Source organism: Lissotriton helveticus, chromosome 12, assembly GCF_964261635.1.
Source record: "Lissotriton helveticus chromosome 12, aLisHel1.1, whole genome shotgun sequence".
Taxonomy (NCBI): Eukaryota; Metazoa; Chordata; class Amphibia; order Caudata; family Salamandridae; genus Lissotriton; species Lissotriton helveticus.
Genome location: NC_136073.1, coordinates 814,754,848 through 814,826,936, shown reverse-complemented (window position 1 = coordinate 814,826,936; position 72,089 = coordinate 814,754,848).

Sequence of the window (72,089 nt, the reverse complement as noted above, 5' to 3'; positions counted from 1 at the left end):
TACCAGTTTAAAGCTGTATTTGGGTTGGCACTGGGAAAACTGGGGTTAGGAGCAGCAGGGTACTCCTCTCATTCCTTTAGAATTGGCGCAGCCACTCTGGCCGCAAGGGCGGGCCTTAACCCCAGCGCCGTAAAGGACGTAGGGCGCTGGACGTCGGAGTGCTACAAGAGATATGTGAGCCCAGAATTGTTATGAAAACTGTGGTGGACTCATGTTGGATGGTGGCTAACTGTTACATTTCTCTCCTTCTGATTAGTATGCCCGCAATGGTGGTTTGGGTACTCGGGCACTCGTTTGTGCGTCGCGCGACGGTGCGCTTGCAGCAACGGCAGGTGGTGAAACCGGCAGGCTTGAGCGAGACCGAATTCCTGTGGCGTGGCGTCGGTGGGATGCGAATCCGGCACTTGAGGCGGCTCGTGGAGGAACTCAGGGCGCAGGAATGGCACAAGTCTCCTGATTGGATTATCCTGCACTTGGGAGGCAACGACATGGTTGACCGAGGACGCCTGGCGGTCAAGGAGGCCTTACTTGCAGAATTTGCCTGGTTGGGGCATATTTTCCCATCAGCTAGGATTGTTTGGTCAGGCATGTTGTCACGCAGGACATGGGGCCCGGGAGTGCGTGCGAGATCTTTGAACGTTTCAGTAAGGCGACTAAATGGAGAACTGGCAAGGTTGTGCTCAGTGAAGGGCCGCTTGCGCTACATACAGCACCGGATGATTTCTGGAGAAGCGATGTACCATCAAGATGGGGTGCATTTGTCGGACTTAGGCACAGATACTTTTATTAAAGAACTTTGGTCGTTTATTCTGAACGCAGGTGGGGAGGGTGTCAGACCTGAGGGCCTTGGCCACCCTTGTGGCGGAAAAGAGACCTGCGATCAGTAAACAGTGACTAACACAATGGACGGGAGGCCGCGTTGCGGACTCCATAGGCCAGCACTGAGGGGGGATATGGTAAGCTCTCCGCTGGGAGGAAGTGACCACCGGCTGGGGAGGCTAGGGCGACAGATTTCGAGCCTCCTGCGTCCCTGGGCAGCCTGGTGGTTGAGGGGTGGGCCCTGGTAATGGCGGACAAGGACCAGAGGTGGGGGCCCACCACTCTAAGGGGCAGGTGCGCGGCACCTGGCGTAGGATACTCAGTTGCGAGATGCGAGCCAGATGGGGCTCCTCCCTTAGTGCTGGGAGCATGAGAAGAGAAATCATGAAAGCCGTTTGGAAAGTATGATTTTAAAGTGTGATTGTAAATATCAGATATGCATGTTATTTGCTTGTCATGTTTATACATTGTTGTGATTAAACATGGACGTTTTTACCCACTCAAATCTCTTGGTGATTTCGATGTGGGGATCTTGCATGTCTATGTCAGAAATGGGGGAGGCGGGGGCATAGCTGGGGGGTCCGGGTCCTATGCCAAGCGCGGAGAATCGGGACGCGTGCACTTAGGATCCGCCCCCCCCCCCCGGACCCCGCCTCTGGTCTCAGGTGGTTGGGCGGCCGGATGGCCCAACCGGCAGCCGGCCGCCTCCACTTCCGGCGTATCCGGAGTGGTGGGGGGCGGAGACCTTTGGCCTATTTAGGGTCAACTCCCTGTGACCTGGGTCTCTGTTCCCGCTACCACTCCAGGATACCTGACCTTACACGCCGGCACCGAATCCCTCCCCGTGATCCAGGCCGGCCTTCCGGAACTCCCACCCACCTGTCCCCTAGTTAAGATGGTTTTGAGGGGCGTATTGCGGAAAAGGGACCTGCGATCAATCAATCAATCATACAATTTGTATAGCGCGCTACTCACCCGGAAGGGTCTCAAGGCGCTTGGGGAGGGGTTCGCTACTGCTCGAACAACCAGGTCTTGAGTTGTTTCCTGAAGGCGAGATGGTCCTGTGTCAGTCGGAGGTGGATGGGGAGGGAGTTCAATGTCTTGGCTGTCAGGTGGGAGAAGGATCTTCCTCCGGCGGTGGCTCTTCGGATGCGTGGTATGGCGGAGAGGGCGAGGCTTCTAGAACGTAGCTGGCGGGTGGGCGTGTAGAAGGTCAGGCGGTCGTTGAGGTACTTGGGGCCCAGGTCATGGAGAGACTTGTGTGCGTGGGTCAGGAGCCTGAACGTGATCCTTTTGCTGACGGGGAGCCAGTGCAGGTCCCTCAGGTGGCCGGAGATGTGGCTGCGTCGGGGGATGTCCAGGATGAGTCGGGCGGAGGCGTTCTGTATGCGCTGGAGTCTTTTCTGTAGTTTGGCTGTGGTTCCCACGTAGAGGGTGTTCCCGTAGTCCAGTCGGCTTATGACGAGTGCCTGGGTGACCGTCTTCCTGGTTTCGGTCGGGATCCACCGGAAGATCTTACGGAGCATACGCAGGGTGTTGAAGCACGATGAGGAGACGGCGTTGACTTGTCTGGTCATCGAGAGGGAAGAGTCCAGGATGAAGCCCAGGTTGCGTGCGTGGTCGGTTGGCTTGGGTGCGGTGCCCAGGGCAGGGGGCCACCAGGAGTCGTCCCAGGCGGAGGGTGACGGTCCCAGGATGAGGACTTCCGTCTTGTCTGAGTTCAGTTTCAGGCGGCTGTTCTTCATCCACTCGGCGACGTCTTTCATCCCTTCGTGCAGGCTCGTTCTGGCGGTGGCGGGGTCTCTGGTGAGGGAGAGGATCAGCTGGGTGTCGTCAGCGTATGAGATGATGTTGAGGTTGTGCTGGCGTGCGATGGTTGCAAGAGGTCTCATGTAGACGTTGAAGAGGGTGGGGCTGAGTGATGATCCTTGCGGTACGCCGCAGATGACTTCGGTGGCCTCGGATCGGAACGGTGGGAGGCGGACTCTCTGTGTTCTTCCGTCGAGGAACGAGATGATCCACTCCAGTGCCTTCTCTTGGATCCCGATATTGTTGAGGCGTTGGACTAGAGTGCGGTGGCAGATGGTGTCGAACGCTGCAGAGAGGTCCAGGAGGATGAGGGCCGTTGTTTCCCCGTTGTCGAGCAGGGTTCTGATGTCGTCGGTGGCTGCGATGAGGGCGGTCTCGGTGCTGTGGTTGGCTCGGAAACCGGACTGCGAGGGGTCGAGGGATCCGTTCGTCTCGAGGAAGGCTGCAAGCTGTCTGTTGACGGTCTTCTCGATGACTTTGGCAGGAAAAGGGAGGAGTGAGATGGGGCGAAAGTTCTTGAGGTCGGTGGGGTCTGCTGTTGGTTTCTTCAGTAGCGCGTTAAGATCGGCATGCTTCCAGCTCTCCGGGAAGGTGGCGGTGTTGAAGGAGGTGTTGATGACGTCTCGGAGTTGGGGTGCGATGATGGAGTCGGCCTTGTTGAAGATGGGGTGGGGGCAGGGGTCGGTTGGAGAGCCGGAGTGGATGGTGTTCATCGTGCGGGCTGTGTCTTAGGTGGTCACCGTGGTCCAGGTGCGGAGGGTGGCGGTGGGGGGCGTTGGTTCGACGGTGGGGTGCGTGGATGGTGCGCCGAAGCTGTTGTGGATGTCAGCGATCTTGCGGTGGAAGAAAGAGGCGAGAGAGTTGCAGAGGTCTTGAGAAGGAGTGATGTCGTTGTTGCCCGTGCTGGGGTTGGAGAACTCCTTGACGATGCTGAAGAGTTCCTTGCTGTCGTGGGCGTTGTTGTCCAGTCGTTCCTTCAGTGATTTCTTCTTGGTGGTGCGGATAAGCTGGTGGTGCTTGCGGGTGGCTTGTTTGAGGGCGGTCATGTTGTCTGCGGTCTGGTCGAGGAGCCAGGCTTTCTCGAGGGTGCGGCAGTTCTTCTTGGAGTCCTTGAGTTCGTCGGTGAACCAGGAGGCTTTCTTGCTTCTTGGTCTGCTGGGAGGGTTCTTGAGTGGAGCGAGGTCGTCGGCGCAGGCGGTTAGCCACTGTGTGAGGTTGCGGGCTGCTTCGTTGGGGTCCGTTGTGCTGGCGGGCGGGTTCTGGCTGAGGGAGGTGGTGAGCTGCTCGGCGGTGATCTTGCTCCAGCTCCTGTGAGGAACCTGATGTGGGTGGCAGTGGGTCGTGGTTTTTCTGAAGCTGAAGTGGACGCAGCTGTGGTCGGTCCAGTGAAGTCCGGTGGAGTGGCTGAAGGTGACGTGCTTGCTGGATGAGAAGACGGGGTCAAGCGTGTGGCCGGCGTAGTTGGTGGGGGTGTTGACCAGTTGCTTGAGTCCGAGGTTGGCGAGGTTGTCCAGCAGGGCGGCGGAGTTGTGGTCCTTGTTGTTCTCTAGGTGGAAGTTGAGGTCCCCTAGGAGGATGTAGTCAGTGGAGCGGAGGGCGTGCGGGCTGATGAAGTCCGTAATGTCTTCGCTGAATTGTGTGCGTGGTCCAGGGGGTCTGTAGACGAGGGTGCCTCTGAGGGTCGTCTTAGGGTCGGTGTGTATCTGGAAGTGGAGATGCTCGGCGGTGGCGAGGGTGTCGTTGAAGTTGGTTGTGATGCGGATGGTGTTCTTGTGTACGATAGCGATGCCTCCCCCAGTCTGGTTGATGCGGTCTCTCCGGATGATCTTGTATCCGTCTGGGATGGCGATGGCGATGTCGGGCGCTGAGAAGGCGTTCATCCAGGTTTCTGTGAGGAAGGCGACGTCTGGTGCTGTTGTGTCGAGCAGGTTCCAAAGTTCGATGGCGTGTCTGTGGATGGAGCGGGTGTTGAGTAGGATGCACTTGAGGTGGTTGTAGCTGGTGCTAGGCTTGGTAGTTGTGGTGCAGGTCCGGAGGCAGGTGAACTTGCAGGCTTGGCAGGTGAAGGGTCCGTGGGTGCGTCTCGGGGTGGCTCGGTGGCAGGCTCTTGTTCGGTCGGGTTTGAGTGCGATGAGGGTGGCGGCGTCGTAGGTCCATCGGGGTCCTGGCACTGGGCGCGGTCCAGGCGCAGACGGGCTTGCCTTTGGCGCGCCTTTGGCGCACAATCGGCGCGCCCGCTGCGCGTGCGTGGAGGCGTCATAAGAAGGGAGCCGGTAGGGAGGGTCCGCTGGGTGGCGGGAGCGGGGGGGCCAATCGGCTGGTGGGGGGGCGGGGCCGCACGGAGGCAGCGGCGGGAAGACGAGTGCGGGCGGCTCAGCGGCGACTGGGTCGCCTGCAGCGGTGAAAGGAATCCAGCGGGAAGTGGCGGCAGAATCAGGCAGCAAGCGGAAGGAGCGTGGGGGCGACCCTGCCTAGGTAAGGCACAGTGGTCGCTCCCGAGTGTGGAGAGAAGTCCCCTTAAGAAGGGAGCCGGTAGGGAGGGTCCGCTGGGTGGCGGGAGCGGGGGGGCCAATCGGCTGGCGGGGGGGCGGGGCCGCAGGGAGGCAGCGGCGGGAAGACGAGTGTGGGCGGCTCAGCGGCGGCTGGGTCGCCTGCAGCGGTGAAAGGAATCCAGCAGGAAGTGGCGGCAGAATCAGGCAGCAAGCGGAAGGAGCGTGGGGGCGACCCTGCCTAGGTAAGGCACAGTGGTCGCTCCCGAGTGTGGAGAGAAGTCCCCTTAAGAAGGGAGCCGGTAGGGAGGGTCCGCTGGGTGGCGGGAGCGGGGGGGGCCAATCGGCTGGCGGGGGGCGGGGCCGCAGGGAGGCAGCGGCGGGAAGACGAGTGCGGGCGGCACAGCGGCGGCTGGGTCGCCTGCAGCGGTGAAAGGAATCCAGCAGGAAGTGGCGGCAGAATCAGGCAGCAAGCGGAAGGAGCGTGGGGGCGACCCTGCCTAGGTAAGGCACAGTGGTCGCTCAGTAAACAGTGACTAACACAATGGACGGGAGGCCGCCTTGCAGACTCCATAGGCCAGCACTGAGGGGGGATATGGTAAGCTCTCCGCTGGGAGGAAGTGGCCACCGGCTGGGGAGGCTAGGGCGACAGATTTCGAGCCTTCTGGGTCCCTGGGCAGCCTGGTGGTCGAGGGGTGCGCCCTGGTAATGGCGGACAAGGACCAGAGGTGGGGGCCCACCACTCTAAGGGGCAGGTGTGCGGCACCTGGCGTAGGATACTCAGCTGCGAGATGCGAGCCAGATGGGGCTCCTCCCTTAGTGCTGGGAGCATGAGAAGAGCAATCATGAAAGCTGTTTGGAAAGTATGATTTTAAAGTGTGATTGTAAATATCAGATATGCATGTTATGTGCGCTTGTCATGTTTATACATTGTTGTGATTAAACATGGCCGTTTTTACCCACTCAAATCTCTTGGTGATTTCGATGTGGGGATCTTGCATGTCTATGTCAGATTAGGGGAGGCGGGGGGCATAGCTGGGGGGTCCGGGTCCTATTGGGAACTGCAGTGATCAGATGCGGTTTCCTCACTTGGGCAGGGGAGCGTTGTCCCCTGCCCGCTGTGAGCCTCGCAGGACAAATAAAATGGCAAAATAGTTCATTGTCATTTAATTTTTCTGACGTGCGCACTCACCGCACTGCAGCAGCCCGAGCCTAGAGACATGGGGGCGTGTCCTCTGCTGCCAAGAGTGGCTGAGTGGATGCTCTAAAGTGCTCATGAACTTTGGCTGGCTATATTGCGCTGGTCAAAGTGACATGCGCACTTTGAAGCTCTCCACCTAGTTGCCGCAGACAGCTGGGTGGAGACCAAGCACAGGCCTACAGGGTCTGAAGGAGCGCCCAGCCAGCTTGCTCCATCAAATCCTAGCGCTGCTCATACAGCATGGGAGCAGCGTAAGGATTGGCCGCAGGGGAGTCTGGGAGTTTGTGCCTGCAGTGGACTGGAGAAGAAAAGCGTGATGCAGCTGGCTGCAGGCAAGTAATTTTAAAATTTGTATTTGTTGTCCGTCGTCCCCCCGTCCCCCGACCCCTTACCCCCAGAGCCCATCAGTCTTCAAATGACACCAGCCGCTACTGTAATCAGTACCTCACGGATACACCAACTATTATTTGTTTTCCTGATAATCATCACTTCCAAGTAGTCAAGATTTCGTCAACTGCATGAAGATGAACTAAGAATATCTGCTGTCTTAGTCTAACCACACACACTATGTGATTGTTCATGTATCCATAAAGGCAGCCTGCATTCCTCTGCCTTTCATGGGCAACAGCAACACGCGAAACTGTGTTTTTGATGACATTGAAAGTATAACCTAGAAAATGTTTGCATCTGTCAGGTTTATTAATGCCTCCCGTGTGCTGCAGCCTCCAATGGCTAATTATGCAAAACAGTGAGCACTGCTGAACCCTGGGAGTTTTTAACTAGATATTCCATCTGAGCCGGGGGCGTGACGTCAGAATGGGACAGGGTGTAGTCCAGCTCTCTCCCTCCTGCCCCACAGATCCTTGTCATCAGATGGAGCAGATAATGGACAGGTCTTTCAAAGTCTTTGGGGTTACTGTTGTAGATAGGAGCACCCCAAAATAAACACAAGACCACCCGGATAGAATTGTGCCATTACCTCTCTATCTCTCCAAGATTACACTGGAATGATATGACGTTCACCCCAAGATGACCCTGCCATATATTTATGATCGCCTTGCCTTTAGATCAAGATTTCTGGGAAGGAGAGGGATTTCCTAACAATAAAATAGAGAACACCAATGCAACTTCAGTATGAGCTCAGGGTTACTGTGGTAGGGATTCTGCTCCAGGTTGTATCTACTCAGAATTAGCCTTCTATGAGATTAGGAGTAGCCCAACATTTCAGAATCACTCCGGAAAACCATTATGGTTACCCGTTATAACATCAAAATTACCCAGGGGCGGAGGGCGTGGCTTAGCGGGCGAGGATGGCGGTCGCAGCTTTGTAGAGCTCCCGCCGGCCCGGACATAACTTGCTCATTTATCCTGGCCCCCGAGCCCGCAGTTTATACCACGGGAGTGGCATCGGTTCCGGGGGGCGCTCTGACCCCTCCGGTGCGCTGATCCTGCGGCTCCGTCTATCCCGGGGTCTGGCGGCGTCGGCGGCGGAGTGCGGCCTGGTCACTGGCAGTGGATCCGGGACCTGGATTTTCGAGACGCCGAGCGGCGGTCGGTGACAGGCCGCCGGAGATCGCTTCAACTGGGCGGGTCCCGACCCGACTTTGCAGCTCCAGTGGCCTACGAGGTGTGGGGGCGCCCTGTATACGAGTGCTGTGCCTGGGAGCCCCTTTCACGGACAATACGGCGTTGTGGAGGCCTACGCCGCCTTTGTGAGACCGGGGCCTCAAGTTTCGCGCCCTTGGGACTGGCCTGGCCTGGAAGCCGTAATTCTCACTCTGCACCCCCGGGACGCCTGTGGTGGCGCTCGGCCGGGACCCGGGGCTCCCTGTGCCCACGTCAGCGGGTCTGCTCCTGGAGACTGGCTGTTGGTTGATACGGGAGGTGTCCGCCCTGATCTTGAGTGGACGGTCCGGCTGGGCGGAGGTCTCCGGCGCCGAGGCCGCAGACGGCAGCCTGGTGCGAGACAACGTTGGGATTACAGGTAACAATGACCAGGGGCGGTGGAGGAGGCCCGCCTAAACAAGGCCCAATCGACAAATTCACGGGGCCCAGTGGGGGATCAGGGGCGTCCAGCAGTGGCAGCGGGACGGGGCCGGACAATGCGGCGATCTTGGCGGCCATCACCCAGTCCCGGGACATGCTTGATGCCAAGATCGGGGCCGTGGGTGCTGACGTTACGCTGCTGCGCCAGGATCTCCGCAATGCTGTGGAGCGGATTACTGAGACCGAATCTCGCATCACGGTGACGGAGACGGACATTGGCGCGCTGAAGCAGAGACTGGCAGAGGTGAAGCGCAACCAGAAGACACTCGCTACCCGGGTGGAGGATGCCGAAGGACGCGCAAGGAGAAACAACCTACGATTTATAGGTTTTCCGGAGAGGTGTGAGAAAGACGACATGGTACAGTTTTTGACTCAATGGCTGGGGGACTGGCTACCGGAGGGGGCACTGTCCAATTGTTTCGTGATTGAAAGGGCACACAGGGCCCTGACACAACGGCCGCCGGAAGGTGAGCGCCCCCGGCCTGTAATTGCAAGACTTTTGAACTACTATGACCGAGATGTCATTTTACGAGAGGCAAGGAAAAAGGGTTCGCTCTCCTATGAAAATCACACTATTATGATCTTTCCGGATTATACGAAGCTGGTGCAGCAGCAGAGACAGTCATTTGTGGCCGCTAAAGCTAAATTGCGGGGTCTGAAACTCCAATATTCTCTCCTCTACCCGGCCCGCCTGCGGGTGGTGCACCAGTCCCGGACACATTTTTTCGATTCACCCGAGGAGGTCTTTCGGTGGACGGACGAGGCGGTAAGAGTCAGGCCGCATCCCCAGCCGGGGCTGAACCCGGGCGGATCGAGGGGATCATCGCAGGAGCGGACGAACCACCCGAACCGGAAGGGGCGACATCGGAGGTCCAGGTCACGTAAACGGTCGGCCTCAGTCAGTGCGACACAGACCAGTGGCACTATGGACTCTGAACACTCGGATGCTGGCAGCTGAACTCTGGGGGGGCCTGGACCTTGATCCTGTCTGGTAATGTGTTGCCCTACTCTGTACTTGATCAGCTACTGGGGACCCGATGGTGCCAGACTTTCTACGCATGTCACGATATGGGGCTCTCTGTGGGAATGCTGTGGGGCTCGGGAGGCGACTTCTAAGGGCCTTAGACCCTCACGAGCTGTGGGTGTGGGAGGGGGGTGAGTGAGTGGTGACTGGGGTGTTGGGATCCATTGGTATGGTGGGCCCTTGGTCCTCGGTTCTGGACCCGGGTCTCTCCATGCCGCGACAGATACTTCAGTGTTCTATGAGGTATTGGGGTGGGGGGTGCGGGGAGGGGGGAAGGGTTGGTTTGTTGCTGTTTGGGGCTGGGGGGGTGGGACTGCACGTGTATATTGATGGTGGATCTTACGAATGGTGGGGTGTGTTGGGGTGGCGCGGAGGGCCTACCGGGGGTGACTGTCTTGATGATGGCTGATCCAACTGCTGTGCTTCCTAATAAGGTCATCCGAGTTGTAACATGGAACGTGCGAGGGATGCTCGATAAAATCAAACGTGGAGCAGTGTTGCGCTGGGGGAAGAGGGAAGCGATGGATGTGCTGCTGCTCCAAGAAACTCATCTGCTAGGCTCTAAGGTCCTGAGCCTCCAGAGATTTGGTTTTCAGCAGGTTTATCATGCCGGCTTTGCGAGGGGATCGAGGGGGGTGGCTATCTTAGTTCATCGCAGGGTGGCATACGTTCATGAGAGGCAGTGGGTAGACCCCCAGGGCCGCTTTGTTTTCATCAAGGGACGGATGGGTGCCGAACCAGTGATTTTTGGCAGTGTCTATGCCCCTCCTCCGATGCAGTGGGCCTTGTCGGAGAGACTCTTTGCTGTGTGGGATGACATGCCGGAGGTGTTGACGGTGGTTGGGGGCGATTGGAATGATGTTATGGATGTGAGCTTGGACCGTAGGCGATGTGCGCCTGTGGCAATGGATTCCTCCTCCTCTCCCCCGCATACTAAACTGCGCGCAACGGCGGACAGCCTGGACTGGGTTGATGTGTGGCGCCATTTTCACCCTGCTGCGAGTGAGTTCACGTATGTATCGGCAGTGCATGGTTCCTTCTCGAGACTGGACTACATCTTTATGCCTGGTGCCTGTTTGAGTCGTGTGAGAGACGCTGCTATCCTGCCCAGGGGTCTGTCAGATCACTCCCCAGTAGTGGTCACCATAGACCTTCTCACGCACCGACAACCGTTTCGTTGGCGGATGTCTTCGTGGCATCTACAACACCCGGAATACGTACATCACTTGCGCGAAGCAATCGATAATTATTGGCGCGAAAATCCGGAGGGGTTTGTTGGCGCAGTAACGGTGTGGGAGGCATTGAAGCCCACTATACGGGGTGTTGATATCGCCTGGTGTGCAGCCGCCGGACGAAAGCGCCGGGAGGCCATTGCGGCAGCTGCGGCCCGAGTAGAGATCTTGGAGCGGCGTGGCCGGGAGGGTGGGGATGAGACTGCGGTACGGCAGCTCTTGCAGGCGCAGCAGTCCTAAGCCTCGGTCTTGCGTGGTGAGGCCAGACAGGCGTGGCTCGCCACGCGTAGCAGGGTTTATCAATGGGGGGACAAGTCCTGCACAATGCTCCACCGGCTGTGTCAGGCTACCTTCCAGCCTCTCACGCTGCCTGGCCTCACGGCGGAAGATGGCTCGGTGGTGACGGATCCGGCTTGTCTCGCAGCTAGCTTCGCCCATTACTTCGAGACACAATACGCCCCCCAGGACTCCCTGGCATTGGAGGAGCTTTCTGCGTATCTTGATGACCTGCTGCCACAGGCCGTCTCCGACGACACTAGAACTGCGCTTGAGGTCCCGCTTACGGCCGAGGAACTCTGGGACGCGCTGGGACAACTCAATACGGGGAAGGCGCCGGGCCCGAGTGGTTACCCATGCGAATTCTACAAAAAGTTCCACCTTCAACTGGGGCCCCAATACAGACGCGCGCTTGAGGCAGCACGGGCGGTGGGGGAGCTGCCGCCGGATTGGCGCCATGCCGAGATCGTGGTATTTCTGAAACCTGGCAGGGCCCCAGACAGGCACGACTCATATCGTCCTATTTCGCTGCTGAATGTAGAGGTCAAGGTCTTGGCTAAGGCCTTGGCAAACCGCCTGCTGCCTCATATTACCGCCTTGGTCCACCCTGATCAGGCCGGGTTCATGCCTCACAGGGCAACCCGCCACAATATCCGGCGGGCGCAGGCGGCGATAGATGCCATGGGGGCTCGGGGTGAGCGGGCAGCGCTTCTACTAGCGGATGTGGACAGGGCCTTTGACTCAGTGAGTTGGGCCTACCTGTTTACGCTCTTGCCCCGCCTAAACCTCGGTCCGGTGTTCCTATCGTATTTGAAACTACTGTACACCAACGTCACGGCCTCAGTCCGGGTGGCCGGAGCCACGTCCGGGCGCTTTCAAATTGGACGCGGTACCCGACAGGGTTGCCCGCTGTCCCCGTACCTGTTTGCCCTGGCAATGGAGCCCCTAGCATCCCGGGTGCGCGCGGATGCCCAGATACGCGGGTTTGAGTGGGGTGGAGACCTGGTGGATAGAATCGCATTATATGCAGATGATATTCTCCTTTTCATTACCGACCTGCAGCGTTCGGGTCCCCGGGTACTGGAGGTCATGCGCATCTTTGGTGAGGTCTCCGGCCTTCGGCTCAACCTTCGCAAGTCCACTCTATGGGTGCTGGGTGGCGGAGTCGTGGTGGACCCCTGGGCTGCAGGACTGCGAGTTGCGACGGACGGGCTGAAATACCTTGGCGTCTATCTCTCGGAATCACGCGCCGTGGCGTGGAATCGTGGCGTCCTACCGGTTTGGGAACGGGTCCAAGCCGATGTCAAGACTTGGTCCAGAATGCCCCTCAATATCTTTGGGAGGTCGGCCATCTTCAAAATGGTGGCGCTTCCTCGACTGCTATACCAGCTACAAAACTTCCCCTACCCTATCGGTCTGCAATGGGTTCGCCAAGTCAACTCGACGCTGGGTCGTTTTCTGTGGGCCGGTGGAGCGGCCAGGGTGGCATTGAAAACGTGCTTCCTGTCCACCTATTGCGGGGGCCTGGCCGCCTCTGATCTCCTCTCGTACTACCAGGCCTCCCAACTGCTAGTTCTTAATGAGTGGTGGTACAGTGACAGGGGGGACCCGGCGTATGCATTGGAGCGGGCGCTCATGGGCGATCACACGCTGCACACCATTTTATACTCAGTTTGTCTGCGTCGTGCATTGCCGTCGGTTACCAGAGTGGTCTTTGCGGTGTGGAGACAGACCCTCCGCCGCATGGGCTGTGGGGGCAAGCTGACGGCCGAGACGCCGCTCTGGCATAATGGCCTACTCCCGGAGCTCGCGGCCCTGACAGGCTTTGAGGGTTGGGAGGCGATGGGTATCTCGCTGCTGGGCCAAGTCATGTCCGGTACTACCCTCAAATCGTTCGAGGAACTACGTACGGAGTTCCAAATGCCTCAGTCCCAGTTTTTCCGATATTTGCAACTACGTCATGCCCTCACCCCGAGCATCGCTAACCTGGACTCCTTGCCTGAATTCAGTCCTGTCGAGGCGAAGGTCTTTATGGGAGACCTGGGAGATAGGAAGGTATCCCGGATATACCAGACACTAGTTATCCATTGCTCCTCTACCCTACACTCTCTTCGGGCTGCTTGGGAGGTGGACGTGGGGCCCCTAGATGACGACGATTGGAGAGAAGCACTTGAATCCCCACGTGGGGGCGCCATTGCTGTACGGCTCCGGCTCATCCAATTTAAATACTTGCACCGGGCCTACTACACCCGCGAACGACTGTGGAGAGCTGGGCTGATTGCGTCCCCAGAATGTCTGCGCTGCGGAATGGTGCCTGGATCCCTGTTGCATACTGTGTGGTCGTGTGGCAGGCTGTCTGGCTTTTGGAGAGGCGTGTGGGGCTGTCTATCTGAAGTCCTGGGCTGGGACCTTCCCCGCACCCACCGGTTGGGGTTGCTGCATATTATGGAGGGTATTGGTGGGAACGTCTATAAGCGTCATTTGTTGCTTCTGGGGCTGGTTGCAGCCAAGCGAGACCTAGCACAGGCGTGGAAGAGTGTGAGGGCCCCTCCCCTGTCAGCGTGGAAGGCAGGCCTGGACTATTTCATGGGCCTTGAGAGGCCGATCTTTGAGGCGAGGGGCTGCCCTCGCAAACACTACAAAATTTGGAAGCGGTGGGCCGAGTACCGGGGTCTGTCCCTGGATCCCCCCGTGGAGCGAGAAGAGGACACCTGATTGAATGGACGTTATAGGCCAGACTCTGTGACACTCCTGTAACACTACGCCTATACCCTTAATCCGCTGCTGTATGTACACGTGCATGGGGGGTGGGGTGGGGGGGAGTTGCTGGGAGTTAGGGGGGGACAGGGGTCGTGGGGCCGGGTGGGTTCGGGGTTTGTTAATATAGAGCTTATTTTCACTGCATATTTGAATAATTGCGGATTATCTGATATACTGTGCCTGTAATGTTGGTGGTGATCTCCGATTGGTGGGATGCCACTCTCTTATTGCCTAATTGCTCAATAAAATTGGTTTTGAAAAAAAAAAATTACCCAGGGGCAGATGCTCTGTTAAGGCAGAGGAGCGTCACCCTACTAACTAAATGCCCCCAGAGATGGAAAAATAAAACGGCAATACATTTCATCAATTACTATTTTATTTTTCAAAACCCTGTCCCAAGTCGAGTGTCAGGACTGGGGACTGGGCTTTCTGATTTCTGCTCCTGCCAGTCAGGCAGCAGCAGAAAGCACTGATGGGCGGGGCACTTTAAGTTTAAAGTGTGCATGTCTCTTTGGCCGCCCGTTTTGCAACAGCCAGCCAAACATGCACATTTTAAACCTCTCTAACCCAGCTGTCTAAGACAGCATAGGGCTCCAGTGCCCTCGGGAGCGCCGAAGGAGGTCGCTCCCTCCAATCCTGGTGCATGTTTCGTGCTGCATGAGAGCAGCGCCAGAATTGGTTACAGCAGTTTCCTGGGTCCCGCATTGGAGCCTGTCTACCTGGACAAGACCTGAGCGAGGACGACACTTCACAGTATTTGTGAAGTTTACTCCAGTATCAGTTCAAGAGGACCCCAGTATCCGCTACAGAGTACTTCAATATTTGTTGAGATTACTTAAGTATTTGCTCAAGTTTGCCCAGGAGTCAGTTCACAATTATCGCAGTACCAACCAAGATGATTCTAGTGTCAGTTTAAGATGACCTGAGCTAGATACTACCTCAGTATCAGTTGAAGATTGCCCAAGTATATGTTTACCATTGACTTAGTATAAGCTCAAGGTTTCCACAGTACCATGTGATGATTACCCCGGCATCTGTTCAAGATTACCTAGGGCGACCAGATGACCCGGTTTTCCATGGGCAATCCCAGTTTTCAGTGATAGTCCCGGCGTCCCAACGCTGTTCTTAATTTTAAATACATGTCCCTTATTTTTGGGCAAAGATCAACTCATTCTGCAAAGCTGAATTAAAACGTATGCTTTCATTTCCATAGGTGCCTCTAAACTCTGAAATATCTCACAAAATGTATCTTTTTTTTCCGTACATGCTAGCCGCCACTGAACTACCACACTATTCTTTCAAAGCTTCCCAAGTATGAATTCAAGATTACCCAGTATCCATGCAAGAGTACCTCAGAATCCACACAGGAATAGTACATCATCAGGCCACGACAACCTGAGTATCAGTTCAAGAGGAGCACAGAATCCACTCAGGAGTACCCCAGTGTCAGCACATGATTATCCCAGTAACCGCACAAGAGCTCTCTGATTGATATCTGTTAAAGATTATTTCAGTATCACTTGAGAATTATACCAGTTACTCCATTATCAGGTCATTTTAGCCATTAAGTACCTGTTTTCTGCCATTGGGGCCCGTTGGCCCAGGAACCACAAGTTTTAAAGACCTCAGCACAGATAATGGTACCATCCAGTCAAAGGTGCGCACAATCATTACAGGCCTAGAACTTTGTGGGAGACGCAGTCCTTACATTTTTTCTGTTTTCATTCTTAAATTTAGCAGTAAATTCTGATCAATTTTCAATGAGTTCTCTCCTTTCGTTAAAAGAGCATAGATCCATTTTCACTGAGGCGGGCTACTGACGTTTCAACGTTCTGCTTCCATTAAAGATCTTCTCAGTGTCTTTTAAATGTTGGCTAAACTGGGTCTCTAACCTTAGGGGGGCTGATAACATTGCTCCACAAAATTCACCATGCAACCCCCCTCCTCAGACATATATGGGACAGCCTGGACCTATTTTTCAAATCACATAAGCCATCATAAATCTTAGAGGGGGAGGTAGGTCCTCAGGGATTGTATACAACATAGAACACAGGTTAGCAAATTTTTCTCCGATAGGGTTGTACCTTGTCAATGCTGTTGTGTAGTGTTAATAGATGCATACCATTATTGTATTATGGTATAATATGTATTATTGTTTATTAAGTTCATTATAATGTGTCTAACTTTAAGGTGGTCATATAGCCTTTTCAGTATCCTATCAAGGGAATATTACAGATCTAGGAACACACTGTATAGAACGGCATGATGCCACCTTATAGGTAACTATCAGTGTATTCTTTTTGTTTATTATTTAATGTTTTGTATGTATTTAATTTGGGTATATATAATATTGTTTATGGAAACAGCCAATAAAACGTATTTGAAAACCAAAGATCTTCTGAGAATCTTAACCTTCTTTGTATTGTCTTTAACTACAGGAGAACATTTCAGATTGTGAAATAACTCCAAATAAGAAAGCAACTCTATGGTGTATACAGGTGGCCCAGAAAACCTCAAATTTCAAAGCCGTCATCTCAAAATTGTGGTAGCCACGGATAAACAAACACAGGACTTACCAACGACCTAGTACCCCAATAAAACGGAAGGTTTGCGTCAGTGGTATAACGATCAGGGTTGAGGTAGTTAAGGTTGTACAAGTAATAGTTCTAGATGATCCACACAACCTGTTAAGTTGGACCAACTATCCATTCAAGAATAACCAAAAATCAGTTCACAATTTTCACAGTATTTTTGAAGTTTACTCCAGTATCAGTTCAAGAGGACCCCAGTATCCGCTACAGAGTACTTCAATATTTGTTGAGATTACTTAAGTATTTGCTCAAGTTTGCCCAGGAGTCAGTTCACAATTATCGCAGTACCAACCAAGATGATTCTAGTGTCAGTTTAAGATGACCTCAGCTAGATACTACCTCAGTATCAGTTGAAGATTGCCCAAGTATATGTTTACCATTGACTTAGTATAAGTTCAAGGTTTCCACAGGACCATATGACGATTACCCCGGCATCAGTTCAAGATTACCCAGGGTGACCAGATGACCCGGTTTTCCATGGGCAATCAAAGTTTTCAGTGATAGTCCCGGCGTCCCAACGCTGTTCTTAATTTTAAATACATGTCCCTGATTTTTGGGGAGATGTCAACTCATCCTGCAAAGCTGAATTAAAACGTATGCTTTCATTTCCATAGGCGCATCTAAACTCTGAAATATGTCACAAAATGTATCTTTTTTTTTCAGTCAACACAGGAGGAGGTCAGCTGTGTGCTCCCAGCAGAGGGGAGACAGAGTGTGGAGGAGGGAAAGGGCAGCAGTGGCCCGTGCAGGTAAGAGCGGTGGGCCGGGTGGGGGGGATTTCGACAGTCGAGGGGAAATTATGTATTTATTTAATTTTTCCTTGTGGTCATCTGTCAAATCCCCCCCAAACCCCGCCCCATTACCCCCACTGCTCTTACCTGCACAGGTATTCGGTTTGGCAGGGCTGCTCAGGGTTGAAGTTCTGCCATAGCTAATGTTATGTAAACGTTTACAAGGCTACACAAAAACCAGGACAGTCCAGATATATACCTTGATCATTGTCAGCCTTTAGTCCTACTATTATGTCTGGCCAGCCACGGTTTTTGCTTCTCAAAATCTGGTCACCCTAAAATGACCTTAGAGTAAAAGCAGTGCATTTCCCCTTGGGAACCGCTAGGATTCGTGGCTCTACGCCTGAAGAAAACTACTTTCTATTTGAAAAACAAACAGCGCGCCAATGTTCCCGTTCACTCGCACCATCAGCGGGGCTTCTGAAAAATAACTGTTGGTTGCACGGCTGCTTCAAACAATCCTGCCAAGAAACAAAGAACAAAAGCTCAAGAAAAACAACAAAGGAAGCAAGAAAAAAATGCAGAAGATGACATGCCAAGGAAAATACACACAATGTTTTTTCTATAACCAATTCTTATTTATTTTTAAATGATGAGTATACAAACATTCATATATATCCCTCCCTGATTCTCTTAAAAGCTACCCAATTTGGATGAACAAGTACAAGGAATATACAACTTTTAAAGCCGCCTTGCATCTTACTGTTATTTTTCAAAAGGTCTGCTGATGGGCCAACACTACCGAAACATTGGCACAAAATGTGTTTTTTAGAAATTTTGTGACACATCTAATGAGAAGCTGGCATGTGGTTGTTTCCTTCTGCGCTTGATGTTTCAGACACCGAGGCTAGGTGGTTTCTCTCTGTACTTCCCCTGATATGAAACCTAGAGATGAAATTTGTTTACATAGATTTGTAGGTAAATATCGATGGCGCAGACCTTTGAGTTGCCACAAAAAGTGGACTGTAATAAACATTTTTTTCTGTGATATAATTGGGAGATGTGTCCTAACGGCCAGAGCTGCCTACTTTTGAACTGGGGAATCAGGCTCGACTCCCAGTGTCGGCTCAACATCCTGTGATTTTGGGCAAATCCCTTAATATTTGTGTGCGTAAAAAAAAGTCTGGCCATGTGTAATGTAACCTGGTACTCACGTAAAGCACGCTCACGCCTTTGGGCCAAGGCCACACGAAATAAAACTGCAAAACAAAAAGTGGACAGACGATCTTGAAACGCACTCTTTATTTTATTTATTTATTTATTTATTGAGCTTGTAGAGCGCGACAGTTACCCAAAAGGGTTTCCCGGCGCTAATTGGCTTGCGGGGGTTTTAGCGCAATTCATACTCATGTGAACCAGGTTCACATTATCGTTGGGGTCCGGATGAGATGTTCCAATTTATAACATGAATGTGAAAGGATAGCTGGTGGGATGCAGTGAGGTGAGAATATTTACTTGTGAAATGTATCAACTTCGGTCCATTTCCAGACAGACTAATTTGCTTACACCTTGCCACATCTGTGTCCTGTACCTTCTCCTCACACATTGCCTCCTCTGCTCATACACTGCTCAATAAGCTCCCTAACCCTTTCGCTAACGCACTAACACTTATGTCACACCTTGTCCATTAGACTTGAAATAAATATGAAATACCAGCATTTGTAAAGCGCACAGCTACCTTCGGAGAGGTGTCCCAGCGCTGGGGGCCATCTTGGAGATTAAGCGAGTTATTGCCCAGAGTTACATGGTGCTGGGCTAACCTGCCGCCAGCGATCGAACCGTGATCCTCCTGGTCCGGAGTGAGGCACCCTGACCGCTGCGCCACACCTCTTCCTGATCCTTGTGCTCCCACACTTCCCCCTTGTAATGCTCAGACATAGCCCTCTTTGCTAATCCACTGCTCTTCTGCTCCCCAATTACATCACTCCTCTGCTACCTGCCCCAACTCACACACTCTGCATTCAGACCAGCAACCAAAAACAACAAGCATTGGAAATGCAATAGGTCTCGCACCATTAGAGTTAGTGCTTTTAGAATTGTTTATGGGTTTTTTTTGTAAATGTTTAGCATTTTTGTTTCCTGTAGCCAATGCTAAAGAATTACAAATAAAAAAAGCCATAAACATTTCTTAAAGCTCTAACTGAAATGGTCTGAGACCTATTGCACTGTGTGAGGGTGAGGGGTTGAGGATGAGTGAGGGTGAGGGTGAGAGTGGGTGAGGGTGAGTGAGGGTGAGGGGTTGAGGGTGAGTGAGGGTGAGGGGTTGAGGGTGAGTGAGAGTGAGGGTGAGTGAGGGTGAGTGAGGGTGAGTGAGGGTGAGGGGTTGAGGGTGAGTGAGAGTGAGGGTGAGTGAGGGTGAGGGGTTGAGGTTGAGGTGTTGAGGGTGAGTGAGGGTGAGGGTGAGTGAGGGTGAGGGTGAGTGAGGTGTTGAGGGTGAGTGAGGGTGAGGGTGAGTTAGGGTGAGGGGTTGAGGGTGAGTGAGAGTAGTTGAGGCTGAGTGAGGGTGAGTGAGAGTGAGGGTGAGTGAGGGGTTGAGGGTGAAGGTTTGAGGGTGAGGGTGAGCACACAAGCTTAGGAGTATGTCTTAGCACAACTTGCCCTCACCAATCACCTTTCACTTCTCAGGGCCTATGGACTTTCAAGGCTACAGATAGCATCTGCCATGTGCCTTAGAGGAACATTTATGTTTTAAAAATGTATTTGACAAATAATTATCTATCCATAGTTCAGCGCCGGCGAGATTATGCATTTTTGATATTTTTTGTTGCTGCACAGGCACTCGTGAGCATCATCTTTACCAGACTATACTATGGGTGGGCCGAGAGTTAGGCAGTCCAGGATCTGGGTGTTGCCATTTTAGAATGGCCCCTTACTTGCCAACTGATGGAGAATTGTTGGGTGGTCTCACTACTACTCGCTGATCTTGTAATTCATGCTCTAATACAAATGAACACTAAATAGCTTTTTATTCACCATCTCAGCAAGAGGCCAACAATTGAATAAGCAGAGTGTGAACCCTTCAGTGAACAGCACCAGTGTAAGTTGTGGATGACTTGAGGATTGTCGCTCATATTTTAACAGATTCGTAACTATTTCACATACATCTTTTTAGTACGAAAGATTCGCTGTTTTTTATTTTCTCATCTCTGATGCATTTTACTTGTTTCTTTTCATTCCTGCATAAACCATAGAGCCAACTCGGCACAAACGTGTTATAATGTGGTCAGAGGGAGGGGCACTAGATGACGAGATGTGGACTACCGCCACATTATGCAAGCTTGCCAGAGCCTCTGTGCCTTGTGGTAAACTACAGCTGTTCTTGAAGTGCTCAGAGCTGCTTCTTCATTCAACGTAAGCCATCGCTTCACTCCAATGAGAGCATCTGAGCATCCTGAAATTGACGTCCTTTGCATAATAAAAGTGTTTACATACCTCAAGCTTCTTTCTCTAGGATTCTTTCTGTAGGATTTCCTTCTGTTTCCTGCTCAATGGTTTCTTCAATGAAATGTTCTTAATTGCTTGTTTCTTTGCTGATTTTTTGGAGAGCAGAACTAGAGCACAGCTTGTAGCTACTCCTTTCAGTCTTTCGTCATATTTCAGTTACTGGTGCGTGTACTGCATCATTGAGGCACACGGCCCTGGTGCTGGGTGTGCAGGGTCGATTTTTACATTGACACAAACATGGGAAATAAGTGGTGCAAATTGAAATTATACTGTTTTCGTGCATGCTATTTAAAAAACAAAAATACGCTATTCCCTCAAAGTTATTACCAGCAAAATAACGAGAGTGTAGTTTGCACAAAGCTCTAAAATAGCACTGGAAACAAAGACAACAAGTGAAAGCAAGTTGCGGTAAAGCGGGTTTGGGCTTTCATTTAATGTTATTCCCGAAATGTGCTCCAGGCAACACGTTAATCTCTTTGTACGTCGTGTTTGTGCTGCATATTTGGAGGCTTGACAATAACATGCTAGTTGGGGCTGAGCAACACCAAAATGGTTAAAGGGACTGTAAGAAGGGACGGTGCAAGGAAAACAAACTGCGAGGGGCGGAAAGAAGGAGACAATGTAAAAAAAATTCAAATGAAAAGAAGCGAGACGGGTCAATTACATGTTCCCTCCAAGCGCAATGCCGCTGCCAGCAGCGGCAGAGCAAGAAAGTCAGCACAAACAAACTGTGCGAAGAGGTGGCTCAACATATAACGATGCCGACTTTGGAGAAGGAGAACAGGGTTCGAGCCTCAGCGTGGGCGGCATCATTAATTATAAATTAAATAAACTGAGATCTCCTGCATATTAAATATAAATAAATAAACAGCGTGCGTGGGGTGAGGGCAGGAAGCTGCCAGCTATTTAAAAAACAAAAATACGCTATTCCCTCAAAGTTATTACCAGCAAAATAACGAGAGTGTAGTTTGCACAAAGCTCTAAAATAGCACTGGAAACAAAGACAACAAGTGAAAGCAAGTTGCGGTAAAGCGGGTTTGGGCTTTCATTTAATGTTATTCCCGAAATGTGCTCCAGGCAACACGTTAATCTCTTTGTACGTCGTGTTTGTGCTGCATATTTGGAGGCTTGACAATAACATGCTAGTTGGGGCTGAGCAACACCAAAATGGTTAAAGGGACTGTAAGAAGGGACGGTGCAAGGAAAACAAACTGCGAGGGGCGGAAGGAAGGAGACAATGTAAAAAAAATTCAAATGAAAAGAAGCGAGACGGGTCAATTACATGTTCCCTCCAAGCGCAATGCCGCTGCCAGCAGCGGCAGAGCAAGAAAGTCAGCACAAACAAACGGTGCGAAGAGGTGGCTCAACATATAACGATGCCGACTTTGGAGAAGGAGAACAGGGTTCGAGCCTCAGCGTGGGCGGCATCATTAATTATAAATTAAATAAACTGAGATCTCCTGCATATTAAATATAAATAAATAAACAGCGTGCGTGGGGTGAGGGCAGGAAGCTGCCAGATATGGAAATACCAGCATCAAAGAAAACAAGACGGAGGGAAGAGAGGGGAGAGGGGAGGGGGGAGGAGAAATGCGACACGGCGGGAAGGGGCAGGCAGGATAACTCAGGGGAGGGGGCGGAGCGGGGCAGAGCGGCATGTGGGTGTGAAGAAGCCGGGCCTTTGAAGTGAAGCTAAGCTTCACTTCAAAGGTGTCGGAGGAATGCGGGTGGCTGTGCACGCGCTTTTAAGCTCAATGCACATGCGCATTGAGCTTAAAAGTCACGGGCACTGCAAGGAATCGCCACGATTCCTTGCAAGTTAGATAAAGAGTAGATGAGCCCCTATAGTCTCGCTTGCTCGATGCGCATGCGCATCGACAGGCGAGACCTAAAAATGTCACTGCGGAAGAAGGGGGAGGGGTCTTGTCCCGAGGAATACTTGAGAGGACCTTTTGGCCGCAATCCACCCCAATCCTCTTTCTCCTCCTAAAAAAAAAAAAAAAAGCTAGCTGAGGCTAGTGCCGATGTCCTGACATGTTTTCACACCCATTAATGGATGGAGGGAAGAGGTGTGGTGCACCTGCCGGGGTGCCTGACTCCGGACCACGGGGGTTCACGGTTCAATCCCCGGCACTGGCGGCAGGTTAGCCCAGCACCTTGTTACTCTGGGCAATAGCTCGCTTAATCTTCCCGACAGCCCCCAGCGCCTGGACACCACTCCGGAGGTAGCTGTGCGCTTTACAAATGCTGGTATATATATGACAAATATGTTGGCAGGTCAAAGCATCTGTAAACAAGCTGGAAATCCACTGCTTATTGTGGTTTGCAGATAGTTTCTTCTGCCATCGTGTGATATCAGCTCCTCACCTGGTGACCGTGTGATGGAAGCCACTACTGTGTATCAAACGGAGGGACCGTGTGAGTTGGCAGGTCTGTCCATCTGCTCCCCGTCCCTTCTGCTCACATACTGCTACGTTTGCTCACACACTGCATCCGTCTGCCCCTTCCACTCAAACTGCCCTTTTGCTCAAACCTTTCTCTTTTTCCCCACTCTTCCCACTCCGCTCGCTGCCCTTTCTGCTCACACATTCCCCCATGCCACTTCTCTTCTCTTTCTGCACCCATACACTGCTCCATCAATCTCTGCATTAACAATTCCACCTACACCAGGACCACCCATTCCCTGTTGTCGGACACCTTGATCACATCTCTGCGGTCCTCAGTAATGAAGGTGCTGAGATTGCTGGGCTCTCTTCGAAGCAGAGTTTACAGCAACTGACTCACCCACACCTTTTCCCATGATATGTGAAGCCTCCAGCCTGAAAATATTGCTTGAGCCTGAGCTCCTTATGCGTTCTTGCTTTTTTGGGGGGGGTTTATATAGCGCACACTTTACCTCAAAGTATAAGAGGGCTTTATATGAGCACCAGTTGGGTTACAGGCGGACACATTTACTTTTGTCAAGAATGGGGAGATTAAGTGATTTGCCCAGAATCACAGGTTGTTGAGCGTCCCTGCCGAGACTCGTACCCAGTTCCCCAGCTTCGCGGTCAACCGCTCTAGCCCCTAGGCCACATTTTCTTCATGCTAAATGAATATGAATAGTGCAGAATATAGAATTTTAGGCTTTGCGACTGGTGCTTGGTGAACTATGCACTATTTGCATATAAAATTTCCTCATGCCATTATGACATGATCTTAAAAAAAGCCCCTATCTATTCAGCAGCCATATTATGGTCAGGCACTGTTGCATTTACTAAACACACCAGGCCTGGACTTAGGGAGTACCATAGCATGTTCTTTTATTTGCCATAGCAAAAAGGTATGTTCTGCATTGTTTCTCTGTCTTTAACTAACACTGCTCTTATAAATTCAGACAACATGTACACCTCTGCCCACCCACTCTAATCCAGAAAATGCAGCCACTAGTGGTGTGAACCCCTTTCAAAGGGAAAATTCAATTTTCCCAATGGCGGGTCTTACAGGCTGCATAACTATCATTCTTTGCCATTGTGCTTTTGGAACGGAATTAGACACACACTGCTGCACAATGTAGAATTGCTTTCTTTTGGGCAATGGCAGGAATTAATAATGTGTGCCTGTCTTTGTGCTACATATATTGTGGCCTCATGTTCCAGGCAGTGTACAAAAGGCACATCTACTGTTTCTGCTGATTATTATCCCCTCTGCTCTCCTTCTCCAGTCACTGTGTATTCCTAAAGGCTCTCTACTCTTTATTTTCTGTCCTGGCCGGCCTACTTTTCCCAGTTTCTGTACTATAATAAGGTTCACTGAATTATGAGGCGGGATTCACTAAATTATGCGACAAGAAAATGTAGATTATGCAGAATAATGCTGCACATTTTGTGATAGTATAAGTTCATTATTTTAACATTTTTACATGTTCACACTGTCTGGACAAAGGTTTCACTTTATTAATACTAGTTTAATACCCAAATACAGCAATCTGCAACTGAAAAGTGAACAGTCACCCTTTGTGAAGTGCCTTCCACTGTACAGCAACAAGTGTTGCCACATTTTTATTAACTTTTGATCCGTTTGAGCAACAAACAACATTTTTGGCCTTAAAATCTCCAAATTATGAAGCAGATTATGGATTATGTGTAGGCCTGGGTGGTGAACTCTGCTCCGTTCGCAGAGTTTGCAGAGATTTTTGCACTCCGCGCAGCTCACGGAGTGCAGAAAACTCTGCTTTGCGTAGTGCAGCAGAGTTTTTTCCCGCATCGCGAATGGTAAGTTGGCGAGCGTGAGCTGCTGCTCGAGTAGAATTTCTACCTGAGCGGCAGGAAAATCAGCGCCAACAGCAGTTCGCACTGCACTCCGCCACTTGCGGAACTCCGCAGAGATTATTTGTCACTTCGCTGAGTTCCGCGTTACGAAACTCTGCGAAATACACCCACGCCTGGATATGCAGCAAATCCAAAATTATGCAAAATACAACACAGAGTTGTATAATTCCAGTGGCACTGGCTATAAGGCACCATCCTTTCATTAATTAAACTACAAGCCAGTGAAGCCTGACAGTAACAATGATCAGGGACGCTGATTCGTGAAAGTGCCAGGCATCGCAGAAGTAATATCAAGCAGACGTTGACCCTGATGACATTACTATTTTGCCCCTTTGTTCCACCCTTAACCTGTCCAGCTGATGGGGTAGAGAAAATATATCAAAATGGAAATACACTAATTAAACATGGCTGCCAAAGCTGTTTGTTTTTCTGTTCTCGGGCTCTATTTTTGACCAATGGAGCCAGGGGCAGTGCCTGGGATTGGAAAAAGCTGATATTCAGTGGCAGCTGGCATGTAAGGAGGGTTGAGAGGTGGGGGTGTCAAAAATTAAAAAAATATGGAAATAAAAAAGAATCCCACTTACCCACGCTGGTCTCCAGGCAGACTGCAGGAAACTGCAGTAACCAACCCTGGTGCTTCTCTCATGCTGTATGAGAGCAGCACCAGGATAGGAGAGAACGGTCTCTATCAGCGTTCAAAAGAGCCCTGGAGGCTTTTTCTTTCTCTAACCCAGCTGGGTTAGAGAAGTTTACAACGCGCACGCCTGGCTGGCCGTCGCAAGACGTCCGGCCAAAAAGACATGCGCACTTTATACTTAAATTGCCCTGCCCATCACTGCTTTCTGCAAATCAGAAAGCCCCGCCCGTCCTGATGCTCGGCACAGAACAGGCTAGAGAGGTTTACAATGCTCACGCCAGGCTGGCCGTCACAAGGCGTCCAGCCAAAATGACACGCACACTTTAAACTTAAATTGCCCTGCCCATCACTTTTTTCTGCAAATCAGAAAGCCCTGCCCGTCCTGATGCTCAGCTTGGAACAGGGTTTTGAAAAATAAAATGGTAATAAATGAAATTCATTACCATTTTATCTTTCTATCTCTGAGGCAGTGCTTGCAGTGGAAAAATAGAAGTGCAGGTACTCTGTAACAGACTACCTACTTGTTCCTGAGAAGTGCAGGTACTCTCCAATTAAAAGTATTACGTTTCTCTTGAGAAGTGCAGGTACCCTCCTCAAAATTAAAATAAAAAGTCCTGGTACTCAGTACCGGCCCAGTTAAAGCACCGCTCACTATATGTGGCAAACTTCTCTGCCATAAGTCTGTTATTTCGACTTTCGCATCACCTTTTGCTCGGCATTGCTTCTGCCCTATAATTGCCTTTGCTTTCTACCCACCTCGGTACCTTTCCTCGCATCTCTCCGCCCCCTTCACATGCTCTCTCGCGGCGCTATACAGAAATAAAGCGGCTAAATAAACAACTGCGCCGGGTTGTATCGATTCCTGCGGCGCTTCCGAGTTTGCGTCTGATGTCGCGGCCTCGCGCGCTCTCCCCGCGGACCGGCGCGTGCAGGCGCGTGACCCACTTCTCGCGAGGCCCCCCTCGGCCCAGCCACGCGCTGACGGCGCGAGCATCGCTCACGTGAAGCAGCAGCTCGCTTGACCTACATAGCTGTCGGCGTGCACCGCTATTAAGCAGTGCTTTGCGCCCTTCGGAAGAAAAAAAAAACACACACAACTTCACAGAAGAGAAAAAAAATATATCACCTGCAGCGGAGCAGGTCAGGCCAGAAAAATGTTTGTCGACAGCAGCGTGCAAGCAAGCGCTTCAAGCACACACAGGCAGCAGGAGGAAGGGCGCGCCTTCTAGCGCCTAGAAACCAAGCAACACACTTCTCGCGGGGTGGCAGACACCGGCAGGGCCCCCTCCGCACGAGCGGGGTCGACGGTGCACGTGTCTATGATGTGGGAGTCTGGAAAGGGAAGCCAGTGAAATCTCTGCTCCTGGGATGCGTTCTCTCGGGTGGCCAGGGGGTGGCGCTGTGCATTAGTGGAAGTGAGTGACGGTCCAGAACATAATGATAGCAAAAGCACTCTGCTTTGTTTTTCGTGTTCGACACTTGCTCATGCATCGAACCGGGGCACTTGCTGTCACAGTGAGTAGCCGGGCTTCGAGTGTTCCTTCAACTCATAGCCCAGCTGTGCAAATGGAAGTATTACTGTTCAGTGCCCAAGCTGAAGTAATGTTACACTACATTTATTATGTTACACCAGAGCACAAGTCCTAACAAGCATTTACAATGCAACGGTTTCGCCTTTGCAAAAGTTAGAGCTATTGGCATTGTAAATGACAACATTTTTATTTTTGTGTTGGTTTTGAAAACAGATAAATAAATGGCATTGTCATTTACAATGCCAATAGCTTAATCTCTCGCAAATGCCACACACACACACCGAGAGCCCCCCACACAAAGTAAAGTAAAGTCCACATTTGTGCACAATCACCCGTAAGGGTCTCTAGCCGCTGGGGGCCGTCGGGAAGATTAAGCGAGCTATTGCCCAGAGTCACATGGTGCTGGGCTAATCTGCCGCCGGAGCCGGGGATCGAACCGTGGTCCTCAGATTCCAGCGTCAGTCGCCCTGGCCGCGGCGCCACACCTCTCCACACAGAGCCCCCCACACACACACACACCCACACAGAGCCCCCCCACACACACCCACACAGAGCCCCCCCACAGAGCCCCCTCCACACACCGACACAGAACCCCCCCACACACTGCGTGCAGGCATTCCAGTCTTCACAAGCAAATCTCCAATTCTATACAAGACCGGGGCCGTAAATCATACCAAAATTAGGGGGCGGGGACAGTTTGGTAATGGCAACCTATCCTGCTCTGAAAGCAACCCCTAGCCTGCAGCCCATCATGAAAATGTCAGAGTGGCAAAGTGGCCAGTCCATCCCCGACCTTAGGCTCTTATACCGTTCATCTAGGCTCTCATGTTATCAGGGTCTATCTTGCGAGTGAATGCGCTAGCAAGACATTGTTGTATTCAGTAAAGGACTTGGACCCTGCCCATGCTTACCTTTTGTCTGCTTCTGCATCACTCTTCTCTGCCGCCGTTGTCAGTGCAGCAGAAATGTCACTTCCGGGGGGGCGTGGCCTGGCAGCCAGGTTGGTAGACGTGTGCTAGACAAGGTCCGTCCAGCCTAAGGCATTTATCCTTTCAATATCCTGTCGTCCGATCCGTAATATGTTTAGATTGTGTCCATGGAGGGGCGCGACAGGGGTTGCGTTCTGAGCCCGTTTTGACCCCGCATCTCGGTGAGATGAGCCGTGGTGGAGGCGGCCTGGGAGTGGCGAAGATGCGTCTGAGCCTGGGACACGGCAGCCAGCATTAGAGTAACGACGCGGCTGGGGCTCCCGGAGGCCGCGGTGCTGGACGCTGTGAGCGCACAGAGGCGACGAAGAGGTAGGGGTGTCAGCGGCTGTGGGTATTCAGCCGCGGGAGCCTCAGACGAGGCCACCCCCCCTTCCCCTACTCTTCTGCCGGAGTTGCTGCAGCGCGGTCGGCGGCTAGATCGGGCCAAGGGGTGAAATCAGTCCATGACGTCGGCGGCCATATCAGACCGCAGTGGAGCGCTGCTAAGAGGGGGCGCCGTAGACAAAGCCTGGGACCATCTGTACTGCCTTGGGGTCGAGGTGGATCCTTGCCCCAAGTGTCAGGGGAGGTTGTGGGTGCCGCTGGTAGCCTCACCCAGTGTTGGGGCCACTTTGCACTTGCACCAGCGGCAATTGCGGGTCGCGCAAGTGGGCGAGGAAGGCCCAGAGAACCGCAGGAGTTCTTGGCGGTCTAGAGTTACGGCTGAGCTCCCCAGAAGCAAGTAGAAGCACCAAAGGAGGCCCTAGGGTGGGAGCTAGGGACCCCATGATACCCAAACTTTGTGCCTCGCTTGAAGCGGTCATATCTCCTGTCGGGTCAGCAGGGGGGCCAGGACGAGGTGGGATGGCCCTCTAGAGTGGGCGGCGGTAAAGATAAAGTGCCCGCACGTAACACCAAAAAGATAAAAATTAATCGAGGCGAGCAGCTCTGATCCCATTGCAATGGTGCCTGAGAGCGTCTATGCTCCTGCATGCAAGGCACACAAAAACATAGTGGCACTTGTGAAGTATGCCGCGACTTCTGGTGTTCTGGCCAAGATTAAAATTTTAAAAAGAGTGCCCACACTAAGAAAGAAGTCAGGTCCCGGGCCGTGCTGTTATTGGCTGACGTCACGGGGGTGTCCCGGGCCGGCAGCCAATCACAGCGCGGCCCGGGAAATGACGTCACAGGGGTGTCCCGGGCCTGCAGCCAATCACAGCGCGGCCCGGGACACACGGCAAAAGGGGCGGGGCTTAAAAAAAGACCCAGAAACGCCCCCGAATCGCGTTTTAACGGGAAAACGTGATTGACAGGCAATCTCTTCCAATGGCTAGCCTCCATTTATGGAGCTAGCCAATGGAAGAAGGGGCGGTTTCAAGTCCCCGTTATAGAGTTAACATTAGATTTCGCCTGGGCGGAGCAACTGCTATGCAGTTGCAACGCCAGGACGAAACCTAAAAATAGAAGTGGGGGGACTAACCAAGTTAGGGAGTGTGCAAGTGACATCAGGTTGCATGACATCACGTCACGTGGCATCACAGAGAGTGACAGCACAGGAAATGGCTTCACAGCCTATGACCTCACAGGAGGTGACGTCACATGAAGTGCCATCAGATCTTATAACACCTCATATATATCTGTAGCAGTTTTATCACGTGTACATTTGAGTGCATTACGAGATTTAACAAGTGAGATTTTGCGTCACCGTTGTGCCAAAAAAGTGATGCAAACCCATCACAAAATCTGGGCCTCAAGTTATACATTTACTTTTTTACAACTCTGCCGCAAAGAAATTGGCAGCAAGGAGAAATGTAGCAGTAAATCTGTTCACTTAATTAGCTGCAAAGTCTGCATTTAAGAATATCTTATGGGGTTAAGGCACCTGCAGCAGAAATCTTTGTGTGCTTAGTAAATCTCAGGGAATACTAATAATGGTAACTCTGGAGGTTAACGTAATTGCTGGAGAGATGTGTGTTTGGTCTAGCCCCAGTTTTGAATCAAAGTAGCATAGAGGGCTAATGTGTTGCCTGCAATGCACATCATGTAACATGCAGACGACCAATTTGTATATTCAAGGTAAGCAGGTTTCTGTTTTTAATACAAAGATAGATTATTTTTCTACTAGCTGTTCATAAAATGTAATTCTTCCAATATAGTACAGTGAGCTATGAAGGGTATGTGACTACTACACCTTGTAACTCTCACTGTCGTATGTAACACATCTTGTTCACTGATTTACACACTTGCATAATGTGTTGTCTATGTTTAATTTGTACTTGTGATGTAAAGCGCTTCCCTGGGATGAGTAGTTCTATAAAATAAATGTCAAAAAATAGTGGTATTTAAATTTTTATTTGTGTAAATACTGTGACAGTCCAACACATTTGAAATTCTTACAGTGCATGCATATCTCTTATTTATAGAAACTGAATAAAGCCAAAACCATGCCTCTTAAGTACTTGTGAAGGAACATCAAGTTGTGTGCCTTTGTTTCCCCTCCGTAGTGTTTGCATTGACGTGTGAGGCTCCAGATAGCTCCTAGCCAGGATACTCAAACAAAAGAGGGCCTGATAGCCCCTTAACTGTGACCTTTGTTTTGTGTCCAGCTGGAATTTAAAACAAAAAATACCCTCCTGCCTGCACATTGCTCCTCAGAATAAAGGCAGACAACATGCAGGTGTATGTATGTCCTGGTGTATGAAAATGACACTGCGACAAGTTCAGCATATTTCTGTGGGGCCAAGTTCTTGACAGGGTGGGGAGCGTCCACCCTGTGAAAATAGTGAGCAGACACCATCTACCCACGTGTACCCTCGACTTGTGCCCTGCATTGGAGGCACTGCAGTTCCAAATAAAAAAATCTGTCATCCTGAAAATATGGTTGTTCTGCAAAAGAGACCTCAAGCAGTTACGCTGAATTTGCTGCAGTTCTGAAGTGAAGCGCCTGGATTGAAGTTCAAACACTTTGCCGTAGTGCAGGGCCATTGAATGTTTTGCAGTAGTACTGACAAACGCCAGACTTTTTCCTCTGAATTCTATTATAGGCTCGCTCAAGTGTGTCGGGTACTTACAATAGCTCCACTGTTTGCCTTTGTCATTTTTTTAAAGACAATCTGTACAGTAGCGCCTCTGGTGTGCAGCATGATTGAAAATAAAAAATAAAAACAGGTTACTGGCTCTGTCAATGCTGGCCACGTCATTGCACTTTTTTCTCTTTCTATTTTCAGCTGTGCTGCACAGCAGCCACACTCCTGTACAACATAGCAAAACAAAAAATTGACAAAGACAATGGATCTCACATAGGTGAGACCTACTGGCTTTGCCAGTGCTTATTTGTTAGGGTTGGATGAGATAGAGCCAGCAACAAACTGGGAGGGGACGAGGCTAGCAAGAACAGAGGATGGCGGGGAAGCAAGATTGCAGTGCAAGCAATGTGAGAGGAGGGCGAGGCTTGAGTGAAAGCAGCAGTGCAGGAGGGAGGGACAGGTCCAACGACGGCGGGGCAAGCAACGACAACGCAACAAGAAACAACATGGCAAACAAGAACAAGCAAGTAACAACAACCAGCGGCGTTTTTTTTATGAGGCAGGGGAGCGTACTCGCTACGAGCCGCGCAGTGTTAAAAATAAAATGGCAATGAAATGATTTGCATTGCTGTTTTGTTTTTAACCAAGGCGCCCCGCAGCTGCCAGCCGGCCTCCGAGCCAGAAGGGCGTGTCCTGACTGTCCTCTGCTGGCGATTGGTGTTAGACTCCACGAGACCCAAGCACTGCAGGAACGTAGCATGCACCAGTCCCCTTCCCCGGCCCACAGGACACCCACAGGATACACTCTATGGGTGCACCGGTAGACCTGAAAAGAGGGTGGTTAGTTGAAAAGACACCAAGTCTTACACCCTTATTGGTACCGGGACCCGGCCTCCTTGGTCTTTGCACTTCTGCACCTATGATATAAGCAGGACAGAATAATACGTTTTGTGTACACTGGAAACCTCTATTCCCAACCCCCTGTGACCACGCCTTCACAAACACACAACCCTGCTCACCTGTGTTATATGCAGGCTCTGCTTTGCAAAGAGATGGAGTACAACAGCTGCAACCAATAGGTACTCCTGTAGCTGCTCGGGGATACAGGGCAGCAGGGGAAGGGGCCGTTTAACGAATGGTCGTCGTACCAAATAAAGAATAATAAGGGGAAAAAAGGTGGGCTTTAATAAGCAGCCTTTACCGAAAAAACCCCGTGAAAACTAAAGATAACCAGGGGAGGCTATAACAAGGAGCCTTCCGTTGCGCTACTATCTCAACGCGTTTCCCAAACACAACAGCAGCGGAGTGACCCGAAACGTCACTACCGCTCACAAAGAGGCAAGTCGCCTACAAAACAGAGACGCGCTCGCGCTTGCAGCGTCTCACAGCGCTTCAGCGTAATAGACACGCTGTAGAGAACGGGAGCCCCCGAACCCTCAAAAATACACACAAAAGGAGCTGGCACAATACAAAACAAGGGGAGACAACAAGGGGAATTATACCTGGATACCTCTAACACGCTAAAGACAGACAACACACAACGCAAAAAACGGGTCAAAAGCAAGGCAGGAAACTGGAAACAAAGGGAAGCCTCTACACGAGCCCGTGAGAGGGGAAGGGTGAACTTCAAAGGATTAGGGGAGCAGAGAGGAGACTCTGCTCAGCACGTTACTGCATCCAACAACCAGGAAGGGAATCTAAACACTGGCAATATCGAGCACTGAGCCAGAGGTAGGACTAGTTTATATACCCCTCCCCCGTCCTGTGATGTAAAAAGCATGGTCACAAAGAGGGGACTAGCCCGAATCCTAACAGTACCCCCCCCCAACAATCCTCCCCACCAGTCTAGGCTTGGAGGGATGCGACCTATGGAAATGCCGAACCAACCGTGGAGCATGAACCCCCCCTGCCGGTTCCCACGTCCTATCTTCCTTCGAATACCCCTTCCAATCTACCAAGTAGAAAAGACGGCCCCGGACCCTCTTGGAATCAAGTATAGCCTGGACCTCAAATTCCTCTTGGCCCTCCACCATGACCGAAGGAGGGGGCGGCAACACCTGGTCTGTCGGTACATAGGGCTTGAGCAAAGAGGTGTGAAAAACTGGGTGTACACTGTACTCCTGTGGTAACTTGAGTTTCATTGCTACAGGATTGATCACCTGAATGATGGAATATGGGCCCACGAACCTAGGCTGCAACTTACGAGGACCCAACAACCTCAAGTTACGGGATGACAGCCATACCTGATCCCCTACATTGTACACTGGGGCAGGGATTCGATGTTTGTCTGCCTGCTTCTTCATGGCCTCCTTTGCATCTAACAGGCTCTTTCTCGCCAAAACCCAGATGTCTCCCAGATGCCTACATACGTCATCGATGGCTGGCACGCGTCCCGTGGGCTGTATCGCCATTGCCCTCGGATGATATCCCAAGGAACAATAAAAGGGCGTCATACCCAAGGCGGAATGCACACTGTTGTTGTAAGCGAACTCCGCGATGGGCAGAGCCGTTATCCAATCACAAGACAAGGAAGCAATCAGACACCGCAAGTACTGCTCCATCGTCTGATTAGTGCGCTCAGTCTGACCATCCGACTGAGGATGGTACGCCGAGGACAGACTGATCTTGGTCTTTAACACCCCACACAACTCAGTCCAAAAGTGCGAAACGAACTGTGCCCCTCTATCAGATATAATCACCTCCGGCAACCCGTGTAAACGCACTATTGATGACATGAACTCCACCGCCATCTCTTTTGCGGTAGGAAGTTTGGGAAATGGTACGAAGTGGGCCATCTTGGTGAACAAATCCACCACCACCAACACGGCTGTGAAGCCGGCGGCGGTAGGTAGATCCGTCACAAAATCCATGCTCAATGAATGCCACGGACCTGGTGGAACCGGCAAAGGCTGTAACAGTCCCAAGGGTTTACAATGCGAAGATTTACTAGTCGCACATACCGGACATGCACCGACATACCCCTGTACATCCCTTAACATGGACTCCCACCAAAACCACCTCATACATAGATCCTTGGTCTTCCTCACTCCTGGATGTGCTGCCAGAGCAGAGGAATGACACCACTCCAACACCTCTTCCCTCAACCCAGGGGGAATAAACAACCTGCCCTCCTTATACAATAGTCCGTCTTGTAACACCACCTGGGGTAGGTCTAACCAAGGGGCCAGATCCAAGTGACTTAATCGGTCTTTAACCAGAGCAGGAAAATCCTCCCCTGTCACTGCCCCGATAATTCTCTCACTGGCGATCATAGCCCTACTCGAACATGAAGCACCCTCATCTTTTGCCTCCACGTGTATTCGGGAAAGCGCATCAGATTTCACCTGTTGAGCTGCAGGTCTATATGTTATAATGAAGTCATATTCATTAAAGAATAGAACCCATCTCATCTGACGTGGTGTTAATGCCCTGGCTGAACGAAAGAATTCAAGATTCTTATGGTCAGTGTAGATGGTAATCACGTGACGAGCACCCCACAAATAGTGCCTCCATTCTTCGAACGCCAGTTTCACCGCCAGAAGTTCTCTCTCTGCCACCGTATAGTTGCGTTCGGCTGGCAGTAATGTTTTGGAAAAGAACGCAATCGGATGCATGTGACCTGTGGCCTCATCTCTTTGTGACAATACACCTCCTACCGCACACAAGGAAGCATCTGTTTCTACGTAATACGGCAGGGCAGGATCTGGATGCACCAACACCGGGGCAGACACAAATTGTTTAAGCAACATACGAAAGGCGTCTTCAGTCTCACTGGTCCACCTAAAAGGGACACCCTTTCTCAGGAGGCGAGTCATTGGGGCCACTATATCAGAGAAATGCAGGATAAATCGCCTATAAAAGTTAGCGAATCCAAGAAGCACCTGTATCTGTTTCACATTCGTAGGCACTGGCCAGGTCTCAATAGCCTGAATCTTTTTGGGATCCATACGAATGCCTGCTGCAGAGATGACAAACCCCAGGAACTCCACCTCAGAAGCTCCAAACTGACACTTCTCCAACTTTGCGTACAACTTATGTTCCTGTAACGTCTGCAACACTTGCAACACATGCTCAGTATGATCAAGCCCTTTCTCCGAATAAATGAGGATGTCATCCAGATACACTATAACGGTTTGGTCCAGGTATCTACCAAGAACTTCATTTATGAAGAATTGAAACGCCGCAGGCGCATTGCACAACCCGAAGGGCATTACGGTGTATTCAAATAATCCATACTTGGTTTTAAAAGCCGTCTTCCACTCATCCCCTGGCCGAACCCTTATAAGATGGTATGCGCCCCGCAAGTCCAGCTTCGTGAAGATGGTAGCCTTGCGGAGCTGGTCCAGTAACACGGAGATGAGCGGAAGAGGGTATCGATTCTTGACTGTGGCGGAGTTCAATGTGCGATAATCCACACACGCCCTCAAAGACCCTTCCTTCTTAGGTATAAAAAAGATTGCCGATGACACAGGCGAGGAAGAAGGACGTATGTAACCCATCGACAACATCTCATCTATATATGTCTTCAGGTGAACCTCCTCAGGCTCAGAGAGAGCATAAACCCTGCTGCATGGTAAAGGGGCCCCTGGTATGAGGTCGATCTTACAATCATACGACCTGTGTGGAGGGAGATCTTGGGCACATCCTTTATCAAACACATCTTTGTAGGCGGAATACTGTGGAGGAATCCTACTCGTTTCCGTCACCGCACAGGACAAGGGATCGATCTGCTCTGCCGCCACGACATAACAATTCTTCAAGCAGTGAACCGAATCCAAGGTGACCAGTCTCTGCACCCAGTCAATCCTGGGGTTATGTGTTTGTAACCACGGGACTCCCAGTACCACGCCAAAGGAAGGTGCATCAATTAAATCAAAGACCACGGATTCTACATGCCCATTATCACACAATAACCCTAGAGGTTCCGTCTGTCGGGTGATACACCCCGACGTCAACTCAGTCCCATCGATGGCTCTCACAGGCTCTGGTTGTTCCTTTAAGTGACACGGAACCATCAGCTTGTCTGCCATTGAAATATCCATGAAGTTCCCAGTGGCCCCGGAATCAAGCAATACTGACACCGGGACTCGGTTCTGTGTTGATAACAACAGGTGAGCTGTAATCACGAAATGTCTGGGAGCCTGATCAATCGCCCCTACCACTTCATACTGTGCTTTTCTTTCTCTATCAGCTTTTTTCTCCACTTCTATGCATGCCACCTTTTTTCCAAACCCCACACCAGAAGGCTTTACTGGACAGTCACGTGCAAAGTGTCCCCCCTGCCCGCAGTACAGACACAAATTCTTCTCTCTCCTTCTTTTCTTTTCCTCTGGAGTCAACGGACCCCGTACTCCACCAATCTCCATAGGTTCAGGAACGGTCTTACTCTCTCCTGCCGGCTTTACCTCAGGTTTCAGATATCCACCCCGTGAATACTGCAACCGACTACGTTCACCTCGCCTTTCGGTCACCCTGTGATTCAATTTCACCACCAAATCGATGAAAGCCGCACAATCCTCGGGCGGATCTACTACTTGTGACACAATATCCTTCAACTCCTCGCATAAACCCTGATAGAATAATGATGTTCTCTTCTCGGTAGGCCAATGCGTCTCAGACACCAATCGATTGAAGTTAGCTATATAAGACAACAGGTCTTGCCTGCCCTGCCGTAATTTCAACAATTCTGCGTCACTAGCCTGCATGAATGCGTGTTTGGCGAATAGGCTACGCATCAAGTCTTTGAACGCCAAATAATTATACAGCACACGGTCATTGTTTTCCACTAGAGGAATAGCCCATTGGGCCGCGTTACCAGCCAAGTACGACAATACGAATGCAACTTTCGCGGAATCATCAGGAAAGGCGTTTGTTCTACACATAAAGTGGAGCTGGCACTGGTTCATGAAAGTACCAAATTTCTCACTCTCTCCTGAGAACCTCTCTGGGGGGGCTAAAGGTACTGCTACAGGAGTTGATACTGTCACTGCTATGGGTGAACTACTGCTTGCCGTACTAGCTCCTGCTCCTCCTACTGAGTACTGAAAGATGGCTGGCTGGATCACGGGAGTAGGTCCCCTTTGCTGTGACTGTTCTCTAGCCCTTACCGCCACTAACTCCTGTTTCAACCCCGCATTCTCCTGTTGTAACTCTTGCATTTGAGCCTGTAGGGTATGAACCGCCCCCATAATATCCTGCATTGAGGGCCCTCCTGTATTACCACCATCCTCATCCATGCTCGCTCGGGCAGTGCTATGTTAACGTGGGCTCGATATTCTGTTAGACTCCACGAGACCCAAGCACTGCAGGAACGTAGCATGCACCAGTCCCCTTCCCCGGCCCACAGGATACACTCTATGGGTGCACCGGTAGACCTGAAAAGAGGGTGGTTAGTTGAAAAGACACCAAGTCTTACACCCTTATTGGTACCGGGACCCGGCCTCCTTGGTCTTTGCACTTCTGCACCTATGATATAAGCAGGACAGAATAATACGTTTTGTGTACACTGGAAACCTCTATTCCCAACCCCCTGTGACCACGCCTTCACAAACACACAACCCTGCTCACCTGTGTTATATGCAGGCTCTGCTTTGCAAAGAGATGGAGTACAACAGCTGCAACCAATAGGTACTCCTGTAGCTGCTCGGGGATACAGGGCAGCAGGGGAAGGGGCCGTTTAACGAATGGTCGTCGTACCAAATAAAGAATAATAAGGGGAAAAAAGGTGGGCTTTAATAAGCAGCCTTTACCGAAAAAACCCCGTGAAAACTAAAGATAACCAGGGGAGGCTATAACAAGGAGCCTTCCGTTGCGCTACTATCTCAACGCGTTTCCCAAACACAACAGCAGCGGAGTGACCCGAAACGTCACTACCGCTCACAAAGAGGCAAGTCGCCTACAAAACAGAGACGCGCTCGCGCTTGCAGCGTCTCACAGCGCTTCAGCGTAATAGACACGCTGTAGAGAACGGGAGCCCCCGAACCCTCAAAAATACACACAAAAGGAGCTGGCACAATACAAAACAAGGGGAGACAACAAGGGGAATTATACCTGGATACCTCTAACACGCTAAAGACAGACAACACACAACGCAAAAAACGGGTCAAAAGCAAGGCAGGAAACTGGAAACAAAGGGAAGCCTCTACACGAGCCCGTGAGAGGGGAAGGGTGAACTTCAAAGGATTATGGGAGCAGAGAGGAGACTCTGCTCAGCACGTTACTGCATCCAACAACCAGGAAGGGAATCTAAACACTGGCAATATCGAGCACTGAGCCAGAGGTAGGACTAGTTTATATACCCCTCCCCCGTCCTGTGATGTAAAAAGCATGGTCACAAAGAGGGGACTAGCCCGAATCCTAACAATTGGCAGCAGGAGGACTGGATTAGTGGTGGCCATGCACTTCAAAGTGCGCATGTCACTTAGGCCGGCGGTCTTCCACTGGCCAAAGTGACATCTGCACTTTGAAGCTCCCTACCCAGCGGTCTTAGACAGCTGGGTGGAGACCAAGCACAGGCCTCGAAGGCCTGAGGGAGCATTTGTTCCATCCAATCCTGGCGCTGCTCTCATGCAGCATGAGAAGAGCATCTGGATTGGCTGGGGGGTGTTCTTCATTCCACAGGCTTCAGAAGGACAGCGAGGAGGACGCAGAGCCTGCAGTAAGTATAATTAATTTGTATTTAATTAATATAATGTGTAATGCTTTACTGTTTGTTTTATTTTGACGGGATGGTTTGTTATTATTTGTGCTTTTGAGGGAGTTTTTGTTTTTACTATGGGCTTTTGTACGGAGGAAAATGTGTTTTTGGTGTTTTATGGAGGTGGTTGGGCCCTTCGCTAGCCCCAATATTTGAAAGGTCACCAGCCGCTCCTGACAACAACACAGAGCGGGAGATGGAGGGGCGGGAGATGGCATTCAAATCCATGCACTCCTGTGAAGTGATTCCAAAAACAAATGTGAATGAGCAGTGGAATGGCACTAGGTGCCAAAAGAAAGCAGTACTTGGGGGAGGAATGAAAGTGATGATGAAGCCAACTATATCAAGCAACAGGCAATCTCAAACCTCCCCCCATCCCCTGTAAGCAAACAATATTTCTTGCCATTGACAGTGCATGCACGTCTCAGGCGAGGCTTAAAAAGGTGTTTTCTGGTTCTGGGCCAGCGGATTCTGGCAGGAATATCATTTTAATGTCATGTCATGAGGTTTGAAGAAATTCAGAGACCAGAAGTCTTCTCAACTCTTAAGAAGTCAATAAGGATGACAAAGATGAACATGGACAGGCTCCTTCAGTGTTCCCGATGCCTGATTTTGATAGGAACTCTGCCAACGTGATCAGTGAAGGGCCTCCAATGTATGAGAAATATAACCATTTTTGTAAAAGCTAATATTTCTAAAAATACTTAAACCGACCGCTGATGTTTACTCATAAGGCAATTCAAAATCTGTAGAAATTGACTGCCGTATTTCACAGCAAAGTTCCAGGTTTCTTCCTGCATATTGATAGAAGTTGAACAAGAAATCACGATACACAGGACATTAATTAATCAAAATGCATGGAATTGCAGAGGTGACATCACAAACGCAATTACCACCGATGCAACGAAAGAGCTGTTCCTTGACCAATCTTAAGCCCCCTTCAGCCTACTATTTGCTGCCGAGGAGTGAAAGGAAAAGCAGAGAGTGGTAACTATACACATACATATACCTCTTAGAGCCAGTGCTTAATTTGAGCCAGTGGTTTCTGGTGCTTGGCACCGACACTTAATTGTCAGAACCGGCACTTGTGACAGCCTGCCACAAGGTGGCACTGTCTAGAAGATTTTGAGATGACCACAACAACATGTAATTATTAATGCTATATTCATTAAAAAATTAATATTACCTTCCACCCTCGCCATTCTTAAGGCTTTGGGGGCCTGAAATAGTCTGAATTGTTGCACGTGTAGGAGTGTGATGGTTAGTAGGTGTGTTGTTACTATCATTGGCAGTGCTGACAGGGACAATGTGTGGTGGAAGCTGCAGTGACCTCCTAAGAAGAGAGCCCTGGCACTTATTTTTTACAAATAAAGCACTGCTTAGAGCTGCATCTGCATTCATGCTACCGGAGACTAGGAATATGAAGGAGCAAGCCAAGGGTTTATGGTGCTGCTCTTTATGGACAGCCATGCGTTAAACACCATGTTACGTAAAGTTAACCTGAAAGTCGGAGGCAATAGAAAACAGTTGTAAAGGTCGCAAAGGCTACTCCTTAGTTGCTTATTGCAATCCATACTGGCAGCATTTCCAGGTGAAGTGAACAGGAATCCATTGTGCTTTCCACATTCAGGTTTGTATCCCATCCTCGTCGCCACTAATTAAGTGAACAGGAACGTTGAGATGCGTAGATAAAGGTACGATTTAATGAGCGACACAGGTCACAACTCAACAAGAAGGCGCACGTCTGTCCACTATCTACTACAGAACAATGGCCGCCACCCTTCCATTTAGAATGTTCTTCTCAACAATTTAAGAATACCCCCAACTCTGAGGGTGTAAGCCATCCATGTGATAACTAATCTTCAAATTTTATCTGGTGTACTTTTTGTGAGTCTTTGGCTGTTATCAATTTGTTTATATACTTGTTACAGTCTTAATCAAAGATATGACGAGATAGTACGATGGTGAAGTAAGTTTTTGTTTATATTCAGACCCAGCTTTACCTCCAACACAGTGACCAGCTGCACTCTTCCAAATTATAATACAACCAATTCCAGTACCCTTCGTTACAACATGCCACTTATCTCCCATCCAGGTTAGAAAAACCCCCCACTTAAAATGCTAAAGTGATACAACATCAAAAGAATGCACAAGATAAAACTCAAGCAACAAGAAACAGGAACAGACAAAGACATATGGGTTCTGAAATCAATGCTCGTCAAAGAACACATAAATGTGGTAAATAGCAAATTTTGCAGGAGGTCTTCTTGGCCTCTGAGATCTGTCCTCCTAAACCTTACAAGATTAAATATTCTCAAACACTCCAGCTTTTGTGTCCATCACCACAGGATGTTTGTTACTCAGTAGGTTCAACCACAGACCTGTAAATATATAATTGCCTGGCTACAGGTATGTTGTGTTTAATTTGAGACACCCTCCATGTTGCCTTGTAACCTCAAAAGTCACAGGAATCCAACATCCCCAAGAAATTCCAAATTTCGCATCATGTTGTTTCTTTCACAGAACTTCACTGCAAACGAACCATGAACCAGCATCAAAACAAACCAGTAAACCCCTCTCTACAGTACCTTGCTTCCACACAAAGATCATCCTTACTGACTTCCATGAACCACCAACCAGCTTAAAAAAAACTAGAAAACCCCTCTCTACAGTTCCTTTCTTCCGCACAAAGATCATCCTTACTGACTTCCACGAACCACCAACCAACTTCAAAACAAGCCAGCAAACTCCCCTCTACAGTACAATGCTTCTGCACAAAGATCATCCTTACTGACTTCCACGAACCACCAACCAACTTCAAAACAAACCAGCAGACCCCTCTCTACAGTACAATGCTTCCGCACAAAGATCATCCTTACTGACTTCCACGAACCAACAAACCAACTTCAAAACAAGCAAGCAAACCCCTCTCTACAATACAATGCTTCCGCACAAAGATCATCCTTACTGACTTCCACGAAGCACCAACCAACTTCAAAACAAGCCAGCAAACCCATCTCTACAGTACAATGGTTCCGCACAAGGATCATCCTTACTGATTTCCATGAAGCACCAACCAACTTCAAAACAAGCCAGCAAACCCCTCTGTACAGTACAATGCCTCCGCACAAAGATCATCCTTACTGACTTCCATGAAGCACCAACCAACTTCAAAACAAGCCAGTAAACCCCTCTGTGCAGTACCTTGCTTCCGCACAAAGATCATCCTTACTGACTTCCACGAAGCACCAACCAACTTCAAAACAAGCCAGCAAACCCCTCTGTACAGTATAATACTTCCGCACAAGGATCAACCTTAATGACTTCCAGGAGCCTTCAGTTTATTGAGGCAATTCTGCATTTCAGACACGGAAAAGGTAACCCTACTACAAAGAGTGTAGCAGCCATCAGCCAAATGAGGACTGCTGCTTGCACAACGAGACATGGCGTGTTTGTGGTTCTAAAGGTTTCTGGAACTACAAGTAACATTCAGACCTGTCCATCCTTGGGCCCTCCCTTGCAATGGTTGGCAAGTGCGCCTAAAATTTTGTGGGATGTCCCTCCCGCATGCTCTCTGAATAATGTGCATTCATACAGGTGATGGGCTAGAAGCTCACGGTGGGGAGCTCCAATCAGTGCTTCGGCCCAACCTTGTGAAAGCGCCGGAGCTGAAAGCAATCTTGCTGTATCTGAAAGGTGCCCTACCATTGGTGAGATCATGAGTGGAGATAAGTCACATGGCCAACACCACCTCCCCCTTCTAGAACTTGAAAACGTAGTAGAATGTAACACGTCTTAAAAAGTGCTAGTTCACCCTGAAGAATTTCTTAGCACAATATAATATTTATTATTCCCTAACTCATTCGTACTCCTGTTACAAACCTTGGACCTTTGGGATCTAACTACAATCCCTGATGTGAATTCTTCAGAGCACTGAAACATCAGACCCTCCAACTTTAGATGGGGGGTCCTGTAATGGGAAATCAAGCATGTCCCCTGTCTGCTGGTTTCACACATAGCAGGATGTAATAACATTGTGCAGTTTGAGCAGACAAAGCCCTCTATTTCCAAGAATCTGGGTAAATATCTTGTCTATATCAGCACACTGGTTGCTACAGAGCCAATTACCATCACTTTCATTAGGCAAGGGGTAGAAGTGAGTGGCAGTATCACACTACTTTGGTGCAGTAGTGTACTTTAAAACTACAGAACTGAATCTTCAAGAGTGGCACACAACAAAGCTTAAGGACAGAAAATGTTTACAAACAGAAAGAACAATAAGTCACAAGTAGAATTAAAAAAATCTAAAGTTGAAGAATCTTAAGATTTTTACTGACTTTTGCAGGTGCTACCGCAACAAACAAGGAGCAGCGCTTTAGTCAAATATGTTCAAATAGTGCACAGACAATTTGGAGTGATCACCATGTGAGCGAATAGTGCAACAGAAAAGTTTGGCTGCGTGACTTTAGCAAGTTAGGTAGTAAAGAGCAACAGCAAGGATCTCTTTGTAGCAACACAAGGTCATCTGATGATTGGTGCACAGACATAATATCGACTCCAAAATATCGTTTGGACAGAATATCGAGTTTTAAATATCGTTTGGACAAAATATCGACAGGACAGAATATCGACAGTCAAAATATCGTTTTTAAGGTAAGTGAAGTAATATCGACTGTAAATAATATAGAAAGTGAAAATATCCAAGTATATAATCTAGATAGTAAAAAATATCGTTTTTTAAATAATATTTAATTATTTATAGTGTTTTTATGTTATAATATGTGTGAAAAGTGTCATTTTATGTTATAATTATTTTTAATTAATGATTTTTTTTAAATTATTGTGTAATTTTATTCTGTAGCGGGTTGTGGGTTTATAGGGGAATAGGGTGGGAAGTAATTTAATTATAATTAATTAAATATGTAAATTTATTAATTGGTAGTAATAATTAATTAATTGGTAATTAAATAATATTTGTTAATTATTTAAAATTTAATTGGTAATTAATTTAATTTAATTGATTAATTGCTAATTATGTAAATTAAAATAATTTATTTCCTGTAGCGGGTTGTGGGTTTATAGGGGAATAGGGTGGGAAGTAATTTAATTATAATTAATTAAATATGTAAATGTATTAATTGGTAGTAATATTTAATTAATTGGTAATTAAATAATATTTGTTAATTATTTAAAATGTAATTGGTAATTAATTTAATTTAATTGATTAATTGCTAATTATGTTAAATTAAAGGGGTATTTTTAGGGTTCAGGGTCAGTTTTTGGTTTTTGGGTAAAGGGGTATTTTTAGGGTTCAGGGTCAGTTTTTAGTTTTTGGGTAAAGGGGTATTTATTGGGTTCAGGGTCAGTTTTTAGTTTTTGGGTAAAGGGGTATTTTTAGGGTTCAGGGTCAGTTTTTAGTTTTTGGGTAAAGGGGTATTTTTAGGGTTCAGGGTCAGTTTTTTGTTTTTGGGTAAAGGGGTATTTTTAGGGTTCAGGGTCAGTTTTTAGTTTTTGGGTAAAGGGGTATTTTTAGGGTTCAGGGTCAGTTTTTAGTTTTTGGGTTAAGGGGTATTTTTAGGGTTCAGGATCAGTTTTGGGTTTTTGGGTAAAGGGGTATTTTTAGGGTTCAGGGTCAGTTTTTAGTTTTTGGGTAAAGGGGTATTTTTAGGGTTCAGGGTCAGTTTTGGGGTTTTGGGTAAAGGGTTTTTTTTAGGGTTCAGGGTCAGTTTTGGGTTTTTGGGGTACAGGGGTACAGTGTAAAAATAAAGTAAAATTAAATTTACATTAATTTAATTTAATGAAATGAAATTAAATTAAATTATATTAAATTAATTTTAAATAATTTAAATTATAAAAATTATTATATACTTACCAATACTTACGTTGTAATGGTAGTGCGTTGTAAAAGTTGTGTTGTAGCGTCATATAACCACTGTTGCACTCCTTGGAGTGGGAATAGTAATTTTAACCCCTACGCTATCCAACGCTTTCCCTACTGTTGCACCCACTGGAGTGGGAATAGTAATTTTTACTCTATTGTATTTGTACGTTAATAATATTGGCTATTATTTAATTAAATTTTGTTACTATATATATATATGTTTTAAGAAATATGATTAAAAAAATATTATTTTTTTACTTTCATTAATTATTTAATTATTAAAAGTTATTTTAAGTATTGTTAAGTATATTTTAGTAATTAATTTTTTATATTAATGTAATTAAACATTGTTTTTATTAAAGTCGATATTTTTTACAACTATATTTTTGTAAACGATATTTTTAACTCGATATTTTTGTACTTACCTGTTTGTAGATAGAAACTCGATATTTTGTCTCTCGATATTTTGTCAACGATATTTTTGTTGGTCGATATTCTGTCCCTCGATATTATTTCAGTGATCCCTGATGATTCAGGGCCAGTCCCAAAAGGTCCATATAACAGTCCCTCAGGACTGTCTTTGGCTAATCAAATAGACTTGTATCGATGTGCTGTGAAAGGAAATTGAGACATCCCTGAAGTTGGCACAGCACTTTCCCAAAGCAGTTTGTTCGTACCATGATCACCAAAAGAAGGACTTTTATTGTATGTGAAGAATTTAAGAATACACAGAGACGGGCAACTCTGAATAGTGCATGTCTCCAGGTCCAGAATAAACTCTGTGGCAAATTTAGAAGGTCACATCACTACCAGAACGCCTTTTGTAGTGACGTTCTAGTGGCGATATCCCCTTCTTATATACAAAGCTGCATTAAGCCACTTAACTTGTCTTAATGCCCCCTTGTAAATAAGGCCCCTTTTTACTTTTCACTTAGCGTGAAAGGGACGTGCAATGGGTGTTGTTGTGGGTGTTCTGCCGCAACACCCATTTCTTTTTGGTGCTGCCCCATATTTACAAGGCTGGGGCATCGCAAAAATGAAGACCAGGGAATACCTGGTCTCAGGATGACGATATGAGGAGGAATTATGAATTTCTCCTCGTTTTTTGCTCTTTGCACGTGTGCTGAATTCTGCAGCACACATAGAAAGAGCAAATCTCCTTTCAGGATTGTTTGTGTGCAGGAAGCTGTACCTTCCAGCACATAAACAATCGCCCCTACAATGCAGGTACCTTGCAACATGGCACAAGGGTCCCTGCGCTGGCGCTAGTCAGCTTAATTAGCACCAGCACTAGGGGAAATACAGGGGTGCGCAGTATTTCAGTAAATACGGCACAGCCCTGCATTTTAAAAATGTCGGAGGCAGTGTGTCCAATTTTGGCGTAACACCGCTCTCCGACATTTTGTTGTAAATATCCCCCTCTCAAAGCAAGGGGTAGTGAGGTAGATGGTAGCTTGTATTAAGGTCAGCTGATCATTTTGACATCCTGTTGTGGAACCGCCAATAGGACCACTGCTTCTCACCTGGGCATCTTACTCTGCCAACTTTATGAAGCTACTACCTGGTGGTGCATTTGTTTTTTGTAATGTTTATTGCTTTAGTGATTTATAAACGTATTAGGCAGATAAATAAGCCGTAAAATGCCCTTCCCTGTGTGTCCTTTCCCTCCAAACTACAGGTGTTTACTGTTTAACCCCTTTGCCAAGGCCGCGATTTCGCGGCAGTGCCGGACTTCCGCAAAATGGGCGGGGCCGCGTTGGCCGACGGCAGCACTAGCGAGGCAGTGCTCCCGTTGGCCAACAGCCGACGGCAGCACGCAAGGGGTTAATATTGCATTGAACCTGGTATGTGAATGTGAAAGATTTCATGCTGGAGTCCTGTTGTTGTTACAAGTCAAAAAGTCCTTGCCTTCATGCTCCTTTGAAGGCTTCCAGGTTGCTCAATCGCTTTCAGGGCCCGTAATAAATGTTCCATATTTCTATTAATGCTTGTTGCGTGTTTATTAAATTTGTTTGTTTGTGATTTGATGCTTCTAATGACTCCAGTGGTGACTGCATCTGTAAAAGCTCATTCTCTGTATTCGGCTAAAAAAAAGGGTGGGTCTGAAAAGGCATTCTCCAATCTTCACGTTAGTCCAACCTTACAATCGAATCCGATGTGAGTCTTAGTGTAAGTTGCGTTTTGGCCCAACATATACATGATACAAAGATGGGCGGAGAATGTGATTGTGGACCATGAAGTCTTCCCAAAAAATCGACTTGGTCCTTGTTACTGAAAATTGAGCAGAACTTTGACATCAAAAGTAATAGCGCTTGTTGGATTACCAAACCCGTCAATTTCCTTTTGGTGAAATTGAGCTCCATCACACCAAGCCACGCACCTAAATGACCTTCGGGATCAAGTTCGCGCTATATAAAACTTTATAAATAAATAAATAAATATGGTTGCTAGGCAAAGGAAGAATGTGTATTCTGATGGAGATAGCCAGCAACCTAATTCAGCCTCCAATGGTGGCACGAGGCCATCTCGATGGCTGCCGCTTGAAGGTAGCAGAGACATGAGCGCGGTAGGCTGGTAGACAGCCTTTGAGGGTAATTTCTAAGGCAGAATGGTGTGGAGCCAGAAGGGAGCGTTGGAGAGATTGGAGGCGTGGGGTGAAATACGCCATCCTTCGAGCCCTTCAAACGCTGTGTCACTTTTGTATCCAATCTTGAATTGTATTTCTTGAGCATGTGCTGTCTGCTCTCAGCATAAAGACCAGGACCACTCAGAGAAGCCAATTAGCACCCGCGGCTCAGAGGCAGTCACTTAAACGCCTCTCAGACTGGCACGCGGCAATGGCGGAACGCTGCGCGGAACAGCGTGGCAGCGGCGCAGCACAGAGAGCCAATCAAAACATGCCATTGTTTATCTTTTTAAGTTGCTGAATTTAAGAGATCGAAAAATTAAGAACCATTCAGAGCTTTAGTGATTAGAAGCTGCTGGCAAGAAAAAAAACATAGAAAATTAATTAAGCACTCAGATTCTTTTGCTGGGGAATATAATTAGACTGAGTGTGCAGTTCGTGCGGCAGAGCAGAGGGGTGGAGGTGGGCGCTGTCAGTTTAAAGAATGATTTGGGTTTTTGTCAAGAGTAGGGTTGCTGGAATCTGGCTTTGCACATTTTCTGCCTGTCAATTAGATTTTGACTACAGACATGTTCACATGGATCACAGAGGTGTCCGGTGTTTCTCAGTCGTGTTCGCTTCTTGTTTGTAGGTCCAAGATAGAGGCATCACCATGGTACCCTAGCTCTCATTGCAGCAAGAAAATGGGTCCCTGCTCTTGATTGGGTAGCAAAAGACATCCATGAGACCCTACTACCACTGTATCTGCTGCAGATATATATATTCATATTTGTTGCACAGTGGCGATTGCCACTGTGTAGTTATAGTTAGGACTGAGTTTCCCTATGATACAGATTTTTTGTTTTGCTAATAACTTTGGCGCCATATGACAAATCTTCACAAAACTATCCATAAAAAAGATTAATCTACCTCAACTCCTTCCTGGAAAGTTTTGGGGTGATATGTCAAGCAGGGGCCATGAAAAGAGGTGGGGGGGGCAAAAGATGTTTTCCCCTTGCAGTTTCCTATAGGAACATTAGTAAATGCCACAGCCAAAACAGCTAAACGGAATTACACTAAATCTGACAGTAAGCTAGATCACCCAGAGAGTGTGCTTTTTTGATCTGTGAAAATCTGTTTAAATGTAAAAAAAACTTTCAAATTCACCAGTTATAGTTAACTGAAGTAACTATAACTTGTCTCCAGAGGGACCCCACCTGGGGCAAATTAAAAAAATGAATGTTTATAGGCTACCACGATCCCACAGGACTCTTGCGGGAGCCAGTGGAACAACCTTACTCTGAGTCGGAAAATCATTTTTAAAAACGGGGCTGCGTGGGTGTCTATGGTGAATTGGCCGTGTACTAGCGGTTGGCCATTTGCTGCAGTGAGTAGTTTGCTAGCGGGATGGATTGGAAGTAGGGCCGGGCCAAAGGCCAGGCCATTATGCCCATCCCACACCATGCCCATCAGGGGTGCTAGACACCCGCAGGCGATTGTGTTCAGGGCCTGGCTGCAGGCCATGCATGGTGGGGGCATTTGCATAGTTACATATAGTAACAAAATCTTAATTTACTTTTTAAAAAAACATAAAAATTCCCTGAAAAAAACAAAGGATAAAGTGACGTTATAGTTAGGGGCAGATGTCAGCTTAACCGTAACATTTTTTAAAGTCATATCAATTTGCTTTTATTTTGTTTAAAAACCATAAAAAGCATATATAAATCATTTCATCCAATGGAATTCAACCCCTTAACATTTAAAAATATAAAAAACACAGCAATTCATCAGTTATAGTTAATTTAAGTAACTTTAACTTCTACCCTCACCATGCACTGCTTATGACCTCACATAGTACATCACTCATGATATGTTGTATACCATCACTGATGACATCTGAAATAAAAAATGTTGATGACAACACCGTGCATGGCAGGGACGAGAGTTATAGTTACTTCACTTATATATACTTGGTGAATTGCAATGGTTTTTGAGTTTAAAATGTTATGTTTAAACTGACACTTTCACAGTGTAAATTCCTAGGGCAACTTAAATTAAAAATCCAACACATGACTAATAGTTCTCTAATATATGGAGAGACAGAAGCAAGTTGTTCCATCTCAGAGATAGTTAGAATGGAACAGTCATGAATCTAGTAAGCTATATTTATTCCATGTGGAAATTGTAATTTTAGGCTTCATTATTGATAATGTCACATATTTGGATGTTCGACGGTACGACGCATGGTTTTACCACGCGTACCATTACAACGCGTTTTTTACAACGCAAGTCGTTACCACGACTCGCGTTGGAGGGGTGCGGACTTAGGAATTTTTTAATTTACTATTCCAACACCAGCCTACGTACAGTAGGGAAGGTGTTGGATAGTAAATTAAATTGTTCCTTGTCCTTTAGCGCCCTCCAGCGCAAGTCGTAGTTACGACTTGCATTGTGAAAGATGCGTTGAAAGGGTACTGCGGAGTAGAATCCGCGTGGTAAAGGATGTTCCCCCACATATTTTGGCATATTATTATTATTTCTAAGAAGACATGGTCCCCTTACTATCAATAAGCTTTCTCCTTTGCTCGTTGTCTTATCCAGGAACCTTCCAGAAAACCCTCATCTTGATTTTAAATTCATATAGCGTACATCTCTACAGTGGGCTCTGCTCATTCTAATGGTAACTACATTTTTCTACCTAATTCAGGCTTTAACTATGTAAGCATTCCAAATATAATACAGCTGAAGTTTCTCTATTTTGCCTCATCTAGAAGATAGGCTGTATTTTCCCATTAGTGCTGTAAATCGTTCAGCTCTTCTGGACACGGACGGATATCATCCGCTTTAAGGGTAACTTATGCTCAGATAACATACAGTTTACTACTAAAAATATTTCACCAGTGTGGACACTATTTTCTCAGCAGTGATCCTAACTGGAATGCATGTACCATGAGTAACACACAGAGGCTTTAGTTCAGTCACCATTCAGGGTGACTGCTTCACATCCCCAGGATCCAACTATATCTGTGTCACCTTCAATTCTTTATCTTTTTACTGCTGGCATGGTGGGGTTCTACCAGGAATTGATCTTCTTTCTTTACTTTCAGAGGTGATGGGCCTACATCATCACTATTCAAATACGAAGACATTTGAATATGTTGGTTATCCTCTGTATGGTTACTTTATGAGGGATGGCATACGTGTGTATTTTTTTTTATATTTACAGATATTGCATTTTATCAGCTGTGGCTTTTCCTGAAGAAGGCACTGCTGTGCCGAAACACGCGTAGGATACTGTCCGGGGTTGCAGCCACTCAGTGACACAGACACCAATTTAAGATTGATATAATAGCCTGAATCCATGGCTTTTTTGTAATGAATGTTTAAATCATCAATCATCATAATGGCAATATATTCTTCAATATAAAAATGAAAGACCTTTAGATATTTGTTTCATGTGCTTACCTTGCCTTTGATGTATATATTATGACTGTTTAGTATGAATGATGACATGGATGTGGTGTGTTTGTGGATTGTTTTAGATTTTGTTTTATATATATATTTGTTGCCAAGTCTCTAATAAAAACTAATTTTGTATTTTTCAATATACATATTTTTGCTTCCGTCTCCATATATTAGAGAAGTATTATAGTCATGTGTTGTATTCAATTTGAGTTGCCCTAGGAATTTACATTGTGTATTAATTTCCTGCCTAAAGGAACTCCCTATTAGTAGCAGGGGACCCTTTCTTATTTAAACTGACACTTTCACCTGACTAAAGCGTCACAATGGATTACAGGTCATGTAACAGATTTTGTTTCAATATTTATCGACAAGTAATACATGTTTGCATTCCACCTATCAAGCATTGAGAGCACAATGGCAGATTTCTGTTTGAAATTGAAACAGGTGAAGATATATTATGCAAGTGAAAAAGATAATAATTCACATTCATGAGACTTCTTGACTAGGCCAAGATGGTCAAAATGTAACATATGAGTAGGACTCTCATATTGAGCCCTATTTCTGTTTCTTTGATGCTAAGTTTTTAAAAATTAATTTAAGGCATTTGGAAGTAACACAATAACAGAGTGATCAAGGCTTGCTAGCCGAAACGCGTCTATTTACTACCACAAGGTGACAAATAAAGCATTTTTAAACTCTCAGGAGTGACCATCAGAGTCAGTCTGTCTATCTATCTAGCTATCTATCTAGCTATCACCCTCTGTCTGTCTATCTATCTATCTATCTATCTATCTATCTATCTATCTATCTATCTATCTATCTATCTATCTATCTATCTATCCATCTAGCTATCAATCTATAGATAGCTAGGTAGATAGATAGATAGATAGATAGATAGATAGATAGATAGATAGATAGACAGATGTAGAGAGAGGGCAAGAGGGAGTTACACTACACTATCTGGGCAGGATTCCTACTGACTGTTCCAACCAAGCACCCATGTTGAACACACAGATAAGCTTAAAACCCCAGGCAAGAAAAGCACAGAAATTATTACGTTGCAAGGATGAATCAGGATCATGACTTCTATGTAGGAGTTCAGTTTGTGCTCTATTGGTGTCCTATATTTTCTTTCAATAGAAAAACAGCGTGCTATTTTTCCTGCGAGATCACCATTTCCATATTGCCCAAGAATGCACGATTTTTGCCTATGCCTTCAGCTATGCTCAGTCGTCACACTAACCTATATGTTGCTTACAAACACATTTCTGCTTTCCATTAAATCCCTTTCTCTGTTCCTTGCAAAAAGCCCTCAACGATTTGTTGATATACGCTCAATGCCAATCAACACTGCTGAGACGTGTTCGGAGAAGAAGGCCACACCAATCGCTCTCACCTTCTTCTCACAAATGTCTCATTTTCTGAAGGCATCGCATAGCCCCCTCCCATTCCTACCCTATGTTTCCGCTGGTTCCTAAACTGCATCAGCAATTTACATTGACGTGATCTTTGCGAGGCGTTCACAGTGGAGCGCGTTGACGTCGAGGCTGAAGTTTCCTGTCGCGGGAGACCGCTGATGGTTGCCGCAGTACCTTCTGCACCTGCTGTTTAGTACGCATGAAATTCTAAATCAGTCCTGTCCCAGGCAACGTTTTCTCTATTTAAGTCGGTGCAGAAGCCCTAATGGCTTGCAAGGGGAAGAGAGATCACTCTCATTGCAGCCTGGGGGAAGGTTGAGACAAGTGCGCGATACTGAGGACCGCCAGAGTGCAATACGCAGCGAGCTTCCAGGGACTTCATCAACGCTACTTTAATTACACAGCAGAGGAACAGGTTGGAACAATGGGCCAGCATTTGTCTTTTGCCAGCATTTTGAGATGATTCTCCCTATAAATGGCCTACTTCTATCTTTGTAAAATTTGGAGTGGAGTTGAGAACAAAGTTAGAGGTTCTGGAGTTTCAAGAACCAGCACTTCCTAAGCTACCTCCAGCTGTATGTGGACAGAAGTGGCCAGCAGAGTTATGTCTGTTGATGCTCATCTCTAGGCGTTCTTGGATGTGTTTTTTCACTGCACCGCACATCCTGGGAGCTGGTGCCAAGAGAGGTTCACCTACTCTGACTGTTCTGAATAGAGGATGGCACAGAGCTATGTAATAACTCTCCCCTGATCCTTGTCTGCTGGAGGTTGATTTTGCCCTCCTAATGTTATGGAGATGTTTGCCCATTAGGTGACCAACATCCCTGTCGGATTCATTGTTTCGTCCGTGGTAGAGGGCAGTTTTGTATTCTGTTGTACGCTACATTCACCGCAAAGTTGTTGTAGTTCTATGCTTTATTAGTGTTTATTGTTGTGCATTCTCTCCGGAGAGTTGTACACAAAGAATGACTCTGCACACTAATACAGCTGTGGAGGTGATTAATTAGGAAGGATACCAAGACAGTACACTACAGGGCAACAGGGCAGATGACACACACGGTTAAATACAAGAAATAGGTTTTAGGGCCCAAAGATCTATAGGGAGTGTGTCCTACTAGAGGCTTGCAAGTAGTTCCGAAAACCACATCCCGATGTGACAGAGGGTTGCTTGAGGATACAAAAGGTACACACTAAGGGGTCGATTAGGATGGCGGACGGACTTGCGTCCGTCCGCCACCCCAGAGGTGGAGGGACTGTCCGCAGGGGCAGCGGCGGTCCCTCCGTGCAAATTAGGATGTGACCGCCACCCTGGCGGTCACATCCTGTATGTTTTAACATTGCGGCGGGTGCTGCTTGAAGCAGCACCCGCCGCAATGTTAAAACTGCATGTTTTACATTTACATGCACAAAGCGGCAGGCACCGCGCGGTGCCTGCCGCTTTGTGCATGTAACTGTTGGGGGGTACCATAGGTACCCCCCATGTGCACCCCCCACCCCCCGACACCCTGGGGGCCCGCAACGGGCCCCCAAAAGCCAAAGTCCACATGCTTTTCCACTGCGGAAACGCCGCAGCGGAAAAGCATGTGTTTGTGCAAATCCTGATTTGGTTGACGGTGTCTTGCAGACACCGTCACCAAATATCCCTCCTTACACCGCGGATCAGCGGCGGACGGACCTGCCGTCCGCCGCTGGTCCACAAGCACTCCCACCGCCATCCTGATCTGGCGGTGGGTCTCCCAAGTCACTGTGGCGGATAATCCGCATACTCCGGGCCGGTGGTGGTGGCTTCCGCCGGCCCGGAGTATGCGGATTATCCGCTATCATAATGAGGCCCTAAGAACGGTTATGGGGTGTCACGCCGTACCCCAAGTCATTCCAAGGTGCGGACGTTCTACTCCCTGGGTTAACCGTTGAAAAACCCTTGAATCACAAAATTAAAATACCCAAAAATCAACAGTAAAAAACGACACACCAGACCATAAAACACGCCCATAAATAGCCCAAAAATGACCCACCCACTGATCCGTCAACCCAGCCCCTTGAACACAGCCAGATGACCCTGTCGGCCAGGCTGAGCATGGACGTTGGTGTCCCGGGAGGTTAACAAGCGCGCCACTGGGAAGGGTGACAGTTGTGTCCAGGTTGTAAGAGAAGTAGTGTGGGAGGCCAGCTAGTGTAGGTTGGTGTAGATGAGAATGTAGCAGAGACAGCAGCTATGGAGTGATAGAATCAACAATGAACTGCTTAGAATTTGTGATGGGGTCGGAAGGCATGGGGGGTTATATGAGGCTCGGCGACTCAACGCCAAGAGACCCTTCGGGGTCCTGGGTACTATAAAAGTGGATTCAGGCATTCATTACAGTGGTGAAAATACAGACAGCCCCCAACCCATCACACCCTATCAAAGTACTCAACTTGAAAGCCAAAACTTGACATTCCCACCACCCGCAAGTGGTGCACCAGCCCCTAAAGAAAGACAGACAGACATCCAGAACCTATTCACTTCAAGATCTACAAAGGGATTGTGGCTGGATTTAAAATGCTTGTTAGACTTGGGCGCATAAGAACCTCTGTATTCACACATACCAGTGACCTGTAAACGGTGAGTGTTGGGACGATTTACAGATTAAATGGAGACCGAACCTCGTGCCTCCATGAGAATGATCTGTCATTTAAGACTCAACATCTAACATACTTGCATTATGTGTGCAATAACATATGTCTTAAAGTTCACCTTTTGTGAAGCTTCTCACATGCCAGCGGGAAAACGCTAGAAGAATTTGTCTCTGCAACTTTAAGTTCTGCAGATGTTTTGATGCATAACAACAGTGGACAGGAAAATGCACCAAATGTTTTCTGCAAAGCACAACGTATTCACAACCACTATAATCGCACGGAATAATGATACGTGTGCCGTAATTGTGGCAACGTTCATTATTTCTTCTTGTGAGTGGCAAAAAGGAAAACTGTGCACCCCTTGCAAAGTTGCACATTTGCAAATGTTACAAATAAACACTTTGCAACTTGGCATATGTTACAACAGTCCGCAAGCCTAGCAGAGTTACAGACAGTGTCGCGGATTTCCAGTCCTGCTTGGGGTCTATGAGAACACACCGCTTCTGTTGACTTTTAATTCCCTTCTGCATCCACCAGCACTCTTTGATTTATACAGACTTTATCCAGGCTATTCGTACTCACACCTTGCCTTCTCCAGGATTGCTGCTCAGAAGACCTCCTAGCAGCCACCTTGATACTATCCATAGCAGTAGCGGCGTAGCGCGGTTTGCCAGTGCCCGGGGAAGGACAAGTATTGCACGATGCAATTTGCGCCCCATTTTTGCTCCCCTAAGAATTTTGCGCCTGGGGCAACCGCCCCTGTGGCCCCCCCACCACGCAACGCCACTGGCAGTACAGACAAACTACTCAGTAAGTAAGATGGTTATTGGGCGGTCTCTGGATGGCAGTGGGGATCTGGAAACCTAAATGGATGCTCTTTCAGCTTCTCTTCGTCGTTATGGAGATAAATATGTAAAAACACATGAAAACCCAAAAAAAGAAAATTATTAATCATGCGCATGCATTTGAATATGAAAATCAAACTGCGCCTAATGCGACTGCGGTTCGTCCATCTTTCCTCCATTGCGCGCCTTTGGGTTCTCCAAGGAGGCCTATTTTTTTCTGCCCTCCTGAAGGCTTTGGCCTCCGCTCCATCAATTTCCTCCCATTAGCATCCCCTGATTGGGAGGATGAAGGCATCTTCGGTCACTCCTGTCACCAGCCAAGGTCTTTCTTCGTCGCCCGCCCCCTCAGCTCCAACACTCTAAATATACGTAACACAAGGATCCCAGCATCTCTCTGCTGCTTCCCTCATTTCTAATTGATTGTTTTCTGAGACAGTTTATAAATACACACTGCTGCCTCCCTGGCTTGTTCCTTTCACTACACTGCAGGCTTCTCATGATAAACGTTAGTCAGGCGGACAGAAAACTCAACAGGGCTTCAAGCCAGGGATCAGGGTTGCTTCAGATGGACAGGTCGCTTGGTGGAAAGACGGACGGGCGGTATTAGACAAGGCGACAGCTGGAATGACAGATAACACCGAGCCCTGAAATTGGCAATAAAGCCCACAGGACGATCTGTGTCCTCATACCTTTCAGGGAAAAATTGAGTTTGGGCTCAAACGTGTCAATTTTCCACATGGGTTATATATCTAAGAGATCAGCGGGTGGCAGGCTGACTTACGACCTTGTGTCTCTGATCTAATAGGCGGCATAACTCATTGGCATCGTGGGCACAACCAAAGGAGAAGCATCCGGCTGAGGGGCAATGCGGAGGATGGTACCCGCTTGAAAAGGGGTTCGGCTGCTAGTGCTAAATTTCCACGCAACAGAGGGCGCGGGGAATCGGAGCGAGGGACACAGACCGCGAAGGATGTTTCGACCCAAGGCAGCCTTGTAAAGAGGAAAATCAGAGTCAGTCTGAGAAGGTGAGAATTGTGGTGCGGTGAATATTAAAAACACCTATTTTAGTCCTGGTTCTTCTAGGTGCCAAGGATTCAACGCTTCGCCATGGCTCCCAATTGCTTGAAAGCACTTGTGGCCCTGGTTTATGACACAGGACCGAGGTCAAGTTTCAATCCCTATTCTCTGAGGAGGCTGGCCATTCCCAACAGCTACATTCTTCATAAATAAAATAAATAAGCACAAATAAACTTACCTTGTTGGTTGGTGCATGATCACAATTATGGAAGGTCCTTTTTTGAGAATAGGAAAAGAGGGGAATGGATTTATCAAAGGGCAAATTATACTTCAGATTAAAACTAAACCCTCCCCTTGTTGTACCAACATATAAAACACGATATAAAGGTGAGATTAGGTAGTTTGATGCATACAGCAGAATAGACAGTTATAGGGATGAAGAACTGCACTAGCCCCAATTTTTAACCTACGGCTTTGTTTCTTATGGCTCCAAAAATAAATTTATATTCTTTCCTAGGTTTGCACAATGAATACATTAATTAAACAAGTGATCCCATATACTGCTGCTGCTTTTGGTGCAGGGGTCCAATATTGCAGTACTGCTGCAAAACTGGCCCCTGTACCAAAAACGTCACCCACTGGTCCAAAATCGCCCCACCCTTTGGACTCATCGGGAAAACGCCCAGTGCTCGCTATGGCCAGTCCGGCCCTGGAGGGAGCTTGGAGGTAGTGTGGGTGGTTCAGCAGCCAGGTGGGATATGACTGTGTGACCAGAAGTTCACATCCCAAACCTAATTTCCTGCCAGTCTCTGACTCTAAGGACCATAGACAGCAGTTGTTCTCTCTATAACATGATTTTTTCTTCCAAAAGCTATTCTCCTACACCTGTCATTTCAAAGGTTTTAAGGACTGTTTGTGACTCCTAGATCAAAAATAATGTGTTACGTGTATTTTGACTCCTCCAGTTGTTTCTGTGTCCTAATATTTTTACATGCATACATTGGTATGTATCATGTGAACCTAAGTGGATGGAACGTGAGGAAGTCAGTCTGGGAGGAGTCCTGCCCTCCTTCCATAAGACCTTCTGAAAGAGACATTTCCCCCTAATGAGAGCTCCTTGCACAGGTAACACACAAACAAACCTACTTGAGTATATGTTATGAAGACATTTCCTGATAGAGATTGGAACTCTGTGACTTACGAGAGAGCGCTTTATGTTTAACGTAAACCCTTTGCATCGGTAAACATACAGAGACATGAGTAAGTGCTTAGCAACTGATTGAGGCCCTGATTATGAATTTGGCGGACGGGTTACTCACTCACAAACGTGATAGATATCCCGTCCGCCCTATCACAGGTTCCCTTCTGTTCCATTGGATATAATGGAACTCGTAATACAGCAGACGGGATATCCGGCACACTTGTGATACAGTAAACTGTCGGCCAAACTCGTAATCAGGCCCTGAATGTTTTGAAGAGTGATCTAAGATGTGGTTAGGGTTGGACGGTCTTTCTCTCCTTAGAAAGGAAGATCTTTGCATGCACAGGCTCAGTTCGGCTCATAAACACATCGTTGTAGTATGTAGTGCCTCAAACCTTGCTGGAGCCCTTATGGAGTACCTAGGCAGAACAGAGAATCAATGAACACAAACATGTAGCTGTTTAGATATCATGGTTAAGGCTCAGCGCAGGGAGAATTATTGATCAGTTATGCAGTTCGCACTATAAGCTAAATTGTTTATTGATGCTTAACACCCTTGTGCGTTAGGCCTGTGCAGTAAATTCCGTTCCGCTCGCGAAATTTGCGGAATTTGGGTAATTTGGGTAATTTTGCGTTCAACGGAGAACGCGGAATTGCCAAAAATTCTGCGATCGGCGACTTTGCAGAATTTTTTGCTTGTTTGCGCTTTCAAAATGCGTGTTCACGAGATATTTCCCCCCGAGCACGCAAACAGCATTCGCGAACAAGAAAAAAAGCATTGCAAACAGGCGGAACAAGCAATTCCGTGTGTTCGTGGAACTTTGCGTGCTCGTGGATATTTTTTTACCGTTTCGCTGAGCTTTGCGTAACGCGTCTATGCAAATTCCGCCCACCCCTATTGTGCGTGCCCTGGAAGTATCCGCATTATTTCCTTGGGTCCTTGTAATTCCAAGGGCCCCTAACTCACCAAGCTTTTTTGTCAGGAGTGCAACTTGTGGGCAGCAGATTTTTCACCGATTGCAGCAACATATTACAACACTGAGTTTTGTTATATAGAATTACAATCAGTGATGTACATGTTACTGACTATGCCCTACAGCAAACATAATAACCTTCTACCATATTTATGGGCACTGAAAACTGTGACCAGTGACTAATTTAAGCCAAGAGCAAATTCAATAAACAACTGAGCTTTCTTACGATTAGTGGACTGTGAAGCTTGGTGGATATGGACAGATCTTTCTGGGAGGTGCCTTAACCACATAAGCTATCTTAAAATGAAGCCTGGTTATGATCAATTAAGTAAACCATACTATTTCAATGTTACTTTTTTCCTTGACTGCCTGTTTGAGAGCTTAATTTGTGAATAGATTTTTTATACACAGGCAGAGCATACTCTGACAGTTATGTTCCATCTGCCCCTCTTGACTTAACCCCCCTTTCTGCTACTTCACCCAAATATATGGGTTCCCAGAGTATTTTCCAATTCCCAGCCTTCCCTCAACGCATAATTTCTGCACAGAAGTAAATGATGCATGTGCCTATAACAAAATGTGTACTGCCATGAAGTCTGCTTCAGGGCCTTGAAAGCCTCTGCTGCCCTTAACCCTTTGTATGCTGATGACGGAACCGCTCCGTCATCAGCTGTAGTGGCGCTGTGCTGATGACGGAGCGGTTCCATCATGGCCCTGCCGCCGCGCCTGCGCAGCGCTGATTCCGCGCCTGCGCTGGGCGTTCTATTGAGCGGGCGGGGCCATGACGGAACCGCTCCGTCATGAGCACAGCCCAACCGCGGCTGATGACGGAGCGGTTCGTCCCCAGCATGCGGCCTCCCTGCGGCCGCCCCACCCCCTTAGCACTGCGGCGGAATAGCCGCCGCAGTGAAGGGGTTAAAACAGTCTTCAGGAATTCTGGGAAAAGCCTGGCACTTGAGGGAAGACTACCTCAGGTGTCAGGCTTTTTCCAGAATTCCTGAAGACTGCTTTAAGGGCAGCAGAGGCTGAGGGCCACTCAAACCAGAGTCCCTTCCGTGCCAGGGTTTTCCCACAGCCCAGTGGGGACTGTCGCTTCCCAACAATGCTTGGACTCTGGCCTTATGATTGTCGCTACATTCCTCAATGGGCTTTGGGGTCAGCCGAGCTCAGTAGGTGTGCCCCCCTGGGGTTTGGGCAGGATGGGACAGCCAGGCTGTCTTTGGGCTGGCTATAGGCTACAAACGTTGGGCTAGTTTGGGGCAATTTTACCAGCCATTTTCCTGTCACCAGCCACCATTTTAGGTAGAGTGACGCGGTGGCAGGTGATCAGGAGATTAGTGACTTTTCCCTCCCAACAGGAAGGGTTTTTTCCTAGTTTAGGTTGGGCAGTAGGCGGTTCTTGTTGGGCACAGGTGTGCAAGGAAATATGGTTTGTTAAATGTTGTTGCTTGAGGCAGGTGCATGCGGTTTGCACTTTCAGTTGCCATGTTGCTAGATTAAGATGATTGTGGTGAACATAGTGAATCAGGACAATGGGGGGTGGCAATAAAGTTAAACCTGGTGGAAGGAAGAAGTTAAAAGTTAAGGATTAGGATACTTAGATAGTTATATGTTAATAGAGGTTAAAGTGTGAAGGGAGTAAAGGTCAACTGTTTAATAACAAGATAGGCTTTACAAAGTGGCAAGTTAAACTGTAAGGGGGAGGGGATGTTTAAGGGAGGGGGAAAGGCATAGGATTATGGTTGTATAGTGAGGTTTAGTTTTGTAAGGCTAAGGCCTAGGGTAAATTTGTGATATGCAATTGTTTTCAATAAAGCAGCCTTTTTCATACACTAAAACAGCGAGCATGTGGTCTGTACTGCTCCCCTTTATTCCAATTTTCAGCCATTTCAATCGCCGCGGGATGCCTGGCTTTCACCTTGTGGATACCCTGCCGGGGTATCTCACAGGGGAATACCAGGACGGGTTCCCTAAGCAAGCGCCTTGATACCTTCGGGTGATACGTGCGCTATATAAGTCGCAATACATACATACATACACTTCTCCTGCAGATAACGCACCCACGGCCTCATCATAGCTGGCCTTTCCCATGACCAGTCAGCAGGAGCCTGAGGTCACGTCCTGTTATTTTCAGCTCTTTCTCTAGCTACCTCTTCTCTGTCCCTTGCTGGTCATCACATCATCATGACGCACCGCCTGTGCGAACGGGCTCCGTGGGCAAGGCCGGATAGAGCACCGAAGAGATGTGTGAAAGATCACGTCGTGCAGGGCTGATCTGACTAGACAACTTGTATGTCACTGCCGCAGTCACTGTCAGTGAAAAAAAGGCCTTCATCTGCATGAAATGAAAATGAAATACCAGCATTTGTAAAGCGCACAGCTACCTCTGCAGAGGTGTCCCGGCGCTGGGGGCCGTCAGGAAGATTAAGCAAGCTATTGCCCAGGGTCACAGGGTGCTGGGGATCGAACCGTGAGCCAGCGTGTTCCGGAGTCAGCCGCCCTGGCTGCTGCACCCCCCCTTATTTATCCTGGGCTTCTGTTCCAAACATAAAATAAGGAACAGAGGGGGTGTATTCACAATACATGCAAACCTGCATTCTCTGCATCCAAATCAGTGTCTAGTTTCTAATAGGCCTGGGCGGTAAATTCTGTTCCGCTCGCAGTATTTGCGGAATTGGGGTAATTTCTCGTTCCGCGGAGAACGCGAAATTGCCCAAAATTCTGTGTTCTGCGACTTCGCGAAATTTTTTGCTTGTTCGCGTTCTCAATTTCATGTTCGCAAGATATTTCCCCTCGAGCACGCAAACAGCCATTGCGAACAGTAAAAAAGCATCGCGAGCAAGCAATTCTGCGTGTTTGCGGAATTTGTGCGTGTTCGAGGAGAGTTTTTACCATTTTGCGGAGATTTGTGTAACGCGATTACGCAAATTCCTGCCACCCCTAGTTCTAACAGACCGATTTGCACATGGCTGGGTCCAAACTGGAATGGCGTGGTGAGCATAAAAACAATGGATTTAGGCCCAGATCTCTGTACTGGGGGTGAATGTTTAACACTGTTCAGCATTACGTCCATCAGTTGTTCTTTTTGCATTTGTTTCCAATTACAGTCTACTTGTGGCATCACTACTTCAATATCAAATTATGTCACTACGGTACTTAAATAATTTATTACAGTTGAATTGTGATGCCACCATAGTAGTCAACACTAAACCAGCATAAAGTGTGATAGATATCTGGCTGAGCAGACTTCCAACCTCCACTGAAACAATTTAGGAGGAGTCTAGATCTTCAACCCATTTTCATCAGAATTTGTTTTCCAGGAAATCCAAAGTCCTTAGCAGATAAATATGCATTTACATAGAATGATTATTTATGACACTGCTGGATTCCTTCATGGTAGAACAGGAATCTGCCTGTTAGCAGCTAACCCAAAACAAACATTTAGCCTTCATTAAGAATTACATTAGAATACTTAAAATGTGTGTTTTCAGGAATTACAAGCTGCATACTGGTGTGTTGAGCTTATTTTTTTCTGTTAACCCTTTTCATTGAAGACTACATCAATCACAATTTTTTTTTAATAATACAAATTGATTTTTGATGCATGAATAACAACTTGCACACGCACTCTGCGACAGATTATATAAAAAAAAAGAAAGACATCTGCCCGTCCCACATTAAACAACTGATGCATATTCATCAGCTTTGGTTGCCAAGGGTCCTGTCAATCCAGCCCATAATAGGCCCACCATATCCCCCTTATTTACGCGTGTTTCCTAGGATACTTACGCGCAGAGTATATGGTTTCCTCTTGTTTCACACACCAGTACATTCCCGCCTTCCATTTCGCAAGGGGAGGGGATTCCAGCCAGTGGTTACTTTGTGAAAAAAATAAGTGCCGGGCTCTCGTTAAGAGGCAGCTTGCGCCAGCCCATTTTTTTCCTGTTAGCATTGCCTAAAACGAAACCAACTAATAACCATGAAATTGGGGAGCGGATGTGGCGTAATGGTCATAGATGCTGACTTCGAAGTTGGGGAACCAGGTTCGAGTCTCGGCGTCGGCTCAACATCCTGTGTTTCTGGGCAAATCACTTAGTCTCCCCGTGCCTAACATAAATGAATGTGTCCTAAAAACTGGTGCTCATGAAATGCACCGGTGTTGATGATTAATTGCCGGTGATGTGCCACGGAAACCACCGTCTCAAATTAAGCACTGGTTCCAGCTGATTTCCAGGGCTTGGTGAAATCTATTTTTGCAATCAATGGACCAAGTCTCACTAGAGCCCTATCGCGCCCTGGGCCCCCGAGATCGTCGAGGATGACCAACAGAACATTCCTCAGGAAGGCCGTAATTAGATTTCCCCGTACTTTTGATAGGCTGGCGAATATCCAGGTCCTGTGCTGTGTAATGATTAGACATCCCCGGGCCATGTGGATAAAGTCAGCTGCGGCCCCTACAGGTAGGAGCAGTGGAGCCGGGTGGGGGGGATTTTGACAGACGATGGAGGGGGGGGTGGGGGGGATTAATTATTTATTTAATTTTCCCTCGTGGTCGTCTGTCAATACCCCCAACCGGGCCCCACCACCCCACCGCTCTTACCTGCACGAGCTGCTGCTGGTAAAATTCCCCTCCCCCTTCCGGGCATCTATAGCAGATAGGTGCAGGCAGTCTCTGGCATTCCACAGCTGTTGGGGCGTGAGGTAGGGGTAATGTGGGTAGTACCAGTCACGCCACCTGGTCCAACCATCGGAACGTCCAGAGGCGAGTCTGAAACGTCAACAGTCAGTCCCATCCAGTCCATCACAGCACCACTCTCCATGCCCAAAACACCGTCTTGGTTATCTCTGGAAGCGTCTTGGGGATCGGTGTGCCATATAGGATAATGGTAATGTTGTCTAGGCCTATTAATGTCACCTCCGCCTGAACACAGTATCCTGCCATCCTCCTTGCAGCAAGTCATTCACCACTAAGTTCCGTGCCACCCAGTAAAAGAGGTGTATGTTGGCCACGGCAAGCCCACCATCATACCCACCATCATACACTGACAAAAGCAATTCTGGGGAGGATTGTCTTCCCAAAGGAACTCATGTGTTTTATCCGTCAGGGTGTATAACCAGCTCTGTGGAATAAGCAGTGGGAGGTTCTGAAGTATGCATAGGATGCGCAGAAGAATCATCATTATAACCACTTAACCGCGGCTGCAATTCCGCCGCGGTGCGGATGTTTAGCAGAGTGGGCGGGGCCGCGTCGGCCAACGGACGTGCACAACACTACGGAGGTAGTGCTTACGACGGCCGTTGGCTGACAAACGCAGCAAACTGGTTAAATAATTTCACCCTGCCCAAGAGGTAAAGGGACAGATTGGTCCATCAGTCCATACCTCCAGTGTTTCTAAGGTCAAAGAGGAGAGGGGTGAGTTGGCATCCTTGGCTGGTTCCCCTTCAAATCCGGAATCTGGAGGATAATGCACCATTTACCCATACTTGGGTCTGTGGCGTTGCATAAAGTACACAAACACATGATGTAAAACGGGGGTCCAAATCCCAATTTAAACAACACCTCCTCCAGAAACACCCAATCCAGTGAGTCGAAGTCCTTTTCTAAATCAGTGAGCATAAGTGCCGTGGAGCACTGCATGGACCGAAACCGGGCCAAACGTTAGATGAATCCTCCAGATACAGTGGTGTGTGCTGCGAGAAGCAATGTAGCTGTGTTGGTCTGAGTAGACCAGGTGGTCTGGTACGCCGAAGCTTCACAATGACTTTGACGAACAGTTTTACCTCTGTGATGAGGAGGAATCTCAGACGATAGGACACACATTGGTCTAGAGACTTGCTCGGCTTTGGTAGCACCACTATAGGCCCCAGGTCTATCTCTGAGGGATAATGGACCGTGGCAATGGACTCCGGGTATATTTCCATGATAGTTGTTAAGATAGCCAGACGGAGTATACAGTAGTATTCAGCCACAAACCCATCTGGTGCCAGGGTCCTACAGGTTTAAGATCAGAGAGTGCGTCCCTATTCCCTCCAGTGTTAGGGGTTGGTCTAGCTTGTCCTGCTCCGGGAGAGTCATGCTGGGCATCGACAGGTCCACGATTAATGGAGATTGATCAGCTCTCGCCAGTCACCCACCCTCGGCATATAGAGACCCATAATATTCCCTAAATGTGGAGGCTATCTCTGGGGCAGTCATTGTCACTGCTCCAAACCCAGTAATTATATGTGAAACTACCCTGGATTCTATGTCTTTGGTGGCCCACAAGTGAAAGAGATTGCTCGCTTAATCACCTGATTCATATAGCTGTCTCTCAGAGGCTTCACAACACCGACAGGCCTCATCCAGGCACAACTGGTGCAAGGAGGCCCTATCCACCGACAGGAGGCGACTCACTTGCTCTGTTTTTGAGACTCTAGTTACTAAGGGGCCGATTATGATGATGGTGGTACCGCCACTGACAGCCCGTTGGTGGCAGCACCACCACCATCTGAACCATGTTTTCTGCCTGCCATATTACCATGGCGGGCGGATAGTTGGTGGTTGGAAAGACCGACCGTCACACATCCGATGGGCTCCTTGAGCCCACCAGTGCATCGGAGGGGAATCATATCCTTACAATGGTGGTGGTGCCTACCAGGCACTGCCATAGGGATTATGATATCCCTTTCCGCCCGCCTTTTCATGGGGGTTAACCTGCCATGAAAAGGCAGGCAGAAAGGGACTTTGGAGGCCCATAGCGGGCTCCCCTTGCCCCCTGCGCATGAGCTGTGGTTTTTGGGGGCCCCTATGGTGCCCCCTTACATATCCCTGCACCATGTGGCAGAAACTGCATGGTGCCTGCCACGTAGTGCAGGGATATATCAGGTGTCCCCTTTTTGCATTGGGGCATGTGCTGCAGCCAGCAGCACCCGCTGCAATGCAAATGATAGGCATTGTGACTGCCGTGGTGGCGGTCACATCGTAATGCCTCTGTCTGGACCGCCAACTGCCTGTCAGGTGGTCCTGTTTCCGATAGGGTCCGCCTGTCATCCTAATCAGCCCATAAGTTCCAATTCAAGAATAGTGATCTCAGGGTCTGTGATGTGAGCATATTTTTCTCAGGACTTGCTTCTGATATACGACCGGGAATTTCTTCTCATTTTGGATTTTGCTGGCCTGCCACAGCACCTTGGGTGATTTCACCTTCCCCTGATTAATCTCCAAGAATGCCTGTAACTGACCAAACACAAATGGGGGAACTTGAGCATCAATTTGTAACCACGCATTAAGGTGCCACATTGCACTCTGTCTTATCCTCCAGTCCCGGTATTGAATCGTGGTCTGAAATGCCAGGGCCAGAACTAACAAGAGATCTATGCGAGTAAGCGACCAATCAGCTGCTGATGAATGCGTGTAACCCCAGACCCCGGGATTCCAAGCCTTCCAGGCATCACACAAGCCCAGACTCCTCAGCCAGTTGGCCAATCCTTTCCCAGTACTCTGTATGGTCCTTGGGGGTGAAAAGAGTTACCTCAGTCCAGAATGTTGATGAAGTCCCCTACCCCCCAATGATTGTCCTGCTGTGGGGTAGGTGTACAATAAGGTCACTGAGGGATATTAGTGTAGCAGTAGCTAGTAAGCAGGGGGTGATCTAAACACTCAGCAGGTTATGTTTGGTGCCCTTTAAGGAGCCCTTGAGGAGCACATATCTCCCTAGGGTGTGTCAGGCTATCCAGGAAACCACCAACAGCAAAGTCCCTACATCCCTGGGAGTGCCCTGAATGGTACACCCCGTTGTAGCCACATTTAGCCTGGAATACACAACTGGTGCCTAGGAGGTGAGTCTCTTGTAACATCAAAATAGCGGGAGCATGGAGGTGTGCAAATTGCCTTACCGCTCCTCTCTTGATACAGTCGAGGAGGGGATTAACGTTCCATGTCATCACCGTGTAGATAAGCATGCTATTGGGGTTGGTAAGTAGTGATGTGGGGCAAGAGGGATGCCGGCGTGACGGTTGGGTCCTGTTGTTGCAGCCCCGTTCATGCGAAGTAGTGCCGCTGTGGGAGTGCAGAACTCCAAATAATCGCTTTGTGCATTGTGCAGTATTAGACCTAAAACAAACAAAATATTGTAACACATCAAAAGAACTCCCGTGGCCACATCTCTCCCACTCCCTGTACTTGACCCCCCTGAAGAAGCATCTGTAGCCATGAATCAACAGACCAACACATAAACTAGACGGTAATTATAACCCTCTCGGCTCCTCCCAGCTCCGCACGGCAATGAAGGACTACCTGTGGAATACATTGGTGCTGGCGGTTTATACTTGCTAAGACAAACTGAGGTAATCCTATTTCGAGCATGCTCCCCCATGTGGATTCATTATTCTTCATCTCTCATTGTTAAGAGTTCCCCGGGAACCTCTGCTGTGTTATCGTTTGGTCTCTTGTCCTTTGTTGGAGACTGACAAGGCTATATTCCCTTGGAGCTCCTGTTGCATTCTTGTGGCATCCTGGACCTGTAGGGATCTTGCCTTTTGAGTCCCCCGGGTCCGCTAAAGAGGGATCAGGCTATTGTGGAGCTTGGTTCAGTGTGAGCGGTCATTGCTCCGTTAGCCAGTCCCATGCCACTTCTGGAGTCTCAAAGAAATGTGATTTAGCTGCGTGGTTCACCCATAGGAGCATGGATTGCAGGTCCACGGCTCTAGGTTTTTGCTTAATGTGGTCATACGATTTCCCCTGTTGTTGCTCTTGATAGGTGTAGACCGGGAAGATCATGATGATTCCGGATTGTAACGAAAGCTGCCTGATTGCCTGTGCCCCCCACAGAATTGCCTCTCTATCCCCATAATTCCAGATTTTTACGATTGTGAGACAGACCCACAACATTGACGTATAGTTTACATCTGGTTAAATCGGATCCATATTATACACATTGGTATCACTGAATATATTTTGACCATTGTGCCGCATAGTTTTTTGTGTATCAATAAATTTCGAACAATACCATCCAATAAGTGACCGCTGGCGCTTCGTTTTAGATTTGAGACATTACAAACACCAACTCTCTTCCTGCTCACGTTTCCAACACCCAGGGTGCATCACCGAGTCCGATTAAAGAGAGTGCATAATGGATTCATAGGCCCGGCTTAAGTCTTTGTTGAATGTGATTATCGCGGGACAGTGTGAAATATAGAGGTATATGACGGGGTACAAAAATGGGGTACTCTGATCAACTCTTTGGGCTCTGCGATAGTACTTACTTTACTTACTCTGTCTACCCCTCAGTGTGCTTTCTCCAATAAATTAGATTTTAGATTGTACCAGGCTGCATTCCCCTTTTATCCTACTCCATCCCATTCTCGGGTATCTGTTGTCCTCTCTTTCAATCAGTATTTGTAGAGCACGCTAATCACCCCAGGGGTATCTTTTCGTATCCTTGTGTCTGGTACTGGGGATTCCCACAGGGTGGCTCTCAGCTTTTTGAACAGCATCAAGCTCTTGAGCCAGAAGTGATTCCAAAGTCATAAAACACAACTCAGAAGTGATTTTAGAGTCCACCAAAAATTGCAATTGGTTATAGCACCCAAAATGGCGCTCAAATCTTTTGTGAATCTTGAGTCATGCAGTGATTTTGGTGTTTTATCCTTGTGTGGGACCAATGGTGTAGCAAGGGGGGTTGGCACTCCGCCCCGGGCGGCATGAGTTTTGGGTGCGGTGGCCTCCCCCTTCTTTTACCTGCGGCCATCGCTGCAAACGCAGGGATCACCAGCAACCCTCCCACCTGAGCTGTTGCGATGATCGCAGCCCCCCTGCCCTCCTACCCCCGCTCTTACCTGCAGCCGTCGTGGGCGGCAAATGGAGGGGCTGCCATGGGCGGCCAAAGGACTACCTACGTCACTGTGTGGGACTTGAGTTTTCCTTGCCACGAGGTACCCCTGAGTACTCCCTTGTTTTAGGCACCTCTGATGATTGCCCCCCCCAAAAAAACAATATTATAACCCTTCGCCAGCCAATCACAATTCTAAAAAATATCAAAATATGATTCTCAATCCATGGCTATCAATATTAAATGTTAACCCATTAAAGTCTGCTTGGCAGCATTTTAAATCTTTTTAAATACTGCTGAACAGATCTACACCAAAGAACTGAAAGCACACTTTCTGAGTAAATTATACTTTTGTGCCACGATTGGTGTAAATCTGTTCTTCAGTTTATGCTGTAGGCACAAACAAAATTTCCTAAGGGAGCTAACATGGGAAAACGCGTCTTTACTCACACCCCTAACGTTTTTCCTGGTTCCTAGATCTTCATGAAGCTTTGCATGCTGAAACTTGGCTAAGTAGACTGGCGAATGTCGTGCAAACCCATCCACTGGGTAAAAAGGTATTGGCAGATCAAAATATGATTTTTGAAAGGTGAGTGTATCTGACGAAATTAACTAGAATATATATAATAAAATAAGAATTGTATTCTTTTTAAGAATAAAATATATATGGATTAATTCACAAGGAAAACATAAAACGAAACATCAGTATAAAGCGAGCCCGACGTCTAGCCTAAGTGGGAGATTGTTTGATATTGGTCTCCCATATAGGCTTTAACACAGTAAATGGCGTATTTTGCCAGTGTACATATTTTCCCGTGGGTCTTAACCATCTGACTTCTGTGGACCCCTACTTAATCAATACTGGAATCGGGGGACCCCCACTGAATCATTATTGGATTCTGGGACCCCCGCTGAATCGCTACTGGAACCCGGGGACCCCCACTGAATCATTATTGGATTCTGGGACCCCCGCTGAATCACTACTGGAACCCAGGGACCCCCACTGAATCATTATTGCATTCTGGGGAAACCTGCAGAATCATTACTGGAAGCAAGGTATCTCTGCCTAAACATTTTTGATTTGAACAACAAAACAACACACAAAGAATACAGAACCAAGCATTCGAACAAATACGAAAATGATGAAATATTTTATTTAATTCACAATTCTTTTTTAAAAATCCAAATTTTAATAGAAAGGTTGGCGCTTTTCTAAATTCAGCTGATACACTCATCATCCATTCTGTATTCTGTTTGATGCACTTGCACTGCTCCCACGAATCAATCTGAGGATGTCAGCTTAATTTTTAGCCAGTGGCGGCTGGCAGGAAAAGAAAAAAAACACTTAACTTTTAAACACCCCCGTCTCTCCGTCGTGTTGCTGCGCTTCTTGGTAGGTCCGAACCAGCATGCACCCAGGCTCCCCATAGCCAATCACAACGCCGCAATGCAGTGTTGTGATTGGTCTGAGAGCCGTGAATTGGCGCTCAGTCGTGGACAGGGATCCTGCCCATGTTCCTCACCAATACAAAAAGAACTATTGATGGACAGAATGCAGAACAATGTCATACATTCACCCCAGTACAGAGATCTGGGCCTAAATCCATAGTTTTTTGCTCACCATGCCATTCCAGTTTGGACCCAGCCATATGCAAATCATTCTTGACCCTGCACCCAATGGGAACAGTCCAGCCCAAACTGCCAGGCCAGGTCCTCCCTGGATTGGAAACAAGCATCCTAGGACCAGTTTCAATGTGCATTACAGCCTGGCCGGGAAGATGCATAGTGCTCATGACTGTCTGGCCGGCCCGGACAAGCAAACATGCACACTTGGAGTGTGCAAACCACTCCTCCCCCGTGACCCCAGCCCCTTAGCAATGAAAAAGAAAATTATGATAATGAGGTTATTATCATTTTATTTTTTTCTGCTCTGCAAGCAGGTGGCGGCGCTCCTCTGCATCAGCGGAGGAGCCGCCCCTGTTTTTATCCTCCAACTTCACATTTTTCACATTTACAGAGTATTTAAAATATTTTGTCGGCTTGAGGAAGAATCTGCATGGTATTTAATTAACCATTTTTAAACGGGAGGTTTTTGCAGCATCAGAATAAAGGATAAGTAGCCAGCAAAATCCCTGCCCTGTTTTTATATCTGTCTGTGTGGGGGTCTATGTTCACACGTTTGTGTTCAGTAGTGTTTATCTGTATACACTGGTCTGTCTTTGTCGCTATTCTCATTTGTGCACTGTGTATTGTATTTATGTGCACTTCTGTTTTGTCTACATAGAGTGAGTGACCGATGATGAGAAGTGGGTATACCGGTGATTGTTAGCCGGGAACCCCCTCGGGTGTTGCTACCGTGAGGCACTCACTCTATCCTTCACATATTTTTCACATTCTTTTTAGTCTTTGAATGTGTTGGCCTGTGTTGTTGTTTTTGTTGTGTCAAGCTATTTATACATCCTGACCGTAGGAGTAGTGTTATTTCACACACCCTTGGTATATGTATTCAAATTTGGATACCATACCCTTTTGACTGGTCTGTTACACGGATGACTCAGATTTGGTGGGGCACTTTTTGTTTAATCCTGCACCCAATGGGAACAGTCCAGGGCAAACTGCCAGGCCGGGTCCTCCCTGGATTGGAAACAAGCATCATAGGACCAGTTTCAATGTGCATTACAGCCTGGCCGGGAAGATGCATAGTGCTCATGACTGTCTGGCCGGCCCGGACAAGCAAACATGCACACTTGGAGTGTGCAAACCACTCCTCCCCCGTGACGCCAGCCCCTTAGCAATGAAAAAGAAAATTATGATAATGAGGTTATTATCATTTTATTTTTTTCTGCTCTGCAAGCAGGTGGCGGCGCTCCTCTGCATCAGCGGAGGAGCCGCCCCTGTTTTTATCCTCCAACTTCACATTTTTCACATTTACAGAGTATTTAAAATATTTCAGTTGTACATTTTGCTTCTTTATTCATATACACTTTATTAATCTGTTAATATTATCTAATTTTCTAAGCAGTTTTGGACCACCTGACTAGGCTTTGCGGACCCCCAGAGGTCCCTGGATCACCGGTTAAAAACCACTGTACTAAGGATTCAGAGGAAACAGGTCCTTCATCCACAGAAATACGCATTCCTCCTCTCTTGGGTTTTAGAGATTAGTGTGCACTTATGCTTCATACTGCCACAATGTGCAGAAGTGATTTTGTTGAACTGGCAAAACTCCACCCTGTACATTTTGGACTATGAATGGGAGCTGACTGTGATGAATATGCACTTCGATGCTCTGCCCCTCCAGATAAAAAAAGTGCCACTGCGTGCACCTCCTTGCCCAGTGATGTGGGGATGTACAGAGAGAAGTGGACAAAGGTACAAGTGGCACATTTTGTGGTGAGTGGAGCAACATTAGTGGGGGACAGTTTGAGGTCAAAGCAACATCAATTGTGCAAAGGTGTCCTTCATTAGCATTTCCAGACCTAACCCAGTCAATGTGCCTAGGTCATTGCCACCACAGTGCACAATCAGTAATTTCCAGTGCTTAATGTGGTTTCCGGTGCTCAGCAACAGCACTTAATTGTCAGCACCGGCGCTCGGGACAGCCTGC